Source organism: Urtica dioica, chromosome 9 (genome assembly GCF_054948205.1).
Source record: "Urtica dioica subsp. dioica isolate 48M chromosome 9, U.dioica_male_clone48M_v1_H2, whole genome shotgun sequence".
In the NCBI taxonomy this organism is placed as follows: domain Eukaryota; kingdom Viridiplantae; phylum Streptophyta; class Magnoliopsida; order Rosales; family Urticaceae; genus Urtica; species Urtica dioica.
The window spans coordinates 13,320,692-13,392,780 of NC_142764.1; the positions used below are offsets into that span (position 1 = coordinate 13,320,692).

The 72,089-nt window shown below is 39.8% G+C and overlaps 4 protein-coding genes and 1 pseudogene across 5 annotated transcripts; 2 read left to right on the plus strand and 3 right to left on the minus strand.

Moving 5' to 3' along the window:
• Positions 1–673: 673 nt before the first annotated feature.
• Positions 674–4,662, minus strand: LOC149385075 (ATP binding microtubule motor family protein). 2 transcript variants are annotated; one of them, XM_089625588.1, is made up of 12 exons: positions 4,317–4,662; positions 4,033–4,230; positions 3,726–3,923; positions 3,529–3,630; positions 3,319–3,396; positions 3,103–3,184; positions 2,748–2,907; positions 2,366–2,668; positions 2,055–2,273; positions 1,620–1,956; positions 1,445–1,510; positions 674–1,319 (listed from the first exon to the last, which is right to left on the minus strand). In XM_089625588.1, the coding sequence occupies exons 1-12, from the start codon at positions 4,476–4,478 to the stop codon at positions 1,143–1,145; spliced, it is 2,082 nt and encodes a 693-aa protein (XP_089481714.1). In that variant the 5' UTR covers positions 4,479–4,662; the 3' UTR covers positions 674–1,142. The 2 variants fall into 2 exon arrangements, with proteins under 2 accessions (XP_089481714.1, XP_089481713.1); XM_089625587.1 differs by having other exon boundaries at positions 4,033–4,233.
• Positions 4,663–26,556: 21,894 nt separating this feature from the next.
• On the minus strand, positions 26,557–27,608 carry LOC149385076 (uncharacterized). Its single transcript, XM_089626236.1, has 3 exons — positions 27,351–27,608; positions 26,846–26,986; positions 26,557–26,763 (listed from the first exon to the last, which is right to left on the minus strand). Exons 1-3 carry the CDS (start codon positions 27,606–27,608, stop codon positions 26,557–26,559), a joined length of 606 nt encoding a protein of 201 aa, XP_089482362.1.
• A 6,868-nt stretch (positions 27,609–34,476) lies between these two features.
• PDX1.2 (pyridoxine biosynthesis 1.2) lies at positions 34,477–35,786 on the plus strand. The gene is given in 1 exon segment (XM_089627320.1): positions 34,477–35,786. A coding segment is annotated over 1 exon segment (924 nt). The 5' UTR covers positions 34,477–34,706; the 3' UTR covers positions 35,631–35,786.
• A 20,418-nt stretch (positions 35,787–56,204) lies between these two features.
• LOC149385078 (pyridoxal 5'-phosphate synthase-like subunit PDX1.2 pseudogene) lies at positions 56,205–57,481 on the plus strand (annotated as a pseudogene).
• A 7,232-nt stretch (positions 57,482–64,713) lies between these two features.
• BAC2 (Mitochondrial substrate carrier family protein) lies at positions 64,714–66,304 on the minus strand. Its single transcript, XM_089626608.1, has 2 exons — positions 65,680–66,304; positions 64,714–65,592 (listed from the first exon to the last, which is right to left on the minus strand). The coding sequence occupies exons 1-2, from the start codon at positions 65,911–65,913 to the stop codon at positions 64,957–64,959; spliced, it is 870 nt and encodes a 289-aa protein (XP_089482734.1). The 5' UTR covers positions 65,914–66,304; the 3' UTR covers positions 64,714–64,956.
• Between the last annotated feature and the right edge of the window lie 5,785 nt (positions 66,305–72,089).

Consider the following 72,089-nt stretch of genomic DNA (forward strand, 5'->3'; position numbering starts at 1 on the left):
AGAACAAAAATTCCCTCGATTACTGTTTATGCTTTTTAAAATATTGAGTTTGATTTACCTATACATGAAACAATCAGATGGATCCACATGACGTGGCACTTGTAGTTGTTTCATCTGCACATTAGATGAAATCAATGCTCAACATTGGTCTGGATTCATGTTAAATATGAGTAACTTTAAATTAAAATGTTCATCACAATTAAGATATGATAAAAGGGCTTTTATTTATAAATTTGGCCTAACAATTGCACACTAGAATAATAAAATAAAAGGTCCAATGACTATCTAGCCATATGAAACGTTAGAAATTTTTAAATAGCCAATATTTCGTTAATTTTTTGTAAAGAGCCACGTAAATCTATTTACGCTATAAAAATAACAAAAAACGCAGAATAAATTTCTAGTAAATATGGTTATTTACGAAATATTTACAACAGTTTTTGGCTATTTACGAAAAATTTACAAAACGTTTGCTAAAACAAAAACGCTTATGTTTATGTGGCTTATATCGCTAAATTTTTGTAAAATAAATATAGTAAGGATTTTGACTAACCCTAACCGAAAATTCAAAGGAAATCCCATGTTTATTCAATACCCTTGTCTGTCTCTACCAAAAGTATACTTTCTTAAGCTTATCATTCAAAAACTTTTTGGCCATATAATAGACGAATGATACTTCCAAATTTTTTTCATTATAAATATCTCAACACAACAAAGATATCCTGAAAAAGGACTTTACCAGATACAGAGTGAAGAAACATGGTATTATATCCTGATATAGGATATATGATTTTCCCTATCAATCAATTTTCCAGGAAACCAAGCAATCTGGTCTGACTTACAGCGATGCAAAGCTATACAAAACATGCAATGAGCATGAAAATCCCACGAAACGGCTATTAAAAAAATGATAACCAATCTTTATATAAGCAATGTATAAATGAACAAAAAACTCAACCTAAATCCCTCAAATATTCCAATCCCCTCTGAGCTAGTAGAGATTGCTATCGAATATAAAAAAGAATCACCATGGTGATTTTATGCCTCGAGGTGGAGAATTCCAGATGAATGTCGTGCCAATCTTCAAATTACTATTCTCACGCAGTCCCAACCAGAATATATTTCGATACCCCTCATCGAAATCAGTAACCAGAAGATACAAGAACGTTGTGCTCTTTCAAGCGCTTTTGGAAGTGAGCCAAACGATTTTGTAGTTGCAGGATTGCTGCGGTTTTCTGGGATAAAATTGAATTCAGTCTTGAAACATAGTCATCCAGCTGATTTCCAGGCTTGTCTGCCTCAACCAACAAATTCATCTCCTACAAGTGGAAAAAAAAAATACATCTCAAGAAAAAATAAATGTTTGATAATACATGGAAAGAAGCTTCTACTGTTAGTACTAAAAGTTCAACTGTAGCTGGCTTCATATATTCTAATCGTGTACCTCTCTAACAATATTCATGGTATCCTCCACTTGTTTGCGGTGAGCATTTACAAGATCTTCCTCCTCCTGCGAAGACAGAAAAAAAATTGTCGACACATGACATCATTGCTTACACATGAAACTTTATTTGTAAGACCCGATTGGTATTTCTTGAACTGTTATGTCTGTATATTACCTTTAAAAGGGCACTTAAATCATCATCCGGTTGCGTGTTCCTAGAATCAACCTTTGGCACATCCTTCCACGTTGACTGACCGCTGGGCCTTCGTGATCTGTCCTCAAAAGTTGGAATTAAGGATTGTTCGAGCTTAACGTTCTTCGGCCTTGATGGCTTTGGCGGCTCGTAATTATCTTCTGGTATATCAAAATCGTCACTGTCATCTTGTTCATCCTCATAGGGAGAGGAATTTGCCAAGACTGAAGACATCGGAACCGTTGTTGATTCTCTAAGGTTCATCGTTGGAGCCAGCAAATCCTTTTTGGGGTTGTTACTCTTTGAAAGACTCTTCACTCTAGATATCACAATGAAGAGTGATAAAGATTCGTAAGTCTCTGGATTTAATTTATGATCAATACCAGTGGTGCTGAAGTTACAAGAATATGATATTACCTATCTGCATATCTTAAAGTGTTGAGCGTATGTTCACACGATCCTGAACTGGGTGATATGCATGACACCATAACGGTGCGTGAATTTCCAACGAACGAATCCCTGAGAACTTCGGTTAATTTACTGCCTCTGAATGGAATGTGACCCTGATCATTGTCAAGAGCCCTAATGCATTCCTTCAATGCAAGCAAACTCTTATTGATTTCAGCACCTTCCATCCTGCATTATAGTTTTTTAGATTCCAAGCTAGCTAGTTAGTTAAGTATACTGAAATTAACGAGAACAATTTAAATTGAGATTTGGAATAAAACCTTGTCTGCTTGTCATTATCCGTAGTGTCAGCACCGCGTTCACTTCCAGCAAGGTCTATGAAGGAAAGTTTGCCAACAACACGGGGAGGCTTTGACTCACTTCCATCGGCCGATCTCTTAATAACAAGCTGAAGTATGGCATGTGATCGAGAGGACTCTTCATTCGCACCAGTAGTCCCTGTACTTCTGCTTAAACTTCCTTTCTCAATGAGCTCCCGGATTGTCTCTACATCTGAAACTTTATATTCTTGTAAGCCCACAATACACACTTGTTGCTTCCCGTCCTCTCTCATACAAAGTTTTCTGTTACAAGTGGGAGTCACTAATCAATTAAAATAATCCCAGAAAATTATTCAAAGAGAATAATGCCAAAGCTACATACTTGCGTTCGTTGAGGAGATCGTAAAGCTTTCCTCCATAGATTTCAAAGAAGCTCACAAATAAATAAAATCCCTGGTTGCGGTAGGTGTGATTCATCAACCTCAAAATATCCCGGGAGGCCTTTAGAGGCAATGGTTTCATGGTATAGGTCTTTCCACTGCCTGAATAGGTCCAACGAGAAAACATTAGAAACTTAGACCATTTAAGCATCTTACGCATAAAAGTTAGAGTTCATACCCCAATAGAAACTATTTTATACAGAGATTTAGAATACTAAAGAAAGAGAAAAACATTAAGAAGGAATAGCTTATGTTGCATCTGCACATAATTCATTAGTTAGGAAAGCAACAAATTACCTGTTTGTCCATACGCAAAACATGTTGCCTTTGTGCGGTGAAATATGATTGGAACTATGGGCTCCACAGTTTCCCTATAGACCTAAAAGAAAATACAGAAGGTGAAAAAAAAAATAATAATAACACAACGCCGACTAAAGCAACAATTACCACGTTTGAATATTTCTAAACTTCATTATCTATAACTTAAAGAACCAATGGAATGCACTGTGATACCTCATCATTCGAAACCTCCTCATTCAGCACAGCATCAAAAACAAATTCATGCTTCTCAAGATATTCGGTAAGATCAACCTGCAGAAAATTTCAGGGAGATCAGAAATCCAAAACTCAGAAGCTATCAAGATTCCAATACTTGTACATAAACATAAGAAACACGTATATAGTCAAGAGACTGTGAACAATAAAGCAATTGGTAATTTCTACCTTGAGCTTAGTCTCATGAACCGTTAGAGAGTTGGAATGTGTATCTATTATATCTTCCTCATTCTTAGCCAACTCCTTTTTATTTAGCGGTCTTTTGCGTACCTGTAACCAAAGATAAATATCATCCAATGTTAAAACAAACTTAAGCAGCGAAATGTACAACAAACATATAAAACGTTTTGTGAAGAAACCCATACCACAACTTTAATCTTCGCCACGGAACTGGATTTCTCTTTATCCGCAGCGAAACTTTTCAGCAGATTGTTTTCGGGCAAACCGCGCCCTCTGCCCGGCTGCTTGTTGTTTGCGATAAATGGCTCGGAATCGTCAAAACTCCGGCCTCGAGGAGGGTGATACATGGCATTATTCTCATACATGCTTGAAGACACTGGCATCTACAAATCGCATACACGAAATGAACAAACAAACAAACACACATACATACATTGAAGTTAATTTAATAAGATCTCCCAAAATGTAGCATTTGAAATTTCGGAGACCAACCTCAGGAAGAAGTTCGGTATCGAAGGCGTGCAGATCCAGGAGCCCCGGGCTGAACTCACTTGGCGACTCATCGCCGTTCTTTCTTCGCGGCGGTGTGGCCGGCTCCATGAAGAAGTCGCCGTACCCTCCGCGCTGCGAGCTCCGGTACATCCTGTTCCCCTGAACTCCTCCTCCGCCGCCGCCATAAAAGCCGAAGTCCTGCTGCGAACTCAAACCAGTCAAAGAACTGACATTGAAGAATATTTTCTCAATCGAGCATAGATCTTCGGGATCGGAAGTGGAACCTGAACAGCCGACGAGTTGGAGGAGGACTGGAGATGGTTGAGGCCGGCTGATTGAAGCCACCGGCCGTTGGAAGAGGCGTCGAGGAAGTTGTCGGAGTACTGCCTCTGGTGGTGCACCCCCGCCGCACCGGATCTCTGCCCTTGCCTCCCGATTCCGTTCATTTCCCGATCCGATCGAGCTTCGATTCGGTCACTCCCTCGTTCGTCTTCGCCTGAGTTTGATTGGAACCGAAGATATATGAGAGAGAGAGAGAGAGAGAGACAGACTTTGAATTTTTGAAGAAGATGAAGAAAGGAATGCTGGGAGTGAAAGATGAGACTTGAGAGATGTTCTGACACGTGTGCAAGGCACGTGCGGGGATGTTTGTTTGAAGTAATGGGAGGAGACTTAAACGACGACGTGCTCCTCTGGGCCCGTCGGCGCCCGTTACACGTGGCGGGCCCCACTTTCATTTTATTGTTTTTTCAGGTTGATTAATAATACTTTTATTTTTTGGTTGCGCGCTTGACTCCGCATTCAAATTTTTCCCTGCCACGTGTCGTAATCTCCGGGGCTTAGGATGTTGGGACTCTCAGGGAATTCATCCGACGGTGTAGTTTGAAAATAGTGCAGTGGATCCTTGTTGACGGTGACGGGAGTGGGACCCACCTGGGGAAGCACTCGAATGAGTTTTTCGTCTTTAAGGCTTCATTTGTTATGGTTTCAGTTTGTCACTGCAAATGTTAGAATGTAGTTAGGTGAAATTACAAAAATAACACTTTTTTAAGTGTAATATTATTAAAGTAACTGCTATATCAATTTTTTTTATATTAAAATAGTTGTTTTTTAAATGTCAAATTATTATTTTCTTTCTAAATTAAATTGTAAATAGTAAATAAAGTTAAATAGAATCCAAAACAGTAAATCAATTTTTTTTAATTGTAAACATCAAGAATAATAAAGAAAATTGATTATTTAAACCTTAAAGAAAACTATTTTTGTAATAAAAACTTTAAAAATATTTTTTTGGGGATAACGTATAAAATGGCTACCAAAGCACTTTCGAACTTGCTATTATTACGAGTGTTAAAAACTTTGAATTTTGTTCTTCATGCGATATTCTTGTATAATGGGTGTTGGGTCTAAGATGTCCAAGGTCCACAAGACATTCCGAATTTAAATCATCCCATCGAAAATAAAATAGGAAATTTCAACAAATTTATATTTCAATAGTTATTAATGATGCTTTGGATTAGTTTTTTTTAATAGTAATTTTTCAAATCGTGATACGTTTTTTGTCTTATGAAGTGTTAGTTTTAAAACAACATTAAACAAGGCAAAAAACAGAAAAATTGTTTTAAAAAAATTATGTACACACATAAAAAAAAAATGATCGCTTCCAACTACCAAAATCGAGATAAAATCTACTTTACTCTTATAATTATATTAAAAAGCACCAGCACTGGCAATTTCTATAATGTCCAAAATTTTGGATGACAGTTTTCGTGTTTATCACGTTTTCCAAAAAAAAATGGTGTTAGAACTAAATCCTATTATTCAATCGTGCTTTAAAAAGCACCGGATCCGATTAGAACTAATTAAGTTAATTTGTTAGTTAATTTAATTTACTTCGGATTAGTGAATTATTATTTTAATAAAATGAAACTTGGTCTAAAAAAATGAGTGAATGGAATGGTTAGTTGCAACAAATTCCTGATTAAAAAATCACTCAAACATATTAATTTATTATGTGTTTAATCATATTAATTTCGTTATATTAAAATTACTCCGGCTTTAAATTAAGCTTGAATTTGTGATATAGCCAATATTTTAAAACGGAAAGTTTTAATGATGTGTTAAATAATTCAAAATTTGCATGTTAGTTCTATCTTTTTTATTTTTGCAACTAAAAATACCAACTAATATACAAATTTTTATAAACTACAATTAATAAATATATTAAAAATTTATCACCAACTAGGCCACATCAAACGTAAAATTTCCAATCTAACCAACGTTTAAGAATTGCTAAAAAAAATGGCAACGTTGATGCGCTGACACTTGAACTAGCGTTTAGAACTTTCTCTTATATCCTTTATTCAATAATAATGGTTTTTTTTTCAAGTTATCAATTTTGTTTTGTTGATTAATCAAATGATTTATATCCGTTTTTATATCAATAAGTTATTGACAAAAATAATTGCCGCAATTGAATAATCTCTCTCTCTCTCTCTCTCTCTCTCTCTCTCTCTCTCTCTCTCTCTCTCTCTCTCTCTCTCTCTCTCTCTCTCTCTCTCAACACAATGGTATCTTGTTATTTTTTCTTCCATACTCATTATACATATTCATAATTTCTCTTTTTTTATGAAGATAATTACTCTTTTTGACATACAATTATGCCACTGTACAGATTTGGCAACGCGCACCACGCCTAAAAAATTCTGCCCGAGGTGACGAAGGAGGTGGCGAAGGTATCGAAATCAGCAGCGATTCATTCTTGATGTTTTATACGAAAGATTTCGGCCTTCAATTTTTTTTTTTTACGATTTCCAGATCTTTGAATGTTTTTGTGTTTTTTTTTTTAGTTTTTGTTTCTCTGAGTCTAACAAACATGGTTTTTTATATTTGGCGAGCAAAAGAAGACACGTCTTTTGCTATTGAAGTTCTCGACATCGCACTTGAATAAATTATTTCTGGTTTTTTTTATGAATATTGAAAGTTAATAATCGTTAGAATCTTATAATTACAATGAATTTATCGTTAATTAACGTTAATAATCGATTATGTCCAAGTTTTTGGGGTTTTGCATAATTAATAATTGTTGGTGTGGGATTTCGTCCTACTTCGGCAAAGTCCTACACGTGGGCCTATGGAGCTTAGACACATCTCAAAACACTTGTTACATGGGCCTTGAGGATTCGGGAGACATTGTTCGAATGACACTCATCAGAGGATCACCTCGAAAATTATACGAGGATAACTAACAGACGTCGAGGTGATGCACATCTCACCTCAGGCGCACAATTCCCAGAAAGCCAATGACCTGATCTTAGAAGAGTTGACGAGCTCAACGATCAAGGACGTGGAATAGGGTAATACTCGCATAAAGTGGAAACACGTGGAGGAAGTTAAAAAATCAAAATAGACATTACCTTCATCTCGCGCGGGAAGATCAATTCAAAGTCGATTTTAACGAAGTCCTAATCATGTTGATCTCTGGTGGACAGGAAACACAGCTAACTCCCCAGGGCTGAACGCGAGGTCCAGGATCTTTTGATATCGATCGTCTCATCGAGGAGACGATGCAACGAATCTCTAGTGTCCGTATAAAGGACGCTAGAAAAATATGCCTCTCGACATAAAAGTGGATTAGGAGATCTGAAAGCCTATATCACGACCCTTTGGATCACCGCTGGTCAGGCAGATTTAGAATGAATGGACCGCGATGCTAGCTACCGCCGTCTATTTGTCGAGCACTTGACATGTCCGACATTAGAATAGTGTTCGAAGCTAGATAGGGTACGATGGACAGTTTTGATATGCTTTCAGCAGCTTTTCGCAAACATTATTCAATGTTTATGGAAGCTAAGGTCTCAGATGCTAATCTATGAACTTGCGGCCAGGAGTTTAAAGAACCCATTAAGGCGTATTTGACGAGATTCAAAACCATCTTATCTAAGGAAATTATAGTCAATTACTCTACTACTTTAGCAACGCTTAAGTACAAACTTTGGCATGAATCTCGGTGTCAAGAAGAGCTAGTGGTCAATAGCCATATGACAATCGAAGATGCACTATATCGCGCAACAAAATTTTGTGAAAGTCGAAGACAAAAAAATGGTTGCTCAAAAAAAGCATGAGGGAATAAAAAAACCAACCCCAACTTTGAAGAATCAGGGCACCTCGAACAGTCAAAATTCGACGTCCAACCGAAGGGGAAAAGAAGTGTTCGACCCAGAGGCCAAAGCCTACGGAGCAGAACAACAAGCTGCTACCCGCTCCTCGATTTACATTTAATGTCAACGACATAGGAAATTGTTGGAATTGATCTAGGGTTTAAGAAAAAGTTTAACGCTTCGTTAAGCGGCGGAATTTTAAACATTTTCTTTTTCAAGTAAAACAGTTTTTACTAACCTAGACAAAGTGCAAGCACATGTAAATAAAACTAATATGAGCATAATAAATTTACTAACCTCTTTAGAAGCTTGAGCGTTGATGAGCCTTCGGAAGGTTGAAAACGTTCGTCTCCCTCGCAGCACGTCTCTCTTTCTTTCCTCGGCAACTCGAGCAACCACGAAAGTTTCTATCACTAAATCACTCGAAATAAAAGGAATTAGTGTGTGGGCACTTTTAAACACTACGACTTAAGAACGAGTCTTGAAGTCGAAGAGATAAACTCTAGGTCAAATGAGGACCTAGGTGCCAAAACAATAAAAACGAAATTGAATAGAGAGAGAGGAGAGGGGCGGCCACAAGGTCTAGAGAGAGAGGCTCTCAATCTCTAACTTATGTGGAATGAGAAAAATGAGGCTCCTATTTATAGGAGAGGTCTCATCTTCAATAAGGTAGTTTCCTCTTCTATAGAATATCACATATTCATGAGCAATTTTTCCTCTTTTCCTCTATGAGATACTCAGCCAAGGCAGCCTTCTAGAAGGCTTGGATTTGTTTCATTTTTTGTTCCTTGCCTTGCCTTGACTCTACTTGGCCGCCCCTATGCTTTCCTCTTTGGAGGAGATTTGTTTCCTCTTTTTCTTTTGGCAAGTATCTAGATACATTTATGCACAAAATATTCTCTCTTTCTCTTGGGTAGTAGGCGCCCATTTCAACTCTAGAATGAGCTTCTAGAAGCTTATTCATTTGTTCATGACAACATAAAAAATGCCAATTAAGAATTTTCAATAAAATTCTTATGAAATGAAATTAATCCACAAGGCCCAATGATCAAGTCATGGCCGAGTGTTATTAACTCATCAAATGACCTTGCCAAAAAATTTATTGACATTCATTTCATCCTATGTCTCAAAAGACAAAAATACCATTTTGACAATTTTCGTTCTTGTTTTGACTTAGCTTCCAGTTTAACTATTCCTACTCGATGTGATTCGTGACAGTGACCTCATGGATCCAAATGAACAAAGCTTGAGCTAAATACTTGGACTCAAAAGTTCACAAACCTTTTCCAAGTTTAGCCTTAATGTCAACTGACTCCACTAAAGAGTTGACACTGAAAATCTCTCGGTTCAAATGAATTTATTTTCTACTCAAGAATTCAACCTAATTGTAATGAGTGGATCCACAGAATATTATCAGTGTTTACCCTTCATGAATATCATCAGCTAGTCGGGATTTACAAAATTACCATTTTACCCTTCTAGCTGTTATTTCCTCAACTCCTTTGTCGCTTGTGAATAAGTTAGAAACATTGACGAGGAGCTAACAAGTTACATTGTTTCATCCAAAAGAGTCAGGACTCAATTTGGACACTGGTCAGTTCATTTATTCACACTCCAAGGAACAAAGCATGAGGTGATATACATTGCATTTCAGCAATCATGTACATGAATTCCATATCTATGAGAACTTCACAAAGTTACTCAGGACATTCTCACAATTTAGTACTTCACCAATAGGCCTTGTTCGGAATCACATAGTGAGTCCGAACTCTGACTTTCTCAAATGAGAATACGTAAGGTGTGAAATGGCATGTCTCATTTCAGGATTAAGGTAAGCACGATGCAATTCATACGTAGTGACTTCGAGACATAAGAGGTTAAATGGTTTGTTCTTATCTTGTCTCTAGAAGTGCACTGGTCAATTCAGTACCTTCGGAAGATACCTAGAAGAACTATAGAGTCTCCAACTCTCAATGCATCATAACCAGACATCATAGATTCTTCTAACAATCATACTGAGGTCAATAGTCATTTGACCCTTAGATTGCAAATATATCGTTTTAAGCAAACTACGAAGAGTTTGTTCATGCAAATCTACATTTGTCTCTTCGCAAGTTGTTAAGTTTGTTTATGGACTAAAGACTAATGTTTTATCATAAAGCTTCAAACAGACAAGGAAGAATGAATGAACGTTTCAACTTTTTATTAATGAATAAGCAATTACAAGCAAGAGTCTTCATGAGACTTTATTACATCAAATGTACAATATAAGGATTACAACTCTTCTTGTGGGCACTATTGACAACAAACTCCCACTTGACTCAAAGAAGATGTGTGTAGTCCTTCATGCCTAATCCCTCTCGATGTTGGTCGAAGACCTTGTTCGCTAGGGCCTTTGTGAATGGATCTGCTAGGTTGTCTACCGTTGAGATCTTCTTCACTTCCACGTCTCCGCGCTGCACGATCTCTCGAATCAAATGGTATTTCCTCTCAATATGCTTAGAGCGCTTATGGCTTCAAGGTTCCTTTGAGTTAGCGACAGCCCCACTATTATCAGAATAAAGGGTCATGGGCTCGTCGACGTTTGGAACAACTTCCAAATACTTAAGGAATTTTCTAAGCCATACAGCCTCTTTGGATGCTTCACAAGCAGCCACATATTCTGCTTCCATTGTGGAGTTAGCAATGCAAGATTGCTTAATAATCCTCCACACAACAGCTCCACTATTAAGGATGAACACAGATCCCGAAGTGGATTTCCTGGAATCCTTATCCGCTTGAAAATCGGAGTCGGTATATCCCGTCATAGTCAAGTCAATACCTCAGTATGTAAGCTTCCAGTTCCTAGTTCTTCGAAGATACTTAAGAACATGCTTAACAATAATCCAGTGCTCGGGTCCAGGGTTGGATTGGAAACGGCTAACTACGCCAACGGCGAAACAGACGTTAGGTCTAGTGCAAAGCATAACATACATGAGGCTTCCTACGACAGAGGCGTAAGGAATTTTCCTCATGTCTTCAATCTCTTGTGCAGTCTTGGGAGACCGGTCCTTAGAGAGTGAGACTTCATGCCTAAAGGGTGTTTGGCCCTTCTTGGAGTCTTGCATCGAGAAGCGATCCATCACCTTATCAATATAAGATGCTTGAGAGAGCGAAAGGGTTCGGTTTTTCTTATCTCGAAAGATTTGGATTCCCATAATGTACGCGGCTTCTCCTAGATCCTTCATATCGAATTGCTTTGGCAGCCAGACCTTAACCTCAGATAACTTACCCACGTCATTACCAATGAGTAGTATATCATCGACATATAGTACCGGAAACACAACTTTGTCTTCGTGTATTAACTTGTAAACACAAGGCTCATCTATTGACTGTTCAAAGCTGAAGCTCTTCACAGTTTCATCGAATCTAATATTCCATGACCTAGATGCTTGCTTTAATCCATAAATGGACTTAAGCAACTCACAAACCTTGGTCTCTTGACCTTCTTCCATGAAACCGTCTGGTTGAGCCATGTAAATGCGCTCGTCAAGATTGCCATTCAGGAAGGCTGTTTTGACATCCATTTGCCAGATCTCATAGTCGAGAGCTGCAGCTATGGATAGGAGTATGCGGATGGATTTAAGCATCGCGACTGGCGAGAAGGTTTCTTCATAGTCAATCCCTTCTTGTTGGGTATAACCCTTCGCCACAAGTCGTGCTTTGAACGTCTCGACGTTCCCATCAGGAACCCTTTTCTTCTTGTATATCCACTTACACCACCCTACGGGTTTAATCCCTTCAGGAATGTCTACAAGTTTCCAGACTTTGTTGACATACATCGAGTGCATCTCAACTTTCATGGCATCAAGCCAAAGGTTAGATTCAGAACAAGCCATCGCTTGGCTATAGGAAACAGGATCATCCATGTCAGAGACGGCTACGAGAGAGTCTCCATAAGACATGTACCTGTCAGGCTTATGAGTAGCTCTCCCACTACGTCGAAGTACTACTTGACGAGATTCTGATGAGTTAGGTTATGTTTCAGTTGGGGTAAGAACAGTTCTTACAGATGAGGTAGAAGCTTCCTCACCCAACTTTTCTTCAAGCACAATTTTGCTTCTAGGTTTCACGTCTTTCATAAAGTCCTCCTCAAGGAAACGAGCATTCGTGCTAACGAAAGTCTTATCATCCTCGGGACTATAGAAGATGAAACCCTTGGTTTCCTTTGGATATCCCACAAACAAGCACAATTCTGACCTACTAGCCAACTTGCTAGTCTTTTGCCTTAGCACGTGTGCAGGGCAACCCCAAATTCGGATGTGACCCAGATTTACTTTACGGCCAGTCCATCGTTCATAAGGAGTACCAGGAACCGTTTTTTACGGAACTTGGTTCAGAATATAAGCGGCTGTTTCGAGGGTATATCCCCAAAAGGAAAGAGGGAGTGATGAGCAACTCATCATTGATCTAACCATTTCCATGAGAGTTCGGTTCCTTCTCTCTGACACTCCGTTTTGTTGAGGTGTGCCAGGTGCGGTAAGCTGAGAAGCGATTCCTTCTTCTTTAAGAAAGTCATCGAACTCTCCAGACATATACTCACCACCTCGATCAGATCGAAGTGTTTTGATCACTTTGCCAGTTTGCTTTTCCACTAAAGCCCTAAAGACCTTAAATACGTTAAAGGTCTCGGATTTGTGTTTGAGCAAATAGACAAAACCATATCGCGAGTAATCATCGGGGAAGGTAACGAAGTATTCGTATCCTCCATGTGCCTGTTGGCTGAGCGGACCACATACATCATAATGTACTAGTTCCAGCAACTTAGTGGCTCTTCGACCCTTATCGGAGAAAGGTCGCTTAGTCATTTTTCCTTCTATGTAGGATTCACAAGTAGGTAGTGAACCTATTGCAGAGGCTTGGAGTGGACCGTCCCTCTCAAGTCTCTTAATCCTATCTAGACTGATGTGACCAAGTCTTAAGTGCCATAGGTGTGTTGATTTTGTTAGATCAGAGGATTCAGAAAGTTTGATCCTCTTTGGCTCCCTAATTAGATCATTATCTATTTCGGTGTCTAAAATGGAAGGTTGAGTGTGATAAATGTAAAAAAGACCATTCTTCATACATGCATCAGTGACAAAAGAATTTGAAAAAGAAATACGAATTCCATTATTCATAAACTTTAAATAATAATCTTGCTCTAAAAGTTAAGCAACAGATATTAGGTTTTTCCCAAAGGAAGGAACATAATAAACATTATTCAAATTTAAAGTACGATCTTCAAAAGATAGCGTCACGGATCCCACAGCCTTCGCAGACACTACGCTCCCATCACCCCACTTGAAGCAGAAGTCGCCATCCTCTAAGCTTTTGCTTTTCCTAAAACAGTTAAGGAGCAACAAATATGGTTAGTAGCAGCGGAGTCAATAATCCACGATGATACATTATCAGCTACTAAACAAGCTTCAGTAATAAGTACAATACCTTTTACTTTGGTTTTGAGGTAGGCAGGACAGTTCCTACGCTAGTGACCAGGCTCATTGCAGTGGTGGCATTTGTCGTTAGACTTATCCACCTTCGGAGCCTTTGGCGCCTTCTTCTTCGTTTGAACCTTAGGTTGGTTCTTCTTCTCGGCCTTGCGAGGTCTCTTCTTAGATGCAGAGGTGGAGGCAGTAGCATGTACCTCTCCTAGAGCCCTCTTTTTCTTAGTGAGTGCCTCAGCGATTTGAAGTTCCTTCATGAGCTCGGTAACAGTGTACTCTAGCTTGTTCATGGAGTAATTCAATTTGAAGGTATCAAAAGTTTCGGGGAGAGTTTCCAAGATCATATCTATTTTAGTCTCCCCCTCAATCTCAGATCCAAGGATCTCCATTTCGTTTAGATAGCTAATGATCAGCATCATATGATCTCTAACGGGAGTCCCAGCCTTCATGCGACAGTTCATAAACTGTCGGACCGCTTGTTGTCTAGCTTGACGTCCTTGCCCTCCAAACATCTCATGGAGATTATAGAGTATATCGGTGGCAGTTTCGTAATCACGGTGTTGTTGTTGCAACACATTGTTCATTGATGCCAGAATATAGCACCTCGCAATCTCATCGGATCGAAGCCAGGCCGCCAGGGCATCTTTTTCCTCATGTGTCGAATCTTCATTCGTTTGAGGACAGGGGGTGGTAAGAACCCATTTGTGCTTGTCGACAGTAAGGACTATGTCGAGGTTACGTTTCCAGTCGACGTAATTGTCGCATTCGAGTTTATTCGAGGAAAGAATGGTTGAGAGAGGGTTGAGAGACATTTTGCCTATAAAAGTTGAAACAAGTTTATGATTAGTCTTTGGTTTAGGATTTAAGTTTTTAAACATTTGATAAAATCCAAAGGTGTTATAAACTAAACGATAATTTACTCCTTCGAGGGAAGGCCGCAAAAAATCTCCATTTATAAGTAAATGACACATCATTAATGCTTAGCCAAGATGTCAATACACCAATTTTGACTAGCCACCTTTAAAATTGGTTTGATCACTCACATCCTTTCGCAGGGCCTCGAGGGAGGATTACTAGGGATTGAGTCTAAGTGTGTAACCAACTTAGTCCAAAAGATTGACTTTAAAAAACAATCCGCCGATGGGAGGTCTTGTCTCATTGTCTCACTTTCGGATTTAGCTCATTGAGCAATGATCAGTGCAAAGCGCCCTTGAGTACTCTCATTTAAGAGAGGGCCACGAGGGTGACTCTTAGTCTAGCGACAATTGCACTTTTCATTAGTGTTGGGGATCGTGGGTTACAAACAACAAGTATAACTCTCCCACTTAGTTTTTGGAGTTGGTACATCGACTCTTATAAGTTCGGAAACGGTTTTCCTAGTTATAGAGCGATAGAGCGGACAACTAGAAAAGAATCCTAGATTTTAATGTTCAGAGCAGTGTTAGTGCATAAAGGCACAAGGGACATACTCAGATCTTTTCCTATTTTCTATTTCGGGAAAGTGCATGAGGGAAGTGTGAACTTCAACTCACTCGAACACTTGAAAGTTTGAGATTACACATCTTTTTATTTTTCGGCTTGTTTACAAGGAGACCTCCCACTCAAATTTTCAAGAGCATATAGATTTCGAACATATGTGATATAGATATAGTTTTGAAAACATTTTGAAAACTTATTTGATTTGGATGACAAAATATTTTCAAGTTTGAAAACGAAAACGGTTTTTCAAAATTCAAACTAGTTTTGTAAAAATTCAATTTCAATTAAACTTTCAAAAATCAAAACATTTTAATCTTACACATCATGTTTATAATCTTATGAAAAACATTTTTGCTCAAGAAATTTTTCTCATTAGAGTTCTATAACTCATGGTAGTGGGGCTGAAAATCCGGAATTCTAAAAAACTGGACTTTCGGCACAGCCGCGCACCTCGGAGTAAAATCACTATAACTGGCGGCTCCGATGTACTTTTGACCTGAAACCGGTGGCATTGGACAGAGGACAGACAGAGCTTTAATTTGATTTAAGAATCATTAAATTTAGATTTCTGAGCAGAGAGTTATGCCACTTTTACTGCGGGTTTTACTCCAGCTCGAAGAAAAAGAAATAATTAAAGCTTGGTCCTTTTTAGGTGCGAAAAAGAATCGAGTGTAACGGAACGTTTTATGAAGGTTGTTAGAGATTTTATTTGTGTTTTATTAACAAGGTAATAACATGGTATAACAGAAATAACAACATGCATAAAACGATTCAAGTAAATAAAAGAAACTAGCAAGACAATATAACCAGTCACAAAATTACTCGAAATTTTCTCAAACCTTAAAACACGTTTTTCAATATAAAAAATTAAGAACTTTTAGAACTGATTCTAATGTGTTTTAATAACATCCCAAACTCATAGAAAATCAACATGATTTTTAATTTAAAGACATGAGCAATAAATTAAAAAAAATCTAAGGTAACAATTCTAACTTGTCACAAAATTAGTAAACTTTCGTAAACGATTTTCAAGCTCATATTTTTAAATGCATGTACATGCATATCTTCGACCATAGCTCTGATACCATTTGTTGGAATTGATCTAGGGTTTAAGAAAAAGTTTAACGCTTAGTTAAGCGGCGGAATTTTAAAAATTTTCTTTTTCAAGTAAAACAGTTTTTACTAACCTAGACAAAGTGCAAGCACATGTAAATAAAACTAATATGAGCATAATAAATTTACTAACCTCTTTAGAAGCTTGAACGTTGATGAGCCTTCAGAAGGTTGAAAACGTTCGTCTCCCTCGCAACACGTCTCTCTTTCTTTCCTCGGCAACTCGAGCAACCACGAAAGTTTCCATCACTAAATCACTCGAAATAAAAGGAATTGGTGTGTGGGCACTTTTAAACACTACGACTTAAGAATGAGTCTTGAAGTCGAAGAGATAAACTCTAGGTCAAATGAGGACCTAGGTGCCAAAACAATAAAAATGAAATTGAATAGAGAGAGAGAGGAGAGGGGCGGCCACAAGGTCTAGAGAGAGAGGCTCTCAATCTCTAACTTATGTGGAACGAGAAAAATGAGAAGAAAGAGGTTCCTATTTATAGGAGAGGTCTCACCTTCAATAAGGTAGTTTCCTCTTCTATAGAATATCACATATTCATAAGCCAATTTCCTCTTTTCCTCTATGAGATACTCAGCCAAGGCAGCCTTCTAGAAGGTTGGATTTGTTTCCTTTTTTGTTACTTGCCTTGCCTTGACTCTACTTGGCCGCCCCTATGCTTTCCTCTTTGGAGGAGATTTGTTTCCTCTTTTTCTTTTGGCAAGTATCTAGATACATTTATGCACAAAATATTCTCTCTTTCTCTTGGGTAGTAGGCGCCGATTTCAACTCTAGAAGGAGCTTCTAGAAGCTTCTTCATTTGTTCATGACAACATGAAAAAGGCCCATTAAGAATTTTCAATAAAATTCTTATGAAGTGAAATTAATCCACAAGGCCCAATGATCAAGTCATGGCCGAGCGTTATTAACTCATCAAATGACCTTGTCAAAAAATTTATTGACATTCATTTCATCCTATGTCTCAAAAGACAAAAATACCCTTTTGACAATTTTCGTTCTTGTTTTGACTTAGCTTCCAGTTTAACTATTCCTACTCGATGTGATTCGTGACAGTGACCTCATGGATCCAAATGAACAAAGCTTGAGCTAAATACTTGGACTCAAAAGTTCACAAACCTTTTCCAAGTTTAGCCTTAATGTCAACTGACTCCACTAAAGAGTTGACACTGAAAATCTCTCGGTTCAAATGAATTTATTTTCTACTCAAGAATTCAACCTAATTGTAATGAGTGGATCCACATAATATTATCAGTGTTTACCCTTCATGAATATCATCAGCTAGTCGGGATTTACAAAATTACCATTTTACCTTTCTAGCTGTTATTTCCTCAACTCCTTTGTCGCTTGTGAATAAGTTAGAAACAATGTATTGACGAGGAGCTAACAAGTTACATTGTTTCATCCAAAAGAGTCAGGACTCAATTTGGACACTGGCCAGTTCATTTATTCACACTCCAAGGAACAAAGCATGAGGTGATATACATTGCATTTCAGCAATCTTGTACATGAATTCCATATCTATGAGAACTTCACAAAGTTACTCATGACATTCTCACAATTTAGTACTTCACCAATAGGCCTTGTTCGGAATCACATAGTGAGTCCGAACTCTGACTTTCTCAAATGAGAATACGTAAGGTGTGAAATGGCATGTCTCATTTCAGGATTAAGGTAAGCACGATGCAATTCATACGTAGTGACTTCGAGACATAAGAGGTTAAATGGTTTGTTCTTATCTTGTCTCTAGAAGTGCACTGGTCAATTCAGTACCTTCGGAAGATACCTAGAAGAACTATAGAGTCTCCAACTCTCAATGCATCATAACCAGACATCATAGATTCTTCTAACAATCATACTGATGTCAATAGTCTTTTGACCCTTAGATTGCGAATATATCGTTTTAAGCAAACTACGAAGAGTTTGTTCATGCAAATCTACATTTGTCTCTTCGCAAGTTGTTAAGTTTGTTTATGGACTAAAGACTAATGTTTTATCATAAAGCTTCAAGCAGACAAGGAAGAATGAATGAACGTTTCAACTTTTTATTAATGAATAAGCAATTACAAGCAAGAGTCTTCATGAGACTTTATTACATCAAATGTACAATATAAGGATTACAACTCTTCTTGTGGGCACTATTGACAACAAACTCCCACTTGACTCAAAGAAGATGTGTGTAGTCCTTCATGCCTAATCCCTCTCGATGTTGGTCGAAGACCTTGTTCGCTAGGGCCTTTGTGAATGGATCTGCTAGGTTGTCTACCGTTGAGATCTTCTTCACTTCCACGTCTCCGCGCTGCACGATCTCTCGAATCAAATGGTATTTCCTCTCAATATGCTTAGAGCGCTTATGGCTTCGAGGCCCCTTTGAGTTAGCGACAACCCCACTATTATCAGAATAAAGGGTCATGGGCTCGTCGACGTTTGGAACAACTTCCAAATACTTAATGAATTTTCTAAGCCATACAGCCTCTTTGGATGCTTCACAAGCAGCCACATATTCTGCTTCCATTGTGGAGTCAGCAATGCAAGATTGCTTAATACTCTTCCACACAACAGCTCCACTATTAAGGATGAACACAGATCCCGAAGTGGATTTCCTGGAATCCTTATCCGCTTGAAAATCGGAGTCGGTATATCCCGTCATAGTCAAGTCAATACCTCAGTATGTAAGCATCAAGTTCCTAGTTCTTCGAAGATACTTAAGAACATGCTTAACAACAATCCAGTGCTCGGGTCCAGGGTTGGATTGGAAACGGCTAACTACGCCAACGGCGAAACAGACGTTAGGTCTAGTGCAAAGTATAGCATACATGAGGCTTCCTACGGCAGAGGCGTAAGGAATTTTCCTCATGTCTTCAATCTCTTGTGCAGTCTTGGGAGACCGGTCCTTAGAGAGTGAGACTTCATGCCTAAAGGGTGTTTGGCCCTTCTTGGAGTCTTGAATCGAGAAGCGATCCATCACCTTATCAATATAAGATGCTTGAGAGAGCGACAGGGTCCGGTTTTTTCTATCTCGAAAGATTTGGATTCCCAGAATGTACGCGGCTTCTCCTAGATCCTTCATATCGAATTGCTTTGGCAGCCAGACCTTAACCTCAGATAACTTACCCACGTCATTACCAATGAGTAGTATATCATCGACATATAGTACCGGAAACACAACTTTGTCTTCGTGTATTAACTTGTAAACATAAGGCTCATCTATTGACTGTTCAAAGCCGAAGCTCTTCACAGTTTCATCGAATCTAATATTCCATGACCTAGATGCTTGCTTTAATCCATAAATGAACTTAAGCAACTCACAAACCTTGGTCTCTTGACCTTCTTCCATGAAACCGTCTGGTTGAGCCATGTAAATGCGCTCGTCAAGATTGCCATTCAGGAAGGCTGTCTTCACAAAGTTACTCATGACATTCTCACAACTTAGTACTTCACGAATAGGCCTTGTTCGGAATCACATAGTGAGTCCGAACTCTGACTTTCTCAAATGAGAATACGTAAGGTGTGAAATGGCATGTCTCATTTCAAGATTAAGGTAAGCACGATGCAATTCATACGTAGTGACTTCGAGACATAAGAGGTTAAATGGTTTGTTCTTATCTTGTCTCTAGAAGTGCACTGGTCAATTCAGTACCTTCGGAAGATACCTAGAAGAACTATAGAGTCTCCAACTCTCAATGCATCATAACCAGACATCATAGATTCTTCTAACAATCATACTGAGGTCAATAGTCCTTTGACCCTTAGATTGCGAATATATCGTTTTAAGCAAACTACGAAGAGTTTGTTCATGCAAATCTACATTTGTCTCTTCGCAAGTTGTTAAGTTTGTTTATGGACTAAAGACTAATGTTTTATCATAAAGCTTCAAACAGACAAGGAAGAATGAATGAACGTTTCAACTTTTTATTAATGAATAAGCAATTACAAGCAAGAGTCTTCATGAGACTTTATTACATCAAATGTACAATATAAGGATTACAACTCTTCTTGTGGGCACTATTGACAACAGAAATAGTGTAGAAACAAGAGAAAACTTTCCTAGGAAAATCAATATGTGGGAAAACGACAAAACGGTATAGTGCGCCCACCACAAAGCTCTTGGAGACCACACGATTGATTATCGTGTAATGAATGATGTACTATCTAAAAAGTTAATTGATGAACTCGAGGGTATTGACCTCGGAATGCTAACCCCTAAAGAGAAGGTCGTCACCGAGAAAAGAGAGAGACCTCAACCTCGAGGTGGCTCTTCTCAAGCAAAAGAAGTAGAACACACGAGAATAAGACATCACCGCCTCCCAAAAACTCTGGAATGAGGATCAACGTGATCATCGGAGGGTCCGCGTATTGTCGAGAGTCGGTGAACTCTACAAAAGCTCACCAAAGAACACTAAAAAAATGGACCTGAAATATCACACCGAACCAAAACCGACGTATCAATCACTTTCGATGAAAGCGATGCCACTGATCTCGGAGATCACAATGACATGCTTGTATTAAAGCTCGAGGTCCTTGGATACGAAGTATCTACAATTTTGGTAGACAATAGAAGTTTTGTAAACGTCATTTTCCTCCAAACTCTGAAGAAATTTGGGATCACGAGAGCCGAACTATAACTTAAAATAGTTTGAAAAATATTTCAAAAAATTTAAACTCATAAAGGTGTTCTCTGAGGAGAGAACACCCCGGCCAATACTTTAGCCATTTGGCATCTACATCGGATCCCGAGCTCAAAAGGGTCCTCCATGTAGAAGCAATTGATAGCCCGAGCATCACGCTCGAAGAGCGATCCCAGATAAGACTAACGAGGTGAATTACATTCACGAGGCAACTCAATACAAATGGAAGACACCTATCATAAAATAGTTAAGAAACCGAGGCCAAGAAAATCAGATGCCTCGGCTGCAGGTTCTGCATATGTAACCAAAGTCTCTACGAAAGAAGCTTCCAAGGTCCGTTGATGAAGTGTTTGACCTTGGAAGAAGGGAAGAAAGTCCAACTAGAAACACACAACGGACTATGTGAAAATCATTCCGGAAGCAGATCTTTGGCAATCAAGATCAAAAGACAAAGATACTTTTGACTGACGATCTTAGCTGAATGTGATGTATACATTCGCACTTGCGATAGGTGCTAACGACATGCATCAATTATACATCAACTTGTCGAAGAAACTCCATCAACATTAGCACCTAACCCCTTTATAAAGTGGGCTATGAATATCGTCGGACCTATGCCTACGATCCCGGGAGGCCAACATTACATGTTAGTGCTCACAAACTACTTTTCGAAGTTGATCAAAGCTAAAGCATTCAAATAAGTACACGACCAATAGGTTGACGGATGTCTTGAAGAACATCATTTGCCGACATAGCGTACCAACCAAGATCGTCACTGACAACGGCCCATATTTAATTTTAAATTTCTTTGAAGCATTCTATGAGGAATGATAAATACGCCCGAGTAAATCCACGCCGAGGTATCCCCAAGGCAACAGACATGCAGAGGTATCTAACAAACAGATCCTCTATAACTGCAAGAGGATATTATATTCCAAGAAAGGAAGATGGGCCGAGGAGCTTCCCTGAAGCCTATGGGCGAACCGAACAACACCAAAACGAGCTACAGGGTAAACTCATTTCTTGTTTGTATATGGAACCGAAGTCGTCTTACCCATAGAGGTCACATAACCAAGCTTAATATACAAGCACACACTACAAGAACAAAGCCTAAATTACACAATACTGAGGCACGATCTCGATTTCATCAAAGTACAACGAGAACGCGTGCTTATCCGAATCCACAATTATCAGCAAGCAACTACGGACTACAACACTAAAGTAAAAAAAAACCCGATGATTCACAGAGGGAGAGCTGGTAGTTCGCAAAGTCTTCAAAAATACCGCTAAAGCAAACTCAGGAAAATTGAGGGCTAATTGGGAATGACCTTACCGAGTCACAAAGGTAGTCCGTGTTAGAAATATTGCCCATTGAATATAATAAATTAAATAGGAATGGTTACCGAATATAATAGAAATTTTAGCTTATCAGCATAATTGATTAATGAGTTGTTTTCTATTTAGAATCAATAACTATCATCCATAGCCTCGTTGATTAATGGGTTGTTTTCTATTTACATGTTAGGAATTATTACACACTTACTACTGCAACTAGGTTGCAATATCTTTCACATTCGTAATGAAGTACTTTACAAATAAGTATTAATTGTTACGTAATTTTTAAATATCACTGAGGTTTAAACCAGCTTGTAAAAGAGCAATTTAAATTAGCCTTGTCGCGCTCATCGACGATTGGGTATTGCTTCAAGGAAGCCGGGGATCGACCACCCACTAGCAAAGGTGCAATTAATCAAATTTCAATAGTTGTCGACTATATTTCAATAACTATTGATCATATTTCAATAGTTTAATTAATCAGATTTCAATAAAAGTTAAACAGATTTCAATATCACTTAACCATATTTCAATAATTTGTGATCAGATTTCAATAATTGTTGAATAAATATATAAAACATGAGGGTATTTTTATCCGAAAAAACTTAATTACTAGTGAAATATTTTGAAAATATGAGTGAAATATGAAAAATGAGGAATGTTTTAAGTTAGTTATCCAATTTTTCTATAAGTTTTGAATTGGTTAGGCCTTAATTTCCGTTAGAAAATTCTAACATCGGAATGAACGAGTCAAACTAAAACAAATTTCTTCTGTGGAATGTAATTTTTAGGTATTCGTCCCTAATCTTTTCAAACGTCATAGCATTTCAGCCGGTTCTGGTCCATCACCAACACTCTCCATATAGAGTTTTATTTTAGTTTTCTAAACAGAATAAATTATGAAGCTATAAAATTTTAATACATAAAGTTCTTAAATCTTATTCTTCTTTTATATATTAAAACAAAAGAAATTATTAAATTAATAGAGTTTATAATTGAAGAAGAGGTGAAAATCATTTTCTTTTTTAAAGTCATCATGTCCTGAACCTGTCACCATTTAACAGATTTTTTGACAAAAAAGTTGACAGATGGACAAAAAAAATGATAAATTAAAAAATTTGAATATAAAAAAATTAGATTTGAAACTTCATGAACTGAAGTGACACACCTGTCATAGTACAGTGGACAAATATGTCATTTATTATGATTATAAATTTATAAGAAAAAAATAGGTTACATACAAAAATAAAATGTGATTAGAAAAAAATGTTTTATTTTTATTTTTTAATTAATCTTAATGTGATAAAAAAAAACTCTTTAATACGCTCGTCTAAGACCCTCGATTTAGTCAGTCAAGCCGCATCGAAACACCCTCAATTATACATATTTTAATCAAAATAAAGGTTTCAAATGCCGTTTTCGATGTAGTTTCGAGCATCTTGATTCACGGAAAACTAACATGACAATAGAAAACCGAACAGAAAAAATGCGGAAAATGGCAACTAATTTCCGTTTTCAAATGCATTTTTGATGGAAAACCGAACTGAAATAAATTGCATAATATATTAAAAATATTATATATATATATATATATTTTCTAATTTTTGACCTTACAAAATATATGATATTTAAGATATAGTTAAATATGTAGTATATGTTAAGCCGTTTTTTGGATTAACACTTATGGACACGTGACGTGAGCGAACTTGGCCACGTGTCTTCGAATCTGTGAGATTAGTAGTGGAATATTCCTCTTATCAAGTGAAGAACTTGAGAATTGATTTCTCAAGTTTTTGGACACTCTTGTGGAGGGAATATGATTTGGCTTGGAGCCTTGGGTTTATAGAGAGAGTAAGCTTTTCTTCTCCCACTCTAGAGAGAGAATGGAAGTAGATTGTTCCTATTTTTTTTATGTGAAATTGTGTGTGTGAAGTGGCTTTGATTCTCTTTGTTCTTGACTTCGGTCTCAAATGTGTATTTTAGAGAGAGAAATAACTGAGTAGAGAATTTGGGATATTCTAGTTCGAGAGAGAAAAAGCCAGCCCTTGACAAGTGTTTTTCTCAGGTATTTATAGTGAGGTGGTGGTGAGGTAGTGAGGTAGTGAGTGAGATCGATCCAGCTAGGATATTTCGAGATCGACCCAGCCTGGATGTTTCGAGGCCGACCTTGCCTAGGTACTTTGAGATCGACCCAGCCTGGATGTTTCGAGGCCGACCTTGCCTAGGTACTTCGAGATCGACCCAGGCTGGATATTTCGAGATCGACCCAGCTTGGATGTTTCGAGGCCGACCTTGCCTAGGTACTTCTAGATCGATCCAACTTGGATATTTCGAGATTGACCCTGCCTGGATGTTTCAAGGCCGACCTTGCCTAGGTACTTTTGATATCGATCCTCCTTGATACTTTGGGGTCGATGTTTCCGATTCCTCCTTTGGATCGGGCATATCATGCCATGTCGTTTGGGTTGGGCCTTCGTGTTTTTCGGACGTGGGAAAATCCCTCATAACATTAACCCCCCAGTTTTTTTGGAGAACTTGGTTGTTCAAGAAACTCTGTGTTTTTTCGACGGGCTGTTGTCTGCTCGGCGGCGCGAGTCCCCTCATCCCGGCTCGTCTGGAACTCTTTGAGATACGTTCGGGGCTCTGATGTCTGGAAACCCTTTTCTCGGATTCCGTGGACGCTTTGGGGTCGGTCGGAGACTTGATGGCGCAAGTCCCCTCATCTCGATTTGCACAGAATTCTTTGAGCTATGTTCGGGGTTTCAATACTACGAAACCCCATTTCTCGGATTTCGTGGACGCTTTGAGGTGCATTTGGGGCTTGACGCCGCGAGCCCCTCGTTGGCATGCTTGTTATGCCTGCATTCCTGCATTTTCACATGTACGCATATTTTTTTTATTTCGTCGTTACGTTTTGCATTGTGCTTAGTGTTTGTCTTACTCTATTAACCCCACAGTTTTTATGCAATTTTGTTTAAATTGTATGAAAAGTTAGGAGCTAAAGATTGCAAACTGAACGTGAATTTCGACTTCATTCATTAATTGGGCGCATGGCCTGCTTTTGAAAAATTCAAAGTACATTTGGGCCGATGGCTGCTTTTGGAAAACTAAAAAACTGGAAAAGACTTGATTTGTTGTTCTGGCCTTGTCGCTTGTCAGCCTTCAGGTGCCTTGGCGCCACGGCCTATTGGTAGTATCGGCGAAGATGTTCTGCGTTCCACGGGTGTCTAATCTCCCTACCGTCGTTCCAGACCGGCCCATCGGGGGCGGCTTTCCTTTTCTTTTTCGGATCCTTGTCCCCCGCTGTCCTTTCTTCTTGCTTGTCTTCCTCGTCTTGGTACAGATTTACATCGTAAGTGAATTCGGCGATGAAGTCGGCGACGACCTGTCCCTTAATCGCGACCCTTGGCTGGAACTCCACCCCGTATTCTCCTAGCTCCTGGACCAGACGGCCATTCTCGTTGAGGTGCCCTTTTGCAGCGCTTTCTTGATCGGGTACTCGGTCATCACCATCATTTGGTGTGCTTGAAAATATGGCCGGAGCTTCCTCGTGGACATCGTCAGAGCAATGAAGAGTTTCTCTATCTCCGAGTATCGCGTCTGAGCGTCTAGGAGCGCCTTGATTACATAATATACGAGCCACTGTGTCCTTTCTTCTTCCCGGACGAGGACCGCGCTAACTGCCTTTGTGGATACAGAAAGGTACAAATAAAGGGTCTCGCCATCTTTTGGCTTTGCCAGGAGTGGTGGCGTAGCGATGTAAGCCTTCAGGTCTTGGAACGCGGCCTCGCACTCTTTGGTCCAGCTGAAGTTGGCTCCCCCTTTGATGGCCTGGAAGAAGGGCTGACATCGATCGGTGGCTTTGGAGACGAACCGACTCAACGCGGCCACGCGTCCGATAAGGCTTTGGACCTCTTTCGACTTGGTTGGAGACCTCATATCCAGGAGGGCTTGTATTTTTTCGGGGTTGGCCTCGATTCCTCGTTGATTGACGATGAACCCCAAGAACTTTCCTGACTCGACACTAAACGCGCACTTGTTCGAGTTCAACTTCATCCTAAATTTTCGAAGGAGAGCAAAGGTTTCCTTCAAATCTTTGACATGGTCCGGTGCTCTGAGGCTCTTGACGAGCATGTCATCAACGTAAACCTCCATCGTCTTCCCTATTTGCTTGGCGAACATTTGGTTTACCAAGCGTTGGTAAGTGGCTCCAGCGTTCTTCAGCCCGAACGGCATTACCTGGTAGCAAAATAGCCCTCGATCAGTGGTGAATGTCGTCTTTAGCTCGTCCAATTCATACATCCTAATTTGATTGTATCCCGAGTAGGCGTCCATGAACCTCAAGAGCTCGTGCCCTGCAATGGAGTCGACCAGCTGGTTGATCCTCGGTAAGGGAAGCAGTCTTTCGGGCATGCCTTGTTGAGGTCGGTGTAGTCGATGCATATTCGCCACTTTCCGTTTGACTTCTTCACCATTACCACGTTGGAGACCCAACTAGGAAACTTGGCTTCGCGGATGAGTTTGGCGGTGATCAACTTCTCGACTTCCTAGCTGATCGCAAGATACCTTTCGGGGTTGAAAGATCTTCTTTTTTTTTTTTTTTATCTTTCCCTTCTCTCCAGGGAGCACTTTGAGTCGGTGGGTGATGATCTCCGGGTCGATTCCCGGTATGTCTGTATGCGTCCATGCGAAGACGTCCTTGTGTTCCCGGAGGAACGCTTTAAGTTGGTTCTCCAGCTCGACCGACAGGTGTGCTCTGATCATGACAACCTGTTCGGGTTTGGCGTCATCGAGTGTTACGGGATGAGGTCACTCAAAGCTTCCACTTTTTTGGTGTCGGCTTCCTCCCTCGGGTCCAAGTCCTCGAATGTTCGTGCCTCGCCAAGCTCGGTGGTGTTGTCGTCTCCGACCTAGCATATGGTTCCTATCATTACGTCGTCTTTCTTAACTCGGGATCCTTGGACGTGGCACATCCTGGAGTTGGCTTGACTACCTCGCATCACTCCTACCCCTATCAGCGTCGGGACTTCATGAGGAGGTGGTACGTCGAGGTGACTGCGCGAAGCTTGTTGAGCGTCGGCCGTCCTATGATCGCGTTATGGGCGGAAGGTCGGTCCACTATTAGGAAGTTTACCAAACGCGTGGTTTGGGCTCCCTCCTCATGTCCAAATGTGACTAGCAGGTTAATGGAGCCTTCCGTGTAGACGCATTCTCCTGCGAAGCCAAAGAGTGGGGTTTTGACTGGGGTCAGGTGGATCTCGCCGAGGTCCATACGATCGAGAGCTGCCTTGAACAAGATGTCGGCTGAGCTCCCATTGTCGATGATGACCCTTCTTACCATATTATTCGCCACTTGCGCCCTGACAACAATAGCATCGTTGTGCGGGTGCATTACCTGACGAGCCTCCTCTTCTGTGAAGTGGATCGTCTCATATGGCGTGGTCGGCCATTTGCTTTGAGTGAGATTGATGTGATGGGAAGGGCCCTCTTCGGCCGTCGCTCGCGCGTAGTTCTTTCGCTCGTGCGAGGTATCTCCCGCCTCGGGTCCTCTGAAAATGGTGGTCACGAGGTTGACCGGGGCATTAGCGGTGTTGCCTCGGGCGCTGTCATTATTGCTCCTGCTTGCCATGACCTCCTTCCCACGCTCTTGTCACTTGTCGTCTTGGGGAGCTTGTCTCCTTGGTGCGGGGTTCGGGTTGGCGACCATCGACATCACGAATTCCTTCAACTCGCTGTTTTGGATGTGATTCTCGATTTGCCTTCTGAGCTGGATGCATTCGGCGGTGAGATGGACATGGTCCTTGTGGAAGTGACAATATTTGTTCTTGTTGCGCTATGATGGGTCCTTCACCAATGGTCGAGGCTCGGTGAACATATCTCCATGCAGGGCCAGGATTCGGTCCGGCGTGGTCTTGAGCGGTGTGAAGTCAGCGTTCCTCTGGAACTTCTCGACCAATAGGGGTCTTTGTTTCGGTGAGGGTCGGACGTTCGAGACCGCGGCACTGGAGTTCCGACTTTTCTTTCTTCGCTGGTCATCGTCACCCTCGTCGTCGTCTTTGCGGCGGTTCCCCCACTCTCGTACTCTTTGGCTTTCATAGTACTCCTCGACCGAGATGTGTTGGGTGGGTGTTGGGTGGCCTGGGAGATGAGCTCTGTCATCGTGGTGGGTCGCTGCTTCACCAACGACGTCAAGAGATCGCAAGCCCGCACGCCGTCGATGAAGGCATATATGGCGTCGCTATCCTCATAGTCATCTACTTTGTTAGATTCTTCGATGAACCGGTTGAGATAATGCTGGAGCGTCTCGGAGCCGCCCTGCTTAACCGTCAAGAGGTAGGACTTCTCCTTCCTTCGTACTCGCGATGCAGAGAAACGAGTGAGGAACCTCTCTTGGAGATCCTTGAATGACTGGATCGACCCGCGTCCGAGCCTTTGGAACCACTCGAACGCGGTGCCAGTGAGTGTGAGGCAGAACGCCCGACACATTGTTGATGGTGACTGTCCAGCCATCCTCCTGTTAGTTTGGTATTGGTGGATGTGGTAGATGAGGTTCGAGCTTCCGTCGTAAAGTGGCATAGCGAGCGGATGGAAACTCTCTCCGACGTCTTCGGCGAGCACGTGCGCTGCGAACGACGAGGCTACGCCTTCGATCATGCTCCTGACGAGCGGGGTCCTTGTCTGTGTCGCCCGCAATTCTCGTACTTCTTCCCTTAGCACGTTGACCATGTTCATCAACTCGTCGTTCCGGCTGTTGTGATGGCTAGCACGAACCTGGTGGTGCGCCCTCTTTCGTTTGACGCCTGGGTGGCGTGCGGAGCGGGCGGTGTCGGCGCCGCTGTTGCCGGAGGCGATTTCCTGAAGTCCATGTGTCTCCGGGGTGGCTTGGTTCCTTGGGATTTCCCACCGAGCGTTGAGGTGACGCCTTAATTAAGTCCACGTTCGGCTCCAGACATCCTGGCGACCTGGTACGTTGGGGTGGCGAAAACCTCCGCACGTCTCCGCTGTCGGCGACCTCCTCCCCCTGTCCTAGGCGTTCGAAGGCGGACATTCGGGACTCGGTCCCTGCCTCTGCCGCGGAATGAGTAGCTTGAGGAAGGATGACGCGGGATTGCGAGCGTGGGTCTCTCCGCCCCTCGTCGCGGCGAGCCTCCGAGCGCTACAGCACCCGCTCGCGGGCTGTCTACGTTCCCCTCGCTTGCCCTTGCTCGCGTCCCTGGCCTTCCGAGTAGACATCCTGCACCAGTGCGCCTCTCTCTCGGGCGTGGCGCCTCATGGCTCGCTCTTCCCTGTCTCTTGCGAACTCGCTTGTTAGCAAGAATAGGCTGTTCTCGAGACGCTCCATCCGGTCGTCTCGCTCGATGAACACTGAGTCGGTGGGGTTTACCACGTCGGTGGTGTTCGGGTTGGCCGTTGGGGCAACGGTCGTTGACGGGGCTGCGCTCGTCGGTGGGGCTCATTGCTCCTGTTCCTGCCTTGCCTGGGTTCGCGCTCGCGTGTGGAGCGCCACACTCTCCGCTCGCCGGGGAGCGCCACTCTCGGAGACAGCCGCGCGGTTTGACATGGTAGTTTTTTGATGTGGTGGTAGCTCCTAGGTACCTGAGAAAAAAGAGTTCTTGCTGGTAGAGAACCCATACGTGGTCGTTCTCGGGATCCCCTCCTTCTAGCGCCAAAATGTTAAGCCGTTTTTTGGATTAACACTTATGGACACGTGACGTGAGCGGACTTGGCCACATGTCTTCGAATCTGTGAGATTAGTAATGGAATATTCCTCTTATCAAGTGAAGAACTTGAGAATTGATTTCTCGAGTTCTTGGACACTCTTGTAGAAGGAATATGATTTGGCTTAGAGCCTTGGGTTTGGAGAGAGAGTAAGTTTTTCTTCTCCCACTCTAGAGAGAATGGAAGTAGATTGTTCCTCTTTTTTGTGTGAAATTGTGTGTGTGAAGTGGCTTTGATTCATTTTGTTCTTGACTACGGTCTCAAAGGTGTTTTTTAGAGAGGGAAATAGCTGAATAGAGAATTTGGGATATTCTAGTTCGAGAGAGAGAAAGCCAGCCCTTGACAAGTGTTTTCTCAGGTATTTATAGTGAGGTGGTGAGTGTTGGGGAAGGTTTGTCGTTTTCCCTTTCCTTTTCGTGGAGGCAAGGACGATAGCCTGCCTGGAAGGACGTCGAGGCGCCCCCTGGATACCTCGGGGTCGGTCCAGCCTGGATACTTCGAGATCGATTCGGCCTGGATGCTTCGTGACCGACCCAGCCTGGGTACTTCGGGTCCGACCTAGATGTTTCGAGATCGACCCTGCCTGGGGACTTTGAGGTCGATCCAGCCTGGATGCTTCGGGATCGACCCAGCCTAGATGTTTCGAGATCGACCCTGCCTGGGTACTTCGAGATCGATCCTGCCTAAATACTTTGAGATCGATCCTGCCTGGATGTTTCGAGGCCGACCTTGCCTAGGTACTTCGATCAAACCTGGATATTTCGAGATCGACCCAGCCTGGATGTTTCGAGATCGACTCAGCCTGGATGTTTCGAGGCCGACCTTGCCTAGGTATTTCGAGATCGACCCAGCCTGAATATTTCGAGATCGACCCAGCCTGGATGTTTCGAGGCCGTCCTCAGTTCGGATTGTAGGCTGCAACTCGCCTACATGAAGCCGGAATCGCTAGTAATCGTCGGTCAGCCATACGGCCGATCCAACCTGGATGTTTCGGGATCGACCCAGCCTGGATGTTTCAAGGTCGACCCTGCTTAGGTATTTCGAGATCGATCCTCCTTGATACTTCGGGGTCGATGTTTCCGATTCCTCCTTTTGATCGGGCCTATCATGCCACGTCGTTTGGGTTGGGCCTTCGTGTTTTTCGGACGTGGGAAAATCCCTCACAATAGTATACATTCTTTTTATATATTTATTTCATCCTATATTTTAAATTTTTATTAATTCTTTCAAAATATTTTTATTTGTACTACTTGGCAGTTGGACATTGTACATATCACTACTACAAACATTATATTTTTTAAGACATTAAAAGTACGACTTAAAATAGATTTGAAGTCGTATCAGAAAACGACCTCTAAGTGAGTGACTTAAAAAGTTTATGTAATTGAAGACATTTTAAAAAACGTCTTCAAATCTCTAACAAAAATTACTTCAAATAACTAATAAAATGACTTAAAAAAAGGGTCCACGTAGGAAAAAAATTGCTGATGTGGAGACAGTTATTATGACTTTTAAAAAGTGTCACTAAATGTCTAAGGAAAACGTCTCCAAATTTATTAAATAAAAGACTTCAAAAAGATGCCATGTAGACATGAAAATATTGACGTGGACACGTTTATATTTACGAATAGGACATCTATTTAATGTCATACATAAATGCTTTAGAAAATAAATTATTTTCTTATAAATAAATGATTCTGCAATATCAAAATAGTATGATGATGTGGAAGTATAAAGCGCCAAAATAACACTAAACATAAAAACAAAATTTTGAAATACTAATACAATTTGAATTTACAAGAATGATAACAAAAAATTACATACAATAATGTTTATATATATATATATATATATGTGTGTGTATATATATATTGAGCAAGTTCCGTATGACTTCTATGTTCTTTAATCCCAATGGAAGCCATACTTCCGCAGCACAAATGAAGCGTCAATGATCGTCATTAAAAAAAAATTGAAGACCGCAACCATTTCCTTTGATCTTTTACCACAATCTCCTGCCACAATATATACAATTTTTAATTGATAAAAAATAAAGCCATTTTGAAGTAATATAATCTATTTCTCACACAAAGTAACCATTCCAGACTCTGGATCCGCACATAAGAATATGACACACAAATCTTACCAGTAAATTTAAAGGATGTGCTATTTACCTTTTTGATGATTCTCAATAGGTATTCTCACAGCCCTGCACACTGCTACAGAAACCAAGCGACATCGTCGCCTTCGTCGCTCATCCATATGTCCTTCTTGTTCTAATGCCGGGACTTCGTCAAAATTGAAAACAATATGTTCTGTGGGGAATTTGGTCGAGCACTTGGGTGGCTTCGTCGAAACCATCATTAACAATTCAAAAATTACCCCAAAATATCCAGAATATCGATAATGGAAATCCAAGCACGATTCATAATGCGAACATGCACAATGTTCCATCATTCACATTCAAAATCAACAATAAGAGAGAAAAATCAACGGAATCAAATAATAAAAACCACAACAGCCTAACCTGCTATTCCTCATTATCTTTTGCCGAGATGGAGTGGGGACGGTGAACGAATTCCTTTTTTCCACGAGGATGGAATGGCCCACGATGGTGGCGGTGTCAGCAGCACTATTTCGCTCCCTCATCGGTTGATGCTCCTGGGTCCTTCGATTTGTGAATAGTGGCCTGTTTCCAGGGATGTGTTTGGAGCGGCTCAGATTGAATTTGAGAGGCTAGGATTTCCAAATCTTCTCTTTCCCTCCCCTACAAGCGTATCTTCTCGATTTATTGGCTGGCTTGATCGACTCTTCTACTAGGAAAGAAGATAAATAAAGAAAAACGCAGAAGTCAAAACAAATTTTGACGGTTTCAACTTTCATCGGGAAATAACACTATTTTACGGTTTAATAAACAAATCGGTTTCATTTTGTTTAAAATGAATATGAATAATAAACAAATAATTATAATATTTTAATTTATGCCTTAAAATCAACTTTCTTAAAAGAAAAAAAAAAGTTACAGAGGAACGAAAATTAGCTTGTCCACGTAGATGATGTTGTAAATACGTTTTAAAGTCATCATTAAAAAAAAGGCTTCATATAACATATTTTTAAATCCATTTGAATTAATGTTGATATTTTTAAAGACGGTTACAAAATGACCTAAAACAAATATTTTGATGACATCTATAAAAATAACTTCAAAAGATATATGAAGACATTTATAAAATGACTTAAAAGAAAATATCTATTTTTAAAGTCGTTTTAAAAAATACTTAAAATGTTTTTTAAAGTTAAAATTTAAACGTCTTAGAAACATATAAGTAATTGGAGTCATTTTGTAATTGACTTAAAAGATCTTATATCGATATTTTAAAGTCATTATTTTAACGTCTTTAAAAGCTCGTTGGAGTCGTTTTCTATACGATTTGCAAAATCATTTGAAAATTTAGACTATTAAAGTCGTACATTTTTAAGAACGTCTTAAATTTCACGTCTTCCAATGTAATATATGTAGTAGTGTATATTACTCATTATTGCATTACATTACATTGCTTTTTTGGAGAAACATATTATATATAAAATAAAAAAACAATACACCTTTGTTAATTTTTTTGGTTTTCCGAGACTACATCCTAATTTGTTTGTACTTATTTTTCCAACACAGAGGTTAAAACATTGAATTACAAAAAACATAACATACCTCTCTCTCTCTCTCTCTCTCTCTCTCTCTCTCTCTCTCTCTCTCTTCGCTAGAAACAGTCGACTGTCATCGGCTTCTTCACGTTCTTCAATTGTAGCGTGGCGAAACGACATCAGCGGGGAAGATTTTTGCCGAAACTCGCTGACGTTCGAAAGGTCTCCACCGCGTCTGCTCTTCCCTGAAAATCGCTCAACGATTTTTTTCTTGATTTTCTTCGAATATTAGACGCATTTTGACTAGTTTCTAAATTTTTGTGAAACGAAAAACGACGACCGTTTATCCGCCGAACTACTTGTCGTTTCGTCGAAACTCGAATGACAAACAATGACGAAACAGGAAAACATGTCTTCGTCGACTGTCAGTCCACGGGCAGCGACAGCGTCGGAAAAATTCGCCGAATTTCGATGACATTTAAAACGTTGATCAAAATTAATAAATAAATAAAAAGCCCGACAAGTCCATTAATTTAAAATTTTCACATTTATTTTAGAAAAAATTGTTGCAATTATCCATTCACTTAGCTCTTTTTAAAATTTTAGTTAAAAGTTAAAAAATTTATTAATGAAATTTGGATTATTTTTTAAAGGAGAACGTGCTACACGACCTAATTGCCCTTTGAATTCCATTCCACCTCATTAATTTCAATGCCCATTGGCCATTCCCTTACATAAGAGAAGAAATACGTAATCGAATGTCGTCCATCAGGGTCGGAAGCTACATAGATTGCAATCAGTTAGAGAAGACGAAGTTTCATGGAAATGGGGGCCAAAAGAAAAAAAAAAAAAAAAAAAAAAAAAAAAACATCCGACTTTTTTTTTTTTTTTTTTTTTTTTTTTTTTTTTTTATCAATTATAAATCCAAAGAAAGTCCTTAAAAACGGTACGCCAAAGAAACATCTGGAACTAACTGAAGATCTCACACCCTATTCTTCTAGATGTCTCTGCCATCTTCCTTCTCGAATACACTGTTCTTTACCCTCTTATAAATTCAAACTCGAATCGAAAACCCCCAAGTAATTCACATTTCAATTCCGAGTTCGTTTACGCATTTCAACAAACACCGGACAAAATGGCAGAGGAAGACGGCGGCGTGGTGACGCTCTACAACAGCACGGCCATAACCGACGCCAAGAAGAATCCTTTCTCCATCAAGGTCGGCATCGCTCAGGTGCTCCGCGGCGGCGCGATCTTCGAGGTCGCCACCGTGGAGCAGGCCAAGCTCGCCGAGGACGCCGGCGCTTGTGCCGTCGTCATCGTGGAAGGAGTAGAATCAGGAATCTCTCGCATGGTCGATCCGTCGACGATAAAGGAGATCAAGCGATCGGTGTCGATCCCGGTGATCGCACGGTCGAGGATCGGGCATTTCGTGGAGGCGCAGATCCTGGAAGCCATATCAGTTGACTACATCGACGAGAGCGAGTGTCTCTCCGCGGCGGACGAGGAACACTTCATCAACAAGCACAACTTCCGTACGCCCTTCATCTGCGGCTGCCGAGACCTCGGCGAGGCCGTCCGCCGCGTCCGGGAGGGCGCCACCGTGGTCAGGGCTCAGGGCGACACGTCGGCGGCGGCGGCGAGCGTCGCGGAGGCCGTGCGGAGCGTCCGGTCGGTGATGGGAGCGATCAGGGTGCTGAGCGGCATGGACGACGACGAGGTCTTCGCGTACGCCAAGGCCATCTCGGCGCCGTACGACCTGGTGGCTCAGACCAAGCAGATGGGGCGGCTTCCGGTGGGGATGTTCGCCGCCGGCGGGATCGTGACTCCGGCCGACGCGGCCATGATGATGCAGCTCGGCTGCGACGGGGTGTTCGTTGGTGTTGAGGTCTTCGAGGCTCCTGATCCGTACAAGCGAGTCAGAGGGATTGTTCAGGCCGTGAGGCACTACAACGACCCGCAGGTACTTGCCGAGACCAGCTGTGGAGTCGCCGAAGCAATGGAAGGGCTCAGCGTCAGTGAAGAGAGGATCGAATAGTTTGGGAATGAAGGTATTTGAGAGGTGAATTGGTTGATTCGTACTCAATTTTTTTTTGGCTTGTATTGTGAGTTTTGTATTGGATGTAAATGAAGTGAGAATGGATGAACGGTTCGGCTAATAATCGCTGTGAAATTAGACTTTTTGTGAAATGGAATGATAAAAGCTCCTTGATCATTTTATATTCAATATGTCCTAGTTGCGCAAAATAGCTTAAATACATCAGTAACTACTAACTACGGAATCTTGTGATAGATTTTTCAGATGAAGACATAACGACTTTGTAAAAAATATATCATAAATACCAATTAAATAAAAAAAAAAAGCTTTAATCCCATAAAATTCCGATTGTCTTCAACTTTTCCACGGTTATTTACTTATTTTCCTTAATTTTTTTTTTTTTTTTTACTTCTTTTCATTGTTCAGAGTTATTTTACTTCTATTCTTGAGAGAGAGAGGATATGGAAACATGAAAAAATGTGTATAGCGGTTAGTTTATTATTATTATTATTTTTTTTTGAAAAAGAGAAATCCTTTAATCAATGAGAAGCACTAGAATCGGTAGCTAAAATGTTGGAAATACATAAAGGAACCTCAAATAAGTAGCTAACATGTAATTCAAAATTAAAACTCTGCCGAGCGAGTACATGAGCAACGTTAGGGACGTAGCAGCAGCGGCCTCCACCAGTTTCCCGTAAGAGTGCACAACTATCTCCACCAATGCTTCCATTGGTCGGGACGATGAAACTCCTTCGGAGCAGTCGCTTTCTAGCTCGTCCACCACAAGGCCAAGCGTTTTGGAAAACCGCAGACCCTCCCTCATTGCCATGCATTCCGCGACCGCTTGCTCGAAGACGTTGGGAACCACATCCCCATTCCCCCAAAACCAGTCCCGGTGCCTTGAGCGGGAATGGATGCGTCCACGTTTAACTCGAGTTTCCCCGGTTCTAGGTGCTGCCATTTCACATTGTTCTGGGCTTTCTTGGTGGCTGCACTATGTTTCGGGTATCTCCCGTTTTGGAAGCTTCAGAGCCACTGGGAATCTTTTCCGGGGGCTGACTTTCTCTTCCATGGATAAAACCGTTACTGTCCCACCAAATGGTCAAGCAAACAGCCGCGAAGAGTACGATCGCTCCTGGTGAGTTGATCCTGAATAAACTTCTCAATTCGCTTATCCCCAGGGTCCAAGAGCCAGTTGCAAAAAAAAAAAGGTGGACTGCTATACCTTTTTGGTCCGTTTTCACTCGCGAAGAGCATGGTATGCCGTTTCGTTGCCGTTGCAAAAGGGACACTTCCGCTAACATTTGACTCCTCCATCTGCAAGGGCGTTGTATGTTGGGAGAATGCCCTGCATAGTCCGCCACATAAACACCTTAAGCTTCGGAGGAGCATTAATGGACCATAGAGAATTCCAAAACTTGCCTAGTTGCAGAAGGTGCTGGAATTGATCTAGGGTTTAAGAAAAAGTTTAACGCTTCGGGTAAGCGGCGGAATTTTAAAAATTTTCTTTTAACAAGTAAAACGATTTTACTAACCTAGACAAAGATCAAGTACACGTAAATAAAAACTATTATGAGCATAATAAATTTACTTACTTTTTTAGAAACTTGAACGTTGATGAGCCTTCGGAAGGTTGAAAACGTTCGTCTCCCTCGCAGCACGTGTCTATTCTTTCCTCGCCAACTCGAGCAGCCACAAAAGTTTCTATCACTATAATCACTCGAGAGAAAAAAGAATTAGGGTGTGGGCACTTTTAAACACTACGACTCAAGAACAAGTCTCAAAATCGAAGAGCTAATAACGCTACGTCAAATGAGGACCTAGGTGCCAAAACAAAAATGAAAAGAACTTAGAGAGAGAGAGAGAGAGGATCGGCCAAGTTAGAGAGAGAAGCTCTCAAATCTCTAAAACTTGGGATGAATGAAATGAGAAGAATAAGGCTCCTATTTATAGGAAAGGCTTTACCTTCAATAAGGTAATTTTCTCTTCTATAGAATATCACATATTTTCATGAGCAATATTGCCTTATTTCCTCTTTCATTTGGGCGGCCAAGAGGTTCCATGCATAGCCTTGGATTTGTTTCCTCTTTTATTTGCTTCTCCCTTGACCCACTTGGCCGAATTTCCCTTTTCCTCTTTGAGGAAATTTGTTTCATCTTTTTTCTTTTGGCAAGTATCTTCATACATTTATGCACAAAATATTCTCTCTTTTCCTTTGGGTAATGGGCGCCCATAATCTTCTAGAAAGGCTTCTAGAATTTTCTTCACTTGTTCATGACAACATAAAAAAAGCCCATTAAGAATTTTCAATAAAATTCTCATGAAATGAAATTAATCCACAAGGCCCAATTAAACTAATTTTGGCCGAGTGAATGCATGCCATCAAATGACCATGTCAAAAAATTTATTGACATTCATTTCATCCTATGTCTCAAAAGACAAAAATACCCTTTTGACAATTTTCGTAAAACTTGTCTCGTTCTTGTTTTGACTTAGCTTCTAGTTTAACTATTCCTACTCGATATGATTTGTGACAGTGACCTCATGGATCCAAATGAACAAAGCTTGAGCTAAATACTTGGACTCAAAAGTTCACAAACCTTTTCCATTTTTAGCTTAATGTCAACTGACTCCACTAAAGAGTTGACACTGAAAATCTCTCGGTTCAAATCAATTTATTTTCTACTCAAGAATTCAACCTAATTGTAATGAGTGGATCCACAGAATATTATCAGTGTTTACCCTTCATGAATATCATCAGCTAGTCGGGAGAATGCCCTGCATAGTCTGCCACATAAACACCTTAAGCTTCGTAGGAGCATTAATGGACCATAGAGAATTCCAAAACTATTTAACCTTCCGAAGGTATCTTCCGAAGGTACTGAATTGACCAGTGCACTTCTAGAGACAAGATAATAACAAACCATTTAACCTCTTATGTCTCGAAGTCACTACGTATGAATTGCATCGTGCTTACCTTAATCCTGAAATGAGACATGCCATTTCACACCTTACGTATTCTCATTTGAGAAAGTCAGAGTTCGGACTCACTATGTGATTCCGAACAAGACCTATTGGTGAAGTACTAAGTTGTGAGAATGTCATGAGTAACTTTGTGAAGTTCTCATAGATATGGAATTCATGTACACGATTCCTGAAATGCAATGTATATCACCTCATGCTTTGTTCCTTGGAGTGTGAATAAATGAACTGGCCAGTGTCCAAATTGAGTCCTGACTCTTTTGGATGAAACAATGTGACTTGTTAGCTCATTGTCAATACATTGTTTCTAACTTATTCACAAGCGACAAAGGAGTTGAGGAAATAACAGCTAGAAGGGTAAAATGGTAATTTTGTAAATCCCGACTAGCTGATGATATTCATGAAGGGTAAACACTGATAATATTCTATGGATCCACTCATTACAATTAGGTTGAATTCTTGAGTAGAAAATAAATTCATTTGAACCGAGAGATTTTCAGTGTCAACTCTTTAGTGGAGTCAGTTGACATTAAGCTAAACTTGGAAAAGGTTTGTGAACTTTTGAGTCCAAGTATTTAGCTCAAGCTTTGTTCATTTGGATCCATGAAGTCACTGTCACGAATCACATCGAGTAGGAATAGTTAAACTGGAAGCTAAGTCAAAACAAGAACGAAAATTGTCAAAAGGGTATTTTTGTCTTTTGAGACATAGCGTGAAATGAATGTCAATAAATTTTTTTGATAAGGTCATTTGATGACTTAATGTCACTCGGCCAAATCAGATTAATTGGGCCTTGTTGATTAATTTCATTTCATAAGAATTTTATTGAAAATTCTTAATGGGCATTTCTCATGTTGTCATGAACAAATGAAGAAGCTTCTAGAAGCTCCTTCTAGAGAAGCCTTGGGCGCCCAACATACCAAAAGAAAGAGAGAATATTTTGTGCATAAATGTATTTAGATACTTTCCAAAAGAAAAAGAGGAAACAAATTTCCTATGCATGGTGATGGGAATTTCGGCCAAGTAAGGAAGGGAACAAAAGAGGAAACAAATCCAAAGGCTTCTAGAAGCTTGTTTGGCCGTGTGACTCTAAGGGAAGGAGAGCAATATTTGCTCATGAATATGTGATATTCAATGAAAAAGAAAACTACCTTATTGAAGGTAAAGCCTCCCCTATAAATAGAGGCCTCATTCCCTTCATTTCATTCATCCAACATAAGTTAGAGATTGAGAGACTCTCTCTCTAGACATTGTTGGCCGATCCTCTCTCTCTCTCTCTAGTCAATTTCGTTTTATTGTTTTGGCACATAGGTCCTCAGTTGACCTAGTGTTTAGCTCTACGACTTCGAGACTCGTTCTTAAGTCGTAGTGTTTAAAAGTGCCCACTCACTAATTCATTTTCTCTCGAGTGATTTAGTGATAGAAACTTTCGTGGTAGCTCGAGTTGCCGAGGAAGGAAGAGAGACGAGCTGCTAGGGGAGACGAACGTTGCAACCTTTTTCCAAAATCTTCTCAACGTTCAAGCGTCTAAAAAGGTTAGTAAACTTCTATGCTCATATTAGTTTTATTTATATGTACTTGCTCTTTGTCTAGGTTAGTAAAAACTGTTTTACTTGAAAAAGAAAATTTTAAAATTCCGCCGCGTAACGAAACATTAAACTTTTTCTTAAACCCTAGATCAATTCCAACAAATGGTATCAGAGCTATGGTCAAAGATATGCATGTACATGTATTTAAAATTATGAGCTTGAAAATCGTTTTCGAAAGTTTACTAATTTTGTGACAAGTTAGAATTGTTATCTTAGATTTTTTTTAAAATTTATTGCTCATGCCTTTAAATTAAAAATCATGTTGTTTTTCTATGAGTTTGGGATGTTTTTAAAACACATTAGAATCAGTTCTAAAAGTTTTTAATTTTTTATATTGAAAAACGTGTTTTAAAGGTTTGAGAAATTTCGAGTAAATTTTGTGACTAGTTTTCTTGTGTTACTAGTTTCTTTTATTTACTTGAATCGTTTTATGCATGTTGTTTATCCTTTTATACCATGTTATTACCTTGCTAATAAAACACAAATAAAAGCTTTAACAACATCCTAAAACGTTCCGTTACACTCGATTCTTTTTCGCACCTAAAAAGGATCAAGCTTTAATTATTTCTTTTTCTTCGAGCTGGAGTAAAACCCGCAGTAAAAGTGGCATAACTCTCTGTTCAGAAATTGAAATTTAATGTTTTGATTTTTGAAAGTTTAATTGAAATTGAATTTTTACAAAACTAGTTTGAATTTTGAAAAACCGTTTTCGTTTTCAAACTCGAAAATATTTTGTCATCCAAATCAAATAAGTTTTCAAAATGTTTTCAAAACTATATATATATCACATATGTTCAAAATCTATATGCTCTTGAAAATTTGAGTGGGAGGTCTCTTTGTAGACGAGCCGAAAAATAAAAAGATGTGTAATCTCAAACTTTCAAGTGTTCGAGTGAGTTGAAGTTCACACTTCCCTCACGCACTTTCCCGAAATAGAAAATAGGAAAAGATCCGAGTATGTTCCTTGTGCCTTTATGCACTAACACTGCTCTGAACATGAATATCTAGGATTCTTTTCTAGTTGTCCGCTCTATCGCTCTATAACTAGGAAAACCGTTTCCGAACTTATAAGAGTCGATGTACCAACTCCAAAAACTAAGTGGGAGGGTTATACTTGTTGTTTGTAACCCACGATCCCCAACACTAATGAAAAGTGCAATTGTCGCTAGACTAAGAGTCATCCTCGTGACCCTCTCTTAAATGAGAGTACTCAAGGGCGCTTTGCACTGATCATTGCTCAATGAGCTAAATCCGAAAGTGAGACAATGAGACAAGACCTCCCCTCGGCGGATTGTTTTTCAAAGTCAATCTTTTGGACTAAGTGGTTGGTTACACACTTAGACTCAATCCCTAGTAATCCTCCCTCGAGGCCCTGCGAAAGGATGTGAGTGATCAAACCAATTTAAAAGGTGGCTGGTCAAAATTGGTGTATTGACATCTTGACTAAGCATTAATGATGTGTCATTTACTTATAAATGGAGATTTTTTGCGGCCTTCCCTCGAAGGAGTAAATTATCGTTTGGTTTATGACACCTTTGGATTTTATCAAAAGTCTTAAAGAAACTTAAATCCTAAACCAAAGACTAATCATAAACTTGTTTCAACTTATATAGGCAATATGTCTCTCAACCTTCTCTCGTTCATCCTTTCCTCGAACAAACTCGAAAACAAAAACTACGTAGATTCGAAACTTAACCTCGATATCATCTTACTATTAACAAGCACAAAAGGGTACTCATCACCCCGTGTTCTCCTCTGACGAATAATGATTCGACTCAAGAGGACAAAGACGCCTTAGCGGCCTGGCTTCGATCCGATGAGATTGTGAGGTGCTGTATCTTAGCATCTGTGAACAATATGCTGAAACTGCAACATCGTGACATCGAGACTGCCGCCGACATGCTCAACAATCTCCATGAGATGTTTGGAGGGCAAAGGCGTCAAGCAAGGCAACAAGCAGTCCGACAGTTTATGAACTGTCATATGAAGGCTAGGACTCCTGTTGGAGACTTTATGATACTGATCATTAGTTTTCTGATTAAAATGGAAATCCTAGGATCTGAGATTGATGGGAAGAATGCCATAGATATGATCTTAGAAACTCTCCCCGCATCTCTTGATACCTCCAAGATGAACTACTCCATAAACAAGCTAGAGTACACTGTTACCAAGCTTATGAAGGAACTTCACACTGGTGTATGTCTCACTAAGAAAAAGAGGAATCAAGGAGAGGCACATGCTACTGAGAAAAAAGCCTTCGCCTCTGGAACTAAGAAAAGGCCTCACAAGGCCGATAAAAAGAACTGTCCTGACTATCTCAAAGCAAAGGAACATAGTGTTGTACTAGTTATCGAAGCATGCTTAGTAGCTGATAATGTATCAACGTGGATTCTTGACTCCGCTGCTACTAACCATATTTGTTGTTCCTTGAATGGTTTCAAGAAAACCAAAAGCTTAGAGGAATGCGAGTTCTGTTTCAAATGGGGTGATGGGAGTCTGGTGTCTGCGAAGGCTGTGGGATCCGTGACGCTGTCTTTTGAAGACCGCACTTTAAACTTGAATAATGTTTATTTTGTTCCTACCTTTGGGAAGAAATTAATATCCGTTGCTCGTCTTCTTGAGCATGATTATTGTTTAAAGTTCATTAAGAATGGAATTCGTATTTCGTTTCCTGATAATTCTTTTGTCACTGATGCATGTATGAAGAATGCTCTTTTCTACATCTATCCCACTCAACCTTCTCTTTTAGACACCGAAATAGATAATGATCTAATTAGGGAACCAAAGAGGATCAAACTCTCTGAATCCTCCGATCTAACAAAATCAACACATCTATGGCATTTAAGACTTGGTCATATCAGTCTAGATAGGATTAAGAGACTTGTGAGGGACGGTCCACTCCAAGCCTCTGCAATAGGTTCACTACCTACTTGTGAATCCTGCATAAAAGGAAAAATGACTAAGCGACCTTTCTCTGATTAGGGTCGAAGAGCCACTGAGTTGCTGGAACTAGTACATTCTGATGTATGTGGTCCGCTCAGCCAACAGGCACGTGGGGGATACGAATACTTCGTTACCTTCACCGATGATTACTCGCGATATGGTTTTGTCTATTTGCTCAAACACAAATCCGAGACCTTTAACGTATTTAAGGTCTTTAGGGCTTTAGTGGAAAAGCAAACTGGCAAAGTGATCAAAACACTTCGATCTGATCGAGGTGGTGAGTATATGTCTGGAGAGTTCGATGACTTTCTTAAAGAAGAAGGAATCGCTTCTCAGCTTACCGCACCTGGCACACCTCAACAAAACAGAGTGTCAGAGAGAAGAAACCGAACTCTAATGGAGATGGTTAGATCAATGATGAGTTACTCATCATTCCCTCTTTCGTTTTGGGGATATGCCCTCAAAATAGCCGCTTACATTCTGAACCAAGTTCCGTCCAAAACGGTTCCTGGTACTCCTTATGAACGATGGACTGGCCGTAAAGTAAATCTGGGCCACATCCGAATTTGGGGTTGCCCTGCACATGTGCTAAGGCAAAAGACTAGCAAGTTGGCTAGTAGGTCAGAATTATGCCTGTTTGTGGGATATCCAAAGGAAACCAAGGGTTTCATCTTCTATAGTCCTGAGGACGATAAGACTTTTGTTAGCACGAATGCTCGTTTCCTTGATGAGGACATTATGAAAGATGCAAAACCTAGAAGCAAAATTGTGCTTGAAGAAAAGTTGGGTGAGGAAGCTTCTACCTCATCTGTAAGAACTGTTCTTACCCAAACTGAAACACAACCTAACTCTTCAGAATCTCGTCCAGTAGTACTTCGACGTAGTGGGAGGGCTACTCAAAAGCCTGACAGGTACATGTCTTATGGAGACTCTCTCGTAGCCGTCTCTGACGTGGATGATCCTGTTTCCTATAGCCAAGCGATGGCTTGTTCTGAATCAAACCTTTGGCTTGACGTCATGAAAGTTGAGATGCACTCGATGTATGTCAACAAAGTCTGGAAACTTGTAGACCTTCCTGAAGGGATTAAACCCGTAGGGTGTAAGTGGATATACAAGAAGAAAATGGGTCCTGATGGGAACGTCGAGACGTTCAAAGCACGACTTGTGGCGAATGGTTATACCCAACAAGAAGGGATTGACTATGAAGAAACCTTCTCGCCAGTCGCGATGCTTAAATCCATCCGCATACTCCTATCCATAGCTGCAGCTCTCGACTATGAGATCTGGCAAATGGATGTCAAGACAGCCTTCCTGAATTGCAACCTTGACGAGCGCATTTACATGGCTCAACCAGACGGTTTCGTGGAAGAAGGTCAAGAGACCAAGGTTTGTGAGTTGCTTAAGTCCATTTATAGATTAAAGCAAGCATCTAGGTCATGAAATATTAGATTCGATGAAACTGTAAAGAGCTTCGGCTTTGAATAGTCAATAGATGAGCCTTGTGTTTACAAGTTAATACACGGAGGCAGAGTTGTGTTTCTGGTACTATATGTTGATGATATACTACTCATTGGTAATGACGTGGGTAAGTTATCTGAGGTTAAGGTCTGGCTAGCAAAGCAATTCGACATGAAGGATCTAGGAGAAGCCGCGTACATTCTGGGGATCCAAATCTTTCGAGATAGGAAAAACCGAACCTTGTCGCTCTCTCAAGCATCTTATATTGATAAGGTGATGGATCGCTTCTCGATGCAAGACTCCAAGAAGGGCCAAACACCCTTTAGGCATGGAGTGTCACTCTCTAAGGACCAGTCTCCCAAGACTGCACAAGAGATTGAAGACATGAGGAAAATTCCTTACGCCTCTGCCGTAGAAAGCCTCATGTATGCTATGCTTTGCACTAGACCTGACATCTGCTTCGCCGTTGGCGTAGTTAGTCGTTTCCAATCCAACCCTGGACCCGAGCACTGGATTGCTGTTAAGTAGGGGTGAAACTGGATCGGTTCGGTTCGGTTTTTGACAATTTTAGTATCCGAATCCGAATTTTCGGTTTTTAAAAACTCGATCCAGTATCCGGTCCAATTTAGTCTAAAACCGAAATTCGGTTATCCGAATATTCGGTTATCCGGTTTCTTAAATCCAGTATCCAGTCCAGTATCCAATTTTTAAAATTCGGTTATCCAGTTTGTAAAATTTCAGATCCAGTTTAATATCCAGTTTTATAAAATGGATATCCAGTTTCTAAAATCCAAATCCGGTTTGTAAAAATTCAAAAAACGACTACAAACGACTCTTATAAAGCTCCAAAATGACAATACATAATCTAAAACTGAGTAAAAAAATAAAATTCAAAAGGACACTCGTCTCCAACTACCTGCACATGTAAATATCATAATATAAAATTAAAATTACTACCCTAATGATCATAATAAACCATACAACAATTGAATTTGTGTGTTACCTTTATAGATCACATAATCAAGTTATAGTAGCAGTATGAGTTGATATATGAGAAGTTTGTTCTTCTATGACAACTTGACCATCATGTGTTAATAATAGTGACATGAATTTGTTTTAATATATATTTATTTTTAATTAAAAAAAATCGGTTAAATATCCGATATCCAGATTTTTCCAAAATCAAATCCGATATCCGGTCCAGTTTTGTAAACCGGATCGGTTATCCGAATCCGAATTTCGGTTAGCTGACGTGGCTCCGAATTTCGGTTTCGGTTCGGTTTGGATATCGGTTTTATCCGATTTTCGGTTCGGTTTTGTACAGCCCTACTGTTAAGCATGTTCTTAAGTATCTTCGAAGAACTAGGAACTTGATGCTTACATACTCAGGTACTGACCTAACTATGACGGGATATACCGACTCCGATTTTCAAGCGGATAAGGATTCCAGGAAATCCACTTCGGGATCTGTGTTCATCCTTAATAGTGGAGCTGTTTTGCGGAGGAGTATTAAGCAATCTTGTATTGCTGACTCCACAATGGAAGCAGAATATGTGGCTGCTTGTGAAGCATCCAAAGAGGCTGTATGGCTTAGAAAATTCCTTAAGTATTTGGAAGTTGTTCTAAACGTCGACGAGCCCATGACCCTTTATTGTGATAATAGTGGGGCTGTCGCTAACTCAAAGGAACCTCGAAGCCATAAGCGCTCTAAGCATATTGAGAGGAAATACCATTTGATTCGAGAGATTGTGCAGCGCGGAGACGTGGAAGTGAAGAAGATCTCAACGGTGGACAACCTAGCAGATCCATTCACAAAAAGGCCCTAGCGAACAAGGTCTTCGACCAACATCGAGATGGATTAGGCATGAAGGACTACACACATCTTCTTTGAGTCAAGTGGGAGTTTGTTGTCAATGGTGCCCACAAGAAGAGTTGTAACCTTTATTTTGTACATTTGATGTAATAAAGTCTCATGAAGACTCTTGCTTGTAATTGCTTATTCATTAATAAAAAGTTGAAACGTTCATTCATTCTTCCGTGTCTGTTTGAAGCTTTATGATAAAACATTAGTCTTTAGTCCATAAACAAACTAAACAACTTACGAAGAGACAAATGTAGATTTGCATGAACAAACTCTTCGTAGTTTGCTTAAAACGATATATTCGCAATCTAAGGGTCAAAGGACTATTGACCTCAGTACGATTGTTAGGAGACTCTATGATGTCTGGTTATGGGGCATTGAGAGTTGGAGACTCTATAGTTCTTCTACGTATCTTCCGAAGGTACTGAATTGACCAGTGCACTTCTAGAGACAAGATAAGAACAAACCATTTAACCTCTTATGTCTCGAAGTCACTACGTATGAATCGCATCGTGCTTACCTTAATCCTGAAATGAGACATGCCATTTCACACTTTACGTATTCTCATTTGAGAAAGTCAGAGTTCGGACTCGCTATGTGATTCCGAACAAGGCCTATTGGTGAAGTACTAAGTTGTGAGAATGTCATGAGTAACTTTGTGAAGTTCTCATAGATATGGAATTCATGTACAAGATTGCTGAAATGCAATGTATATCACCTCATGCTTTGTTCCTTGGAGTGTGAATAAATGAACTGGCCAGTGTCCAAATTGAGTCTTGACTCTTTTGGATGAAACAATGTGACTTGTTAGCTCCTCGTCAATACATTGTTTCTAACTTATTCACAAGCGACAAAGGAGTTGAGGAAATAACAGCTAGAAGGGTAAAATGGTAATTTTGTAAATCCCGACTAGCTGATGATATTCATGAAGGGTAAACACTGATAATATACTGTGGATCCACTCATTACAATTAGGTTGAATTCTTGAGTAGAAAATAAATTCATTTGAACCGAGAGATTTTCAGTGTCAACTCTTTAGTGGAGTCAGTTGACATTAAGCTAAACTTGGAAAAGATTTGTGAATTTTTGAGTCCAAGTATTTAGCTCAAGCTTTGTTCATTTGGATCCATGAGGTCACTGTCACAAATCACATCGAGTAGGAATAGTTAAACTGGAAGCTAAGTCAAAACAAGAACGAAAATTGTCAAAAGGGTATTTTTGTCTTTTGAGACATAGCATGAAATGAATGTCAATAAATTTTTTTTGACAAGGTCATTTGATGACTTAATGTAACTCGGCCAAATCAGATTAATTGGGCCTTGTTGATTAATTTCATTTCATAAGAATTTTATTGAAAATTCTTAATGGGTCTTTCTCATGTTGTCATGAACAAATGAAGAAGCTTCTAGAAGCTCCTTCTAGAGAAGCCTTGGGCGCCCAACATACCAAAAGAAAGAGAGAATATTTTGTGCATAAATGTATTTAGATACTTTCCAAAAGAAAAAGAGGAAACAAATTTCCTATGCATGGTGATGGGAATTTCGGCCAAGTAAGGAAGGGAACAAAAGAGGAAACAAATCCAAAGGCTTCTAGAAGCTTGTTTGGCCGTGTGACTCTAAGGGAAGGAGAGCAATATTTGCTCATGAATATGTGATATTCAATGAAAAAGAAAACTACCTTATTGAAGGTAAAGCCTCCGCTATAAATAGAGGCCTCATTCCCTTCATTTCATTCATCCAACATAAGTTAGAGATTGAGAGACTCTCTCTCTAGACATTGTTGGCCGATCCTCTCTCTCTCTCTAGTCAATTTCGTTTTATTGTTTTGGCACATAGGTCCTCAGTTGACCTAGTGTTTAGCTCTACGACTTCGAGACTCGTTCTTAAGTCGTAGTGTTTAAAAGTGCCCACTCACTAATTCATTTTCTCTCGAGTGATTTAGTGATAGAAACTTTCGTGGTAGCTCGAGTTGCCGAGGAAGGAAGAGAGACGAGCTGCTAGGGGAGACGAACGTTGCAACCTTTTTCCAAAATCTTCTCAACGTTCAAGCGTCTAAAAAGGTTAGTAAACTTCTATGCTCATATTAGTTTTATTTATATGTACTTGCTCTTTGTCTAGGTTAGTAAAAATTGTTTTACTTGAAAAAGAAAATTTTAAAATTCCGCCGCTTAACGAAGCGTTAAACTTTTTCTTAAACCCTAGATCAATTCCAACAGTCTCCAACTCTCAATGCCCCATAACCAGACATCATAGATTCTCCTAACAATCGTACTAAGGTCAATAGTCCTTTGACCCTTAGATTTCGAATATATCGTTTTAAGGAAACTACGAAGAGTTCGTTCATGCAAATCTACATTTGTCTCTTCGTAAGTTGTTAGGTTTGTTTATGGACTAAAGACTAATGTTTTAGCATAAAGCTTCAAACACACAAGGAAGAATGAATGAACGTTACAACTTTTTATTAATGAATAAACAATTACCAGTAAGAGTCTTCGTGATACTTTATTACATCAAATATACAAAATAAAGACTACAACTCTTCTTGTGGGCATCATTGACAACAGAAGGAGCATTAATGCTTCGATGTGCCTAGTTGAAGTAGAAAGTTGTTCTGTTGGACAAGCCAATTTGTATCCCGATTTCACTGTATATTCAGCAGATTTGTCCATATCAGGAGGCTCGAAACGGCAATGAAAATGAAATTTTAAACCTTGCATGAAACACAGCTAACTCCCCAGGGCTGCACGCGAGGTCCATGATCTTTTGATTTCGAGCCGTGGGATTATGTCAAAGAAATGCCACTACCACCCAAATTTGCCTGCGGCGTAGTACCCGAACGCGTCGGAGTAAGATGAACGCCTATCCTAGTCTGGCAAGAACGCTTCGGTTGAGACCAAGCTTACGATAGAAATCGTGAACTAGAGCAGATTCGAGCTACACTTGCAACAACCAAAGCCGGACTTTGTGCCATAACCTCTTGTGTGCATAAGCAACGAGTGCGGCGCCATAAATTGATAGTCTCATCGAGAAGACGATGCAATGAATCTCTAGTGTCTGTATAAGGGACGCCAGCAAAATATGCCTCTCGACGTAAAAGTGGATTAGGAGATCCAGAAGCCTATATCACGACCTTTTGGATCGCCGCTGGTCGGGAAGATTTAGAATTAATGGGCCGCGATGTTGACTACCACCGCCTATTTGTCGAGCACTTGAGATGTCCGACATTAAAATGGTGTTCGAAGCTAGAGAGGGTTCGATGGACAGTTTTGATATGCTTTCAGCAGCTTTTCTCAAACATTATTCAATGTTTATGGAAGCCAAGGTGTCAGATGCTAAACTATGAACTTTCGGCCAAGAGTTTAAAGAACCCATTAAGGTGTATTTGACGAGATTCAAAACCATCTTATATAAGGCAATTATAGTCAATAACTCTACTACTTTAGCAACGCTTAAGTAAGAACTTTGGCATGAATCTCGGTGTCGAGAAGAGCTAGTGGTCAATAGCCCTAAGACGATCGAAGACGCACTATATCGCGCAATAAAATTTTGTGAAATCCGAAGACAAAAAAATGGTTGCTTGAAAAAAGCACGAGGGAATAAAAAAAACCAACCCCAACTTTGAAGAATCAAGCCACCTCGAACAGTCAAAATTCGACGTCCAACCGAAGGGGAAATTAAGTGTTCGACCCAGAGGCCAAAGCCCACGGAGCAGAACAACAAGCTATTACTCGCTCCTCGATTTACATTTAACATCAACAACCTAGGAAATAAGGTAGCAACAAGAGAAAACTTTCCTACGAAAATGAATATGTGGGAAAACGACCAAACAGTTTAGTGCGCCCACCACAAAGCACTTGGAGACCACACAATTGATTGTCGTGGAATGAAGGATGTACTTGCTAAAAAGTTAATTGATGGCGAACTCGAGGGTATTGACCTTAGAATGACGACCCCTAAAGAGAAGGTCATCGCTGAGAAAAGAGAGACTTCAACCTCGAGGTGGCTCTTCTCTAAGCAAACGAAGTAGAACACACGAGAATAAGACATCACTACCTCCCAAAAAATTTGGAATGAGGATCAACGTGATCATCGGAGGGTCCGTGTATTGTCGAGAGTCGGTGAACTCTTCAAAAGCTCATAAAAAAACACTAAAAAACGGACCTGACATTTAACACCAAACCAAAACCGACGTATCAATCACTTTCGATGAAAGTGATACCGTCGATCTCGGAGATCACAACGACGTGCTTGTACTAGAGCTCGACGTCCTTGGATATGAAGTATCCACAATTTTGGTAGACAACATAAGTTTTGTAAATGTAATTTTCCTCCAAACTTTGAAGAAATTGGGGATCACGAGCGACGAACTATACCTTAAAATAGTTTTCCAACTAGAAAAACATTTCAAAAAATTTAAACGCATAAAGGTTCTATGAGGAGAGAACACCTCGGCCGATACTATAGCCGTTTGGCTCTATATCGGATCCCGAGCTCAAAAGGGTCGTCCATATAGAAACAATTGATAGCCCAAGCATCACGCTCGAAGAGCAATCCCAGATAAGACTGACGAGGTGAATTACATTCACGAGGCAGCTCAATACGAATGGAGGATACCTATTATAAAATAGCTAAGAAACCGAGGCCAAGAAAATCATACGCCTCGACTGTAGGTTCTGCATATGTGACAAAAGTCTCTACGAAAGAAGCTTCCAAGGTCCGCTGATGAAGTGTTTGACCTCGGAAGAAAGGAAGAAATTCAACTAGAAACACAAATGGACTATGTGAAAATCATTCCGGAAGCAGATCTTTGGCAATCAAGATCAAAAGACAAAGATACTTTTGGCCGAAAATCTTAGCTGAATGTGATGCATACATTCGCACTTGCGAAAGGTGCTAACGACCTGCATCGATTATACATCAACTTGCCGAAGAAACTCCATCAACATTGGCACCATATACCCCTTTATAATGTGGGCTATGAATATCGTCGGACCTATGCCTACGATCCCGGGAGGCCTACATTACATGTTACTGCTCACAGAATACTTTCGAAGTTGATCAAAGCTAAAGCATTCAAACAATTACGCGACCAAGAGGTTGAAGGATGTCTTAAAGAACATCCTTTGCCGACATAGCGTACCCACCGAGATCGTCACTGACAATGGCCCACAATTAATTTCAAATTGCTTTGAAGCATTCTGTGAGGAATGATAAATACGTCTGAGTAAGTCCAGGACGAGGTACCCCAAGGCAATGGACATGCAGAGGTATCTAACAAACAGATCCTCTATAGCCGCAAGAGGATACTATATTCCAAGAAAATAAGATGGGCCGAGGAGCTTCCCCGAATCCTATGGGCGAACCAAACAACACCAAAACGAGCTACAGGGTAAACTCATTTCTCGTTTGTATGTGGAACCGAAGTCATCTTACCCATAGAGGTCACATAACCAAGCTTCATATACAAGCACACACTACAAGACCAAAGCCTATATTACACAATACTGAGGCATGATGTGGATTTCATCGAAGTACGACGAGATCAGGTGCTTATCCGAATCCACAATTACCAGCAAGCAACTACGAGACTACAACACTAAAGTAAAAAAACACCCGACGATTCACAAAGGGAGAGCTGGTAGTTTGCAAAGTCTTCAAAAATACCGCCAAAGCAAACTCAAGAAAATTAAGGGCTAATTGGGAAGGGCCCTACCGAGTCACAAAGGTAGTCCGTGTTAGGAATATTGCCCATTGAATATAATAAATTAAATAGAAATGCTTACTGAATATAATAGAAATTTTAGCTTATCAGCATCATTGATTAATGGGTTGTTTTCTATTTAGAATCAATAACAACTATCATCCATAGCCTCCGACCTAAACTGGATTACATGTTATGAATCTAAGTTCGGGCAGTGAGCTAAAACATGGTCGATGATTAATCTAAGCTTGAGTTGCGGGATTGTAAGTCACATGTGTGGAACATTAATGAAAGAATGATCATTTAGTGGGAGTATTTTACACATTTGTTATATTTACGGTCCAGACAGACTTTGGTTATTGATGTGTCGTTAAAAAACTGTTAGACACACTAACCAAGATCGCTATGATGGTCACAATTAGACTTTATCTAAATCTTGAAGTGGTCACGGACTTCTAGATTGTATTACCGGGTTTTTTTGACTAATTCGTTAATGGCTACATGCAGATACCTAAATACTTATGTCTACGGAATTCGGGATATGATCTGAGCGAAAAGTAATTCACAGATATAGAATCCAGCTTTCCTAAAAGAATGTCAATGTTCACTCACACAAGGGTTGATTCCAGGACCGATTAATTGCGCGCACTTTTGCAGTAAGTATGTATGAAAAAACCTTTTCACTAGGGAAGTAACGATGCTTAGGGCTCGTATGTATCAAGAAAGGTATGACAAAATAATTGACATTTCTCGATACGAGTTGAACTTTGAGAATTGAGCTCATGAACGTACTATATTAATGGGCTCTCGTATACATCGAGTAAAATATAATTATAGTTACAAAAAGAGTGCAGTCATGGTTTATCTTATGGTGTGACACCGAGATTGACGAATCGAATATATAAGAGAAAATAGAGATTTTGTATGTTTATTCGGATTCGTAGAAGCTTCAATTACTAGGTAGATAGTCCCCAAGATGGCTCTGATAAGATGGATAGAGATACTCGTAATAATTAGATAAATGATTACAAACTTACTACTGCAACTTGATTGTAATATCTTTCACATTCGTAATGATGTACTTTACAAATATGTTATTAATTGTTACGTAACTTTTAAATATCACCGGGATTTAAAACCAGCTTGTAAAAGAGCAATTTAAATTAGCCTCATCGCGCTCATCGACGATGGGGTATTGCTTCAAGGAAGCCGGGGATCGACCACCCATTAGCAAAGGTGCAATTCAGCCGGTTCCGGTCCAGCACCAATACTCTCCATATAAAGTTTTTTTTTTTAGTTTTCTAAACAAAATAAATTATAAAGCTATAAAATTTTAATACATAAAGTTCTTAAATCTTATTCTTCTTTTATATATTAAAACAAAAGATATTATTAAATTCATAGAGTTTATAATAGAAGAAGAGGTAAAAATCATTTTCTTTTTTAAAGTCATCATGTGTTGAACATGTGACGATTTAATAGATTTTTTGACAAAAAAGTTGACAGATGGACAAAAAAAATGATAAAATAAAAAATTTGAATATAAAAAAAAAATTAGATTTCAAAGTTCATGGACTGAAGTGACACACTGCCATAATATAGTGGACAAATATGTCATTTATTATGATTATAAATTTATAAGAAAAAAGGTTACATACAAAAATAAAATGTGATTAGAAAAAAATGTGTTATTTTTATATTTTTAATTAATCTTAATGTGATAAAAAAACTATTTAATACGCTCGTCTAAGACCCTCGATTTAGTCAGTCGAGCCGCATCGATACACCCTCAATTATACATATTTTAATCAAAATAAAGGTTTCAAATTTCGTTTTTGATGTCATTTCAAGCATCTTGACTCACGGAAAACTAACATGACAATGAAAAACCGAACGGAAAAAAAAGTGGAAAATTATAACTAATTTACCGTTTTCAAATGCATTTTTTTTATGGAAAACCGACATACATATGAAAAACCGAACTGAAATAATGTTACATAGCATATAACAAATATTATATATATATATATATATATATATATATTTTCTAAATTTTAACCTTACAAAATGTATGATATTCAAGATATAGTTAAATATAGTATACATTCTTTTATATATTTATTTCATCTTATATTTTAAATTTTTATTAATTCTTTTAAAATATTTTTATCTGTACTACTTAGCAGTTGGACATTGTACATATATTACTCATTATTTCATTACATTACATTGCTTTTTAAGAGAATCATATTATATAAAAAAACAATACACCTTTGTTAATTTTTTTCGTCTTACAAGACCACACCCTAATTTGTTTGTACTTATTTTTCCAACACAGACAAGCGGACAGAGGTTAAAACATTGAATTACAACAAACATAACATACATCTCCCTCCCTCTCTCTCTCTCTCTCTCTCTCTCTCTCTCTCTCTCTCTCTCTCTCTCTCTCTCTCTCTCTCTTCGCTAGAAACCGTCGACTGTCGTCGGCTTCTTCATGTTCTTCAATTGTAGCGTGGCGAAACGACATCAGGAAAGATTTTTGCCGAAACTCGCCGGCATTCGAAAGGTCTCCACCGCGTCTGTTCTTCCCTGAACATCGCCCAACGGTTTTCTTTTCCTCAATTTTCTTCGAATGTTAAACACGTTTTGACTAGTTTCTAAATTTTTGTGAAACGAAAAATGACGACCGTTTATCCGCTGAACTACTTTTCGTTTCGCCGAAACTCGAACGACAAACGATGACGAAACGAGAAAGCATGTCTTCGTCGACTGTCAGTTCACAGGCAGCGGCGGTGCCGTAGAAATTCGTCGAATTTCGACGACATTTAAAAAGTTGATCAAAATTAATAAATAAATAAAAAGCCCGGCAAATCCATTAATTTAAAATGTTCACATTTATTTTAGAAAAAAATGTTGCAATTATCCATTCACTTGGCTCTTTTTAAAATTTTAGTAAAAGTTTAATTTTATTAATGAAATTTGGATTATTTTTTAAAGGAGAACGTGCTACACGACCTAATTGCCCCCTTTATTTGAATCGACCTAATTGCACCCTTTATTTGAATCGACCTAATTGCCCCCTTTATTTGAATTCCATTCCACCTCATTAATTTCAGGGTATGTTTGGTTTGATGGAATAAGGTGGGAATGGAATGGAATCGATTCCAAAAATATTTATTCTGGTGTTTGGTTCATTTTTACGAGGATGTAATCATCATTCTGTATCATTCCACAGAATGCTCATTACTCAATTTTCATTCCATCACACAACGAGAAGAATGAGAATTCTTTAGACTGATTCTCTATTTTCCAATATTAACCCTTTATAAATAATATATTTTTTTGTTGTGTTTAAAAGAGTAAAGATCATTTTGAAACTTCAGAACATCACACCGTCGCCAAACGTGTCGAAGTCATGTCGCCGCCGTGGCTATGTCGGTCGTCGCCGTGGCTACGTCGGTCGTCACCAATTCCCGCATCGCTCGTCAAAAGCTTGATGTATTACCTCGTCCAAACAAAGACCCATGAAACACGATTACAAACGAGCTTTGACGATGGACACGCTGGCCCGCGTGACCATTGCTGAGCGGGGTTTCTTAAGCCCGTCGAGCTTTGCCTTTGCCGCGTCGAAGGCCCGTTGAGCCTCGACAGTCTGCGAATCGAGCGCGCCGAGCTTGTCGAAGACTCTTCCCGAAGATCGCCGAGACGAGCTTCCTCAGGTGCTCGATGAGGAAGTCGACGGCGAGCCCGACCGACCGCGGCGGCCTCCCTGGCCAACGGTTCTGCTTGAAGCCCTTTAATTTTTGGTTTCTTATTTTTTTTTAAACTGAAAAAAAAAGTTGCAGAGGAATAGAAGATTTGGGGAAGATGAAGTTGCAAGAAGAAGGCTATTTTGGTAACTTCAACGGTATTCCATTCTGTTATTAAATAAAGGAATAAAATCAAACCAAATGAAGTAATAAGTTTTGCATTCCATTGCATTCTTATTCCCATTATCATTCTCATTACCATTCAAATTTTAGTTTTGAACCAAACATCCCCTCAATGCCCTTGGCCATTACCTTACATGAGAGAAGACGAAGTTTCACGGAAATGGGGGCCAAAAGAAGAAAAAAAATCCATCCCACCGACTTTTTTTTTTATCAAGTATAAATTCAAAGAAAGTCCTTAAACACGGTACGCCAAAGAAACATCTGGAACTAACTGAAGATCTTACACCCTATTCTTCCTTCTCGAATACACTGTTCTTTACCCTCTTATAAATTCAAACTCGAATCGAAAACCCCCAAGTAATTCACATTTCAATTCCGAGTTCGTTTACGCATTTCAACAAACACCGGACAAAATGGCAGAGGAAGACGGCGGCGTGGTGACGCTCTACAACAACACGGCCATAGCCGACGCCAAGAAGAATCCTTTCTCCATCAAGGTTGGCATCGCTCAGGTGCTCCGCGGCGGCGCGATCTTCGAGGTCGCCACCGTGGAGCAGGCCAAGATCGCCGAGGACGCCGGCGCTTGTGCCGTCGTCATCGTGGAAGGAGAATCAGGAATGTCTCGCATGGTCGATCCGTCGACGATAAAGGAGATCAAGCGATCGGTGTCGATCCCGGTGATCGCACGGTCGAGGATCGGGCACTTCGTGGAGGCGCAGATCCTGGAAGCCATATCAGTGGACTACATCGACGAGAGCGAGAGTCTCCCCGCGGCGGACGAGGAACACTTCATAAACAAGCACAACTTCCGTACGCCCTTCATCTGCGGCTGCCGAGACCTCGGCGAGGCCATCTGCCGCGTCCGGGAGGGCGCCGCCGTGGTCAGGGCCCAGGGCGACACGTGGGCGGCGGCGGCGGCGGGGGCCGTGCGGAGCGTCCGGTCGGTGATGGGAGCGATCAGGGTGCTGAGCGGCATGGACGACAACGAGGTCTTCGCGTACGCCAAGGCCATCTCGGCGCCGTACGACCTGGTGGCTCAGACCAAGCAGATGGGGCGGCTTCCGGTGGGGATGTTCGCCGCCGGCGGGATCGTGACTCCGGCCGACGCGGCCATGATGATGCAGCTCGGCTGCGACGGGGTGTTCGTCGGTGTTGAGGTCTTCGAGGCTCCTGATCCGTACAAGCGAGTCAGAGGGATTGTTCAGGCTGTGAGGCACTACAACGACCCGCAGGTGCTTGCCGAGACCAGCTGTGGAGTCGCCGAAGCAATGGAAGGGCTCAGCGTCAATGAAGAGAGGATCGAATAGTTTGGGAATGAAGATGTTTGAGAGGTGAATTGGTTGATTCGTACTCAATTTTTTAAGGTTTATATAGCTATATAAGCCACACGGCTATAGAGATTTTGGATTTGGCCAACGTTTTGTTAATTTTCTGTTAATAGTCACATCAATCTATTTACAGTATAATAAAATACCAAAATATCCCCACATAATTCCCGCCCATATAGACACCAAAAATTAAAAAAAATTAAACCAAATATACGGTCAATAATTACAGCACAAATCAAGGGACCATCAATTAACAATCGAAATTAAACACCAAGCACCACAAAATCCTTCAAAACAACGCACCACGGAATCTCAGAGATGAACCCTCACCGACAAGCTCACCACGAATCTTTTCTTCTTCTGTCATCTTCTTTCTTCTCCGGGGAGGCAACGAGAAGAGTTGATTAACAGTTATTTACAGTATATTCAGCGTAAAGCATTGTAAAAACAAAGATGATTTACAGTATATTCGTGTAAATACAAAACTGATTTACAGTATATTCGTGAAATACAAAGCATATTTACAGTATATTGTAAATACAAAACTGATTTACAGTATATTCGTGTAAATACAGAGCATATTTACAGTCGTGTAAATAAAACTGGAAAAAATTCTGTAAATATGTAAATAAAACTGGAAAAAATTCTGTAAAAATCAGTTTTTAAATCATCAGAGTATTCTAATATTTGAATTGGAATAGGCGGCCAATTAAGATCATGAATAACGTGATTGTAATATTTGAATTGTTTTCCAAAATAAAGTCAATAAATGAGTAAAATTTTGCAGATATTGTGTATATTCTACTCGGCCACAAATATAGAAACTAATTTTCTAAAACCAGCCGCTAAATATTTCTAAATCACACGTCCAAAATTTCAGGATAATACAATAACTGCTTTCAATATCAGTTTAATCCGGAAAAAAAAAAAACAGCATATTAAACATTAAAAGCCGATATTAAAAAGAGCCAAAATACACGTCCAAAATAACTACTTTCCCATTTAGTTTATTTCAAAATTAAAAAAAAAACTGTCTCTTATATAATGAAGGCCGAAATTAATAAGGGCAAATGAGTACAAAAAATCAGTTAATGTCATGCCACGTAAGCGAATTGGCTATTTACAAAAAATTAACCAAATGTTGGCTAAAACGCAATTGACAGTGTTTGTAAGGCTTAATTGGCCAATTTTTTGATTTTTTATTTGGCTTGTATTGTGAGTTTTGTATTGGATGTAAATGAAGTGAGAATGGATGAACGGTTCGGATAATAATCGCTGTGAAATTAGACTTTTTGTGAAATGGAATGATAAAAGCTCCTTGATCATTTTATATTCATTATCTCGTAGTTGCGAAAAATTAGGCCTGTGCACGGTCCGGTCCGGTCCAAAACCGGCCAAAAAATCGGACCGGACCGTTCAAAGCGGTTCAAAAAAACTCAAACCGGACCGGACCAAAAAACTGTAAAAACCGGACCGGACCGGATCGTTTTAAATCATCTAGACCGGACCGGACCGGACCGGACCGTTTTGAACCGTTTGGACCGTTTAGACCGGACCGTTTTGGACCGTTGGACCGTTTTGAACCGTTTTACATAATTAAAAAAAAATAAAAACCATTAATTTTCCACAAAAACACAAATATATAGTCATATGGGAGTTAAATACATGCACAAATGTCCAATTTGGCTAATTGGACATTAATTTATTTTTTCTTATTTTTTTTTATAATTAAACCCGTCCGGTCCGGTTTAACACCGGACCGGTTGCATTGAGTAAACCGGACCGGGAAAACAAAAAACCGTTTTAAACCGGACCGGCGGTCTAAAAATCACCGGTCCGGTCCGGTTTACGGTTTTTACGGTTTTTTGCGCCGCCCTACGCAAAATAGTTGAAATACATCAGTAACTAGTAACTACTGAATCTTGTGATAGATTTTTCAAAGAATTAATCTCATTTTTACCCCCTGCACTCGTACCTCGGTTACGTTGTAACTCCCTTTGTTTTACTGGTGATTGGATTGAAGCTATCCCTGTGTGGTTAGCTGGTCCTTTTTGAAAGACTATCTAAAGCTTTCTATGGAATGATAAGGTTTTTCCCCTGAAAAAAAACTCTACATGCTCTCAATAATAAATAGTGCACCACCAATAATACGTGCATGCTACCTCGTTAAAAATCTTGCTATTAAAAAATTTTAGGGATAAAAACCTTAGTGAGAAAAAAAAAAAGTACAACCACGCAAAGCTCTCTCTCATGTTGATATGTGTGCATTTCTTTATAGATTTTGTAGTTTATGCATTTTAATATCATGAACATGTTTTCTAAAAATGGGGTAGGGGTGGAGAATGCCTTTGAGAGGAGATCTGATAAGTGATCACAAGAATGAATATACTGGATACTGATATATACACATCCACACGTAAGATTTGATGATACGACAACGAGCATGTATTTTTTAGAACCCTAAGAAATCACGGTCCCTCTACACGTACACACATCCAGTTTGGAATCTTCCTTTGTGTGGATCTAACAAGTAACCTGCATTTGCCTGACCATAACTGCAACTAAGAATCTTTGCAGGAGTTCAGCTATACCTATATCATACTAATAGGTTAATTGCAAAAGCTATGTCAGGTCGAGTGCAATTAGCACGGTACATAAGAGCACCAATCGCACTGGTATATGGTACTTCAAGACAAAGAATCTGTTATGATTCACCACACGGATGAAATGGGTCTTTTTGTTAGAAGAACTTGTCTGTTTACCCTGAAATATATACTAGTGCCACATCTAAAACAAATATCTTCGTTACTCTCGGAAGAACTTGTGGGATTTTCATGATTCCTCTCATCTTCTTGCTTCATATGGTAAGATTGGTTCTATAAGGGAGAGAGCCTTCTCTATATTAAAAATAAACATTTATTGCACATAATTTTAAATTTAGTTTACATCACTTTATTATAAAGTGGTAGCGCCTTCTTGTATATAGTAACACGATGTTATACACGAATGAAGTTAAAATTTTATAAATCACATCATGTTACTTGTTATGAGAGATTTTTCCCATAAAAAAAACATTTTAGGCCCAACTCAAACGAGGACAAAGCATCTCTTCGGCCTCACGAGCTCGACCTCGGCCTCATCGACCTCGGCCTCGCGAGCTCAACCTCGGCCTCACGAGCTCGACCTCGGCCTCACGAGCTCGACCTCGGCCCCACGAGCTCGACCTCGGCCTCACGAGCTCGACCTCGGCCTCATTGACCTCGGCCTCGCGAGCTCGACCTCGGCTTCACGAGCTCGACCTCGGCCCCACGAGCTCGACCTCGGCCCCACGAGCTCGACCTCGGCTTCATCGACCTCGGCCTCGCGAGCTCGACTTCGGCCTCGCGAGCTCGACTTCGGCCTCACGAGCTCGACCTCGGCCTCACGAGCTCGACCTCGACCCCCAGACGAGCTCGACCTCCCGGCGAGCTCGACCTCCAGGCAGGCTCGACCTCCAGGAGGAAGTCCAACCCGAAGATTGTGAAGGCAATCCCAGCCCTGCCAATGACCGAAAAGGAAAAATCCCTGCCATGCCAAGGACCAAAAAGGAAAAGTACCAGCCCATAATATCATCCCAACAACAACCTTTCCACACCAATGAGCTCAGCTTATTTGTTTTCTGGGACCCGCCAATAAACCATAATATCATCCCAACACCATCCTTTCCACACCAATGAGCTCAGCTTATTTGTTTTCTGGGACCCACCAATAAACCATGATATCATCCCAACACCAATCTTTCCCCACGAAGAGCATTTTCTTTATCACTCTTGAAGCCATTTCGGTTGGGCCCTACCAAATCCCTCAACACGCAACCTCCAACTACTATAAATACCCATCTCATTGAGGGGAAAGGGGAAGAGCGCATTCCTGCTGAGAAGAAACTTGAGACTTCTCTCTGCTTCTCTTAAGGCCATCCTTGGCCTGAAGTGAATTCTCTTCGATTTCTCATTCTCAGAGATTCCGAAGCCGCGAACGCAGGCGACCCGACGCTCGCGATCCAGCCTCGACGCCCGCCGAAGCCTCGACTCTCGCCGGCGCTGCAGACCTGTTCGGCCCCGGCGCGCGTAGGCCGACTCTGGTGCTCGCCGAAGCTTTCATCCCGACCGACGCCGCAGATCTAGCCGACCCGGCGCTCGCGATCCAGCCTCGACGCCCGCCGAAGCCTCGACTCCCGCCGGCGCTCCAGACCTGTTCGGCCCCGGTGCGCGTAGGCCGACTCTGGTGCTCGCCGAAGCTTTCATCCCGACCGACGCCGCAGATCCAGCCGACCCGGCGCTCGCGATCCAGCCTCGACGCCCGCCGAAGCCTCGACTCCCGCCGGCGCTGCAGACCTGTTTGGCCCCGGCGCGCGTAGGCCGACTCTGGTGCTCGCCGAAGCTTTCATCCCGACCGACGCCGCAGATCCAGTCGACCCGGCGCTCGCGATCCAGCCTCGACGCCCGCCGAAGCCTCGACTCCCGCCGGCGCTGCAGACCTGTTCGGCCCCGGCGCGCGTAGGCCGACTCTGGTGCTCGCCGAAGCTTTCATCCCGACCGACGCCGCAGATCCAGCCGACCCGGCGCTCGCGATCCAGCCTCGACGCCCGCCGAAGCCTCGACTCCCGCCGACGCTGCGGACCTGTTCGGCCCCGGCGCGCGTAGGCCGACTCTGATGCTCGCCGAAGCTTTCATCCCGACCGACGCTGCAGATCCAGCCGACCCAGCGCTCGCGATCCAGCCACGACACTTGCCATGAACTACGCCATGACCTGATCCCGACTAAAGGGTACGTAGGCAGCCAACCTTTGGCGCGGTCACACCCCCGTTCACCCTCCAGATTCCTCATTTGGAGGTGTTTAGACGAACCCAAGGGACATTCACAGCTAAGGGAAGGCTCGGGATACCGAGTCCGACACGCTCGAGCCCGAACGCGACCACTTGGTCCGGCCTCGGGTCGAACCGTTCGGGGCTCCTAAATCGTTGTCTGAAAACGAGCGACAACATTACTATAAGGTGGCAAAATCTCCTTTGTATAGTATGGCGTTATACAATAATAAACAATAGTCGTAAATTTTTTAGTGTTCAGAGTATTATAGTTGTGTTGAACTTAATGTTAGTCGAGGAAGAAGAGTGATCGTGATAATAACATTTTATAAAAACCGAAGTAACAATTGAAACCAATAATACTTTGAACATTAACGATTAGAGATAATAAATTTAGAGAGAGAGAGAGAGAGAGAGAGAGAGAGAGAGAGAGAGAGAGAGAGAGTTGTGGAGAGAGAGTGAGAGAGTGAAGTATAGAGAGTAAACTTTTGGAAGTAGATTGTGATTTTCACTTCTTACATTACTTATGTACTAGTTTTTTTCGATGCGTCCACGCGTCACATAGATAGAAGTAAAAAATTAAACTCAAATATGTCATATGTATATATGTTTATGTATCAATAATTTAATTTTGATTTATGAATTAAATAAAATTTACAAAATATTTTGCACACAAAAGTTTTCTATTATAAATTTATACTATTTATATATATTTTTTTTTAATTTTCATTCATGTACAAATAGAACTGAAACAACTAGTATATGCATATATAATTAATGTCATGAATATACAATTTATATTTTAATTTTATCGCATGTAAATATTAATCTTACAACTTTTACATTATAAGATTATATTAAAAATTGTATGTATGTAAAAGGAGTTGATAACTTTTTTCAAAACTGTATAGAACTTGGGTAATAAATGAATAATAGACCCTTGATAAGAGGTATATTTGGACTTTTTGAAAATCAATAATAATAATAAGAGGTATGTTTGGGCAATAAATTAATAGTGTTGAAGTTTTGTTTACAAATCACTATTCTTTGCAAACAAATAATTTATCAAAGAATTAGCAAAATGACCAACTTAAACATTTGGGTGGGGAGAGGAGTTGAAGGAAGGTTGAATCCCATTGTTTGGTTGAAAAGAAATTAGGGGGAAAATGATTAATGGGAGAAAATGCTACTCCTTGGGTCCCACAAAAATTAATCATTCGGGATATGGAGGGATGAGATAGCCAAAAAAATGGAGGGAATATTAAGAGAGCTACAAAAACAAATTTACCCTCACTTTTTTTTTCACTTTTTTTTATATTATAATATATTGGATAAAATAGTAATTGTACAAATTAAAATTCATCCATCCTTCATAAAATCCTTCTAATACCAAACAAAGGAGGGGAAATCTTCGCTCTCTTCTCTCTTTCCTACCAAACAACATGAAAGATAGCACTTATCCTCTCCCTCCACCATCATATCCATCCTTCTTATTCTATCAATCCCTCCTACTTTCCATCCTTCTAACCAAACAAAGTGTTAGATAAATAGCCACTGCATTTTATTTACAAGTATATTTTTACAAAAATACCCATAAATAAGTTCAAAATGTTTTGGATATTTATGGTTATTTTTGTAAATATACGTTTGTAAATAGGTGTAAATAAAATGCAATGACTATTTACATAAGATTTATGAAACGTTGGTTATTTTGCAAAAATAAACGTTTAAATTGGTTATATACCTAATTAACCCATAATTTATTTCGTAAAGTATATATATATATAGAGAGAGAGAGAGAGAGAGAGAGAGAGAGAGAGAGAGAGAGAGAGAGAGAGAGAGAGAGAGAGAGAGAGAGCACGTGTGTTAATGTAGAAAAATATGAAACTATGTAAAAGTGATATTTTTTTTTAAATTTTAAAATAGAGAAAAATTATAAATGATTGTCACGTGACAAAAAGGCAAAAGTGACGAAAATCTTTAATCAAAGTGGTAAGTAATAGATTTATAAAAAAAAATAAAAAAAATTGGTGCACCATGAATAGAATAAATAATAGTGAACTAGTTATTTAGTTACAAATATTGTTTAATTATAATGACCAAACCATTTGATTCATAAGAAAAATATGTTTTAGATTTGTTTCAAATGATATTCTTAAGTTGAAAATGTGTTTTGGGCCTGGTAAGGAGGACCAAAAATATGTTTTAGGCCTACCTATGAGTTATATAAGAAGAAAATGGCACAATAGGTTCGATTGTTTTGGACCAAGATAAATGTATGTCACGAGCTTAGTTGGCGGAGTTTGCACACCCCTAAATTCGTTAGACTAAACTGGAGCGTTTTAGAGAAACTAGTCTAAGAAACCGGACCGGAAGAAATAAGATTTAAACCAGGCCAGCCAGCAGTTAGAAAATTGGTGGTCCAGTCAACGGGATTTCCATAACCTTTACTAGTGCAAACAGAGAAAAATGCAAATAAAGAGAGGGTTATCTGCTCTATGCTCTAGTGTTTTTTCCAATTTACAAAACGCAAATTTGATTCAAGTACGATTTGACCAGCATTTTGGAATAAGCCACTTGTCATGAAGAAGAACAAATTTCTTCAAATTTGTTCTGTTCTTTGAGTTCATTGTTTTCCATGAATGTAACTAACAAGAATACTAGCAGAAGCACTACAAATGACCTAAAATTGACGAGTTTGCTGTGATAATCAGGCACCGTTAAAAATGAACCTTAGAGAGATCTCATAGGCGGAGAAGATAGCGCCGTTGACGAGGAAGGCCCTCGAAAGGGCGGTCCCCAATCCGCGGGAGAGCACGGCGTAGCCGTCCCTCTGGACGCTCTTCCGGAAGCAGTCGACGATGCCAAGGTAAGCCCCGCGACGATCGGCCTGCAGCCGGGTCTTGACGACGTCCAAGGGGTAGCAGCAGCCCCAGCTGGCGACGCCGGCGAGGCCGCCGGAGACGAGCATCGTGCGGAGGCTCTCGTCCCCGCTGCGGCGGCACCCCGGGTGGAGGGCCTCCCTCACGTACTCGTACGTCCAGAAGTACACCCCGTGGGCCGGGGCGTCCCGCAGCAGCGTTATGGTGAGCCCTCGGAACATCCCTCGCAACCCCTCTTTTCTAAGTATGCTCTTGGCCAAGCTCACCGGCCCCGCCGCTGCCCTCTTGCCCTCGGCTTGGAGCCGGATCTTGACGAGCTCGACCGGGGTCAGCATCAGCGACCCCACCGCTCCCGTCCCCATCCCTCCCACCGCCACGCCTCGCAGCGACGGAGGCTCCTCCGGGGACGACGGCTTGTCCACCGCCCGCGACAGCACCGCGTATATCTGGAACACCATCGCGTTCTGCAATTCTATTGCTATGTTAATGAAATATGTGTTGAAATTTATTAGTGATTCTTTTGTTGGTGGAAAAAATCAATGCGGACCTGCCTGGAAAGCGACGGAGGCGAGAGGGGCGGCCATGCCGCCGTAGAGTCCGGCGAGGCCTTCGGAGGCGACGAGGCTGCGGAAGATTGAGACGGCGGAGCCGCTCGGTCGCTGTTGCTGTCGGATTCGGAGGGTGTCGAGCGGGTAGCCGGACACTATTCCGGCCATCCCTCCGAAACCTCCCGCCACAAATTCTTTCCCCCAACTGTTCGCCAGAAACTCTGGCCAGAAATCCATTCTCTCTCTCTCTCTCTCTCTCTCTGTTGTTTGAGTCTATTATCTACAATCTATTCCCTTTGAAAGTAGGAAATAAAAAAATTAATCGGCTGAGTTTGTTAGGCTATATCATGTGTGGGATTGTGTGATGAGTTCCTCTTTCTTGCACGTAACAAAAAGCTTTGAATATAGATTATACAGAGAGAGTGTCCCTATTAATTAATAATTCGACACAAAAATTCTGATGAGTATATACGGTAAGGAAAATAAAAGGCGTGAAATGACTTTGGGTTTGTGTATTTTGTGTTAGAGATATGGAAATATAGAGAGAAAGAGAAGGTCGAAAGGCTGATTAAAAACGGAAGGAATGAGGGAGGAAAGTAATAAACGTAAGCGGCCAGTAATGGAAATGAGCGAAGAGCAGAGTAATTATGATAATGTATAACACATTAATAGAACGAAACAAAAGGCACCGCAGTAGGTGATTTGTAGGGAACGTGTGATTGGGCCAAAAAAGCGAGGTTTCTTGTTATATTTCGGATACTGGATTTCCACGTGGTCCAGATAACACCTTCCACGTAGTAACAATGTCAGAGCAGTATGATACTCGTAGATCCTCCTTAATCATCACCATGATTGTTTTTAAAATCTTAAATTCATTTGGTGGAGGACATTTAAATATTAAATTTTTTGTCATAAGATACTTATCTATCACTTTAACTCTTTCTTTGTTTAACCGACTTCATTCAGTTGTGCACAATTTTGAATTGAGTTTTTTTTTTAAGGGGATCAAGATGAGTTGAATATGACATTTTCTGATCTAATATTTTGGTGAATATTTAATCAATTTACTTCTTTGAACAAATTTCTTTATCTTTCTAAACTTTAAACTTAATATCCTAAATCACAAATTAAAATAAATACTTGGTATGTTTTAAAACCTAAATTCGTTTCTCACCCCAAAAAAAAACCTAGTCTAATTATACTTAAATTTGCTAAATAATCAACGTACTATTAATAATTATCTAGCAATTATTTTTAATTAACTAAAAAATTTGATCACAAAATTTACTTATTTGCCCACTATATTTTTCCCGCCCATTTTTTAAACATTTATGATTTTTTTTAATATCAAATTCATTAATTGTAACTCACCGGGTTATCTATTATTTTTTACGTAAAACTCAAAAGTTGTGATATGTAGACTTGTATTTGAGTTTTATATAGCTTGTAACCTATCTCTCAAGTTATACTAGTGAATTTTGGTGTTAAAGACTAAAATTTGCAAGAAAATGCCCAAAAAATTAAGAAATTACATTTTTTGCCCTCACGATAGAAATAGTTCAGTAAAGGGAGAGAAAAATTATGAAAATATTTTTATTTATTAAAACTTAACATTTATTTGGGGTAGACTTGAAAGTTTGAGTGCATTCCGAGAAGGTTCGGATCACTTTAAGAGAAAATGGATTTTCCCAAGCACAAGGTTCAAAGAGAATGGACAAAAATGTCAAAGTTTCAATAAAAAGGAATAAAGTGCAACTTTTGGAGGTGTTTTTCAGCAAATTTCACGAGTCATCAGGAGTGATGGCAGAGCTGTCAAATGCAGAGTTTAGGATGATGTGTTGTCAAGAGAAAAATGGGGTACAAAGAGAATTTTTAAAGATTTGAGGAACAAATTGCAAAGCATTAAGAATGTACTCAAAACCCTCTTCTCTTCTCCATTCTTCTCATTTCATTTATGGAGATAAATCTAGAGAGAGAGAGAGAGAGAGAGAGAGAGAGAAGAAGAAGAAGAAGAAGAAGAAGAAGAAGAAGAAGAAGAAAGCAAGAGGAAGAAAACTCCGGCCAAGACAACACTATCACATGGAATGAACTGAAGGTAGAGATTTTGGATTTGAATTTTATTCACTTGGATGTTATGGAGGATGGTGTTTGAGTGGGTGTTGTTTGGTTCAACCATATTCATTCCTTGTTGGTTTTAATCCTTTCGGACTTGGCTATTTGAGTTTTAGTGTTGGATATGCTTTTGTAAGAGTTGTTTGAATTTGGTTTTAAATGAGTTTCAAGTTCAAGAATTATATTGCATGTTTGGTACATAGTTTTATGATTGAAAGAATAGTGTTAATTATATTTTTGAGTTGAAGTGAACATGCAATTGTTTAGATTTGTTTTCCTAAAATCAAGAAATTTAGTTTCGGTAAACTCTCTGACAAAACAAGTCAAATTTAATAGTTTTCGCAATTCAATTTTTTTATAGTTATTTTTTGTAGAAGCTAGACTCTGTGAGCTTTCAAAGAAGCTAAAAAGCAATTTGATATGATATGTATTAAAATAGATATAATATTTCGAATTTCAAATTTCAAAATTATATTGAGCATAAATTCTATTTGTTTTCATTTTACTATGGAATACTTTCGGTTCCGCTTCAAAGTTCTAAAATTAGCTTACAATAGGATAATTGAATTGAATTCGGTTAGCCATACACTTCACATGTTTCTAGCGATTCACATGGCATCATCAAATGATCAGATAATATCTGTGTAATAATGTCAATTATGGGGTTTACATATACCTATAATAGCTCTTATAATTTAATAGCTCTTATAATTGAAATTCATACGCGTTTCTTTAACACTTTTTTTTACTACCCAAGGCTTCGATGCATTTAGGAATCGAGAACTTTCTACTGGAGCGCTGATATTCATCACTGTAGGAATTATATTGATAGAAAGTTCTCTCGATGTCTTCTTTGACCAGCCTTTAGAATCAATTTATTTCAAATTCTCAAACCCGAGTTATAAAGTCCGTTAGGAAGACATTGAAGTTTTTCGAGGGGTTCTTGATTGTTGTAGAACTTTTCATCAAACCGAGTACCAAGTAGTATGATTTAAACCATACATTTTCAAAAAGTAGTGAGATCTTATCTTTGATATATTCTAAAAAAATACATAAGTAGGTTGTTTAGTGTCTAACATTCTCGCGATGACCTTCAAGAAATTGGGTCGTTTAGTACACACTTAAGCATTAAGGATCAGCCATCGACCACCGAGAACACTTGGTTAGATAAACTTTGACATCAGTTAAGAGATGGAGCATACGTTTAACGATGTCTTTTCTTTGAAAGTAATTGTAAGTCGAACTTGTACTGCAACATCAGGGATCAGGCTTCGTGTGTTTATTACTTATGCTCTAGATTAAATCGAGCTATTAATGAAAGAATATGCAAAGCCTCTCACCTAAAGAACCAAGAAGATAATCGAGCGACGGCTCAACCAATAACGCTTATTTTAGAGTTTAAGTCTCTTTAATGTTAGAGAAGTTAGAACCCAACCTTTATGTGTTAATTGTTATGTGTTTTCCCTGATGCGAGGAATCGTCTTGAGTTTTATGACTTGACGAGATAGAGTATTAGATAAGAGAGTACTTATACGCCGTTATTAAAAAACGAGCATGGTACTTGTCACAAGTGTCTTGGATTCAACTCCTAGACTTAGTGACGCGAACAAAGAGAGGTCCGAGCGATCGATCAATGTACAATAACCCTTATAGTCGTGGTGCGGGACCCGTGGAGGTTTAAAATTGATCATTGTAAGGGGTCTACAAGATCGAGATTTCACCCCCGATCGATTTTACACTCTATATTAAGAAATATATGATCTTTTAGCCAAGAGTAAGGGCATCGATAACGAATAGGAAAGTGAGTTAGGCACGATGTCGATGGTACCGCTCGAGTTTTCCCAAACCCGTAACCCAAGGGTCGATATAGCATTTTGGGCAAGGGTATCCCGCAGTGGGATTGGCCCACCCTCCGACTGGCACCTTATTAAAGAAAGTAAAGTTGCGATAACCATTAGTGGATACCAGATGAAAAAGAGAGATATATGCCAAAATGGGACATGACGTGGTTACTAAAAACGAGTCGCTTATTTCTATACATGTTTAGGGTTAATCAAGTATGGGATGGATTAATCCTAGTTGGGTACATGTATCTATTCTTATAATTGTTTACTCTTTCTTTTCACTACCAGAAAAAGGCTTTTTAACTATAGTCTTTGAATATAGTCTATATAGTTTATCTACGGTTTTTTTTTCCGACATCTATCGCACCGGAGTCTTTCCACTTTGCATAAGACTTCGTTTTTTTCCTGTAGTTTCCTATACTATCCAAAACCGTAGAGAAACTATATCACTACGATATTTACATGTAGTTTAAACTAAAACACTACATTGTTACTATGTAGTTTTTGTTGTTAATTTAATTTATATACTATATGACTACATATATATAATGTAGTGATAATTTAAGAGTACTTCATTTTTATGTAGTCTAGGCTTGTTTAATATATATATATATATATATATATATAGTATATGACTACTTGTAGAGACTGTAGTGATATTTGTAAGACTACATAACTTTTATGTAGTGTGATAATATTAGGTTTATTAAGGCTACATGTATTTAGTGTAGTGTTTGTACTTGCATATTTTGAAGACTACATTTTTTGTATGTAGTTTTTAGGTTATTGCTAAGGCAAAACAATAAAGATTATAGTTAAATATCGTAGTGTTTTGTTATTTGCTTGCTCAGTCTACGTTTATTATACTGGAGTCTTTAATTACTTTAAACTACATGTCAATTATGTAGTCAATTTTTGAATTAATTTAATAAAACTATATATTTAATAAATTATTTATTTAATAAAATTATATATTTAATAAATTTATTAAATTATATATTTAAAAGGCTTGATATGAAAAACCTACACATTAGTACCAAATATCATCCAAGTTTACATTCATGAAGTACATATATCTAGTACTTAATACCATTCAAAATATCATCCAAGACTATTACCTAACCATCCAAAATATCATCCAAGACAAGTACCTAACCATCCAAATATCATCCTAGTTTCTTCTGATACCATAATCAACAAGTACTTCACTAAATACATATATACCAATCCAAGATATCCCAAAACATAACTTCATCCTATTAGGCTAATCATAAGTTCACATCCAAAACACTACCTAATACAAAGTCTGAAAGTAGGCTGCCCATTCTTGGCGACCACATCGAGCTCGGCTCGAGTGTACACATCTTTTCCATCAAACTATTAACAAAGAAAAATGATAAGTACAAAAACGTGCATACATAGCTATATTTCAAGAAATTAAAGGCTAGGCACTTACTTTAGCTTCGGTAGAGATGATGTGATTCTCAATGATATCTTCCATGTACTTCATCACATAGTAACCACATCAGTAGCAGACGGTTGTCGAGTAGACTAGAATACAATAAAATAGTAAGTGGTTGTAACCCGAATGACCTACTAATTGTACAAGAATAATTGAAACCTCTACCAAAGCATAAACCACCAAACCAAGCAATCTGAAAATGAGCTTCACAGACTAAAAAATTCAACCTATATTGAAACATACCTTGACAATATCCCAAGTTGGCTGCTTCTTCGTAACTCTGTTGGATTTAGAGTTGAATAATTTCATACCCCTACATACAAAAATACATGTCAACATAGATATTTCATCTACAACCAAGTAATAACCATAAAAAAAGTCAATTTGAACTCACGTAGTGACAATAGCTTTGATATATTTTCCAGGTTTACGAGCAAGAGAATCAAAATAATGAACACGATCATTATGAGGGTCGAGTGCAAGCAATGTCCAATGATCTATGCAACCCATGTAAATAATGTCTTAAACATCTAATCAAACGTCCCTGTATTTTGACATATATAATATTTTCCATGACAAATACAATATAAATGTACTAACTCGGGATTGTAAGGAGCTAAGAAGAGTTGACCATGTTCACAACCCTCCATTCTCTTGGCTATAACTTAAGATCTTTTGTCAGGGTACCCATAAGCAATGACATGGATCTATGAATTTGTACATAGACTGCAATCCCCATTTATTGACCTTTTGGTACAAGTAACTAATTCAAATCAAAGGAAAGACTCATTATAATGTTGCTTTAACACAATTGTTTCTACTAAAACCAGAATTATGTAAAGATTACCTCATGTAGAGAACAATGCAATTTGAAGTGATTGGCTTCATGTTACAAAATGCAATAATATCATCGGAGAATATAGAAAGGTCGGTCTCTGTCAAAAAATTTCTCGCCAAGGAAATAGATATGCTGTAGTTATCCATCAACTTAGCAG

What these genes read in the sequence shown, in the direction of transcription:
- LOC149385075 (XM_089625587.1), bottom strand. Translation starts at nt 4,478, where the DNA reads ATGAACGGAATCGGGAGGCAAGGGCAGAGATCCGGTGCGGCGGGGGTG. An exon ending in CCAACTCGTCGGCTGTTCAG is followed by an intron (nt 4,234 to 4,316) that starts GTTCCACTTCCG and finishes TTGAGTTCGCAG; the next exon opens with CAGGACTTCGGCTTTTATGG. An exon ending in TTTTGCGTATGGACAAACAG is followed by an intron (nt 2,908 to 3,102) that starts GTAATTTGTTGC and finishes GGACCTATTCAG; the next exon opens with GCAGTGGAAAGACCTATACC.
- LOC149385076 (XM_089626236.1), bottom strand. Translation starts at nt 27,608, where the DNA reads ATGCACCCGCACAACGATGCTATTGTTGTCAGGGCGCAAGTGGCGAAT. An exon ending in GAGCCCAAACCACGCGTTTG is followed by an intron (nt 26,987 to 27,350) that starts GTAAACTTCCTA and finishes AAACCCGAACAG; the next exon opens with GTTGTCATGATCAGAGCACA. An exon ending in TCATCACCCACCGACTCAAA is followed by an intron (nt 26,764 to 26,845) that starts GTGCTCCCTGGA and finishes GCGATCAGCTAG; the next exon opens with GAAGTCGAGAAGTTGATCAC.
- BAC2 (XM_089626608.1), bottom strand. Translation starts at nt 65,913, where the DNA reads ATGGATTTCTGGCCAGAGTTTCTGGCGAACAGTTGGGGGAAAGAATTT. An exon ending in TCGCCTCCGTCGCTTTCCAG is followed by an intron (nt 65,593 to 65,679) that starts GCAGGTCCGCAT and finishes ATAGAATTGCAG; the next exon opens with AACGCGATGGTGTTCCAGAT.